General features: G+C 34.4%; 4 protein-coding genes and 2 long non-coding RNA genes across 9 annotated transcripts in view; 1 reads left to right on the forward strand and 5 right to left on the reverse strand.

The window, feature by feature from the left end:
• The window catches only part of prpsap2 (phosphoribosyl pyrophosphate synthetase-associated protein 2), a 10,010-nt gene extending 1,550 nt beyond the window's left edge, over nt 1-8,460 (reverse strand). The window contains exons 1-9 of one of the 3 annotated variants that reach the window (XM_056454003.1): nt 8,368-8,460; nt 7,684-7,844; nt 5,665-5,717; nt 5,242-5,308; nt 4,761-4,933; nt 4,546-4,661; nt 2,189-2,244; nt 153-301; nt 1-58 (exon numbers count right to left, since the gene is read on the reverse strand). The exon at nt 1-58 is cut by the window's left edge and continues 13 nt beyond it. In XM_056454003.1, the coding sequence (XP_056309978.1) occupies nt 1-58; nt 153-301; nt 2,189-2,244; nt 4,546-4,661; nt 4,761-4,933; nt 5,242-5,308; nt 5,665-5,717; nt 7,684-7,766 (755 nt within the window). In that variant the 5' untranslated portion in view covers nt 7,767-7,844; nt 8,368-8,460. The other 2 variants (XM_056454004.1, XM_056454005.1) reach the window with 2 other exon arrangements.
• A 1,983-nt stretch (nt 8,461-10,443) lies between these two features.
• Nucleotides 10,444-29,256, reverse strand: cln3 (CLN3 lysosomal/endosomal transmembrane protein, battenin). The gene is made up of 15 exons (XM_056454006.1): nt 28,936-29,256; nt 28,818-28,854; nt 28,643-28,739; nt 26,874-26,957; nt 26,660-26,739; nt 24,415-24,500; nt 24,261-24,333; nt 22,127-22,270; nt 21,887-22,047; nt 21,738-21,790; nt 19,369-19,437; nt 19,214-19,269; nt 14,673-14,766; nt 14,426-14,566; nt 10,444-10,896 (listed from the first exon to the last, which is right to left on the reverse strand). The coding sequence occupies exons 1-15, from the start codon at nt 28,982-28,984 to the stop codon at nt 10,780-10,782; spliced, it is 1,341 nt and encodes a 446-aa protein (XP_056309981.1). The 5' UTR covers nt 28,985-29,256; the 3' UTR covers nt 10,444-10,779.
• Nucleotides 29,257-32,112: 2,856 nt separating this feature from the next.
• aldoaa (aldolase a, fructose-bisphosphate, a) lies at nt 32,113-42,998 on the reverse strand. Of its 2 annotated transcripts, none has more exons than XM_056454007.1 (7): nt 42,890-42,998; nt 41,047-41,165; nt 38,729-38,995; nt 38,014-38,174; nt 35,928-36,186; nt 34,931-35,130; nt 32,113-32,601 (listed from the first exon to the last, which is right to left on the reverse strand). In XM_056454007.1, the coding sequence occupies exons 2-7, from the start codon at nt 41,156-41,158 to the stop codon at nt 32,506-32,508; spliced, it is 1,095 nt and encodes a 364-aa protein (XP_056309982.1). In that variant the 5' UTR covers nt 41,159-41,165; nt 42,890-42,998; the 3' UTR covers nt 32,113-32,505. The 2 variants fall into 2 exon arrangements, with proteins under 2 accessions (XP_056309982.1, XP_056309983.1); XM_056454008.1 differs by lacking the exon at nt 42,890-42,998 and adding an exon at nt 41,547-41,648.
• A 2,577-nt stretch (nt 42,999-45,575) lies between these two features.
• Nucleotides 45,576-52,856, reverse strand: si:ch211-198p11.6 (uncharacterized). Its single transcript, XM_056451859.1, has 4 exons — nt 52,712-52,856; nt 50,661-50,771; nt 48,788-48,925; nt 45,576-47,012 (listed from the first exon to the last, which is right to left on the reverse strand). The coding sequence occupies exons 1-4, from the start codon at nt 52,712-52,714 to the stop codon at nt 46,926-46,928; spliced, it is 339 nt and encodes a 112-aa protein (XP_056307834.1). The 5' UTR covers nt 52,715-52,856; the 3' UTR covers nt 45,576-46,925.
• A 7,100-nt stretch (nt 52,857-59,956) lies between these two features.
• On the forward strand, nt 59,957-69,830 carry LOC130219457 (uncharacterized). The gene is made up of 10 exons (XR_008836062.1): nt 59,957-60,282; nt 63,458-63,578; nt 63,931-63,999; nt 64,793-64,861; nt 65,186-65,236; nt 65,976-66,008; nt 67,810-67,863; nt 68,048-68,098; nt 68,208-68,240; nt 69,688-69,830. It is a non-coding gene; the product is annotated as an uncharacterized LOC130219457 (long non-coding RNA).
• Nucleotides 69,831-70,636: 806 nt separating this feature from the next.
• LOC130219464 (uncharacterized) overlaps nt 70,637-72,089 on the reverse strand; it is a 1,702-nt gene continuing 249 nt past the window's right edge. The window contains exons 1-3 of the long non-coding RNA XR_008836063.1: nt 71,668-72,089; nt 71,480-71,574; nt 70,637-71,114 (exon numbers count right to left, since the gene is read on the reverse strand). The exon at nt 71,668-72,089 is cut by the window's right edge and continues 249 nt beyond it. This is a non-coding gene — a long non-coding RNA (uncharacterized LOC130219464). The remainder of the gene's footprint in view (nt 71,115-71,479; nt 71,575-71,667) is intronic.

Here is a 72,089-nt window from a genome sequence, read left to right on the forward strand (position 1 = left end):
ATTCGTCCTCCTACATCTCCAACTACAGTTATCGGTGGTTTTTCTTTGGGAATCAGCACTACGCAAGAGAAAAAGGCAATAGAAAAATGGAGATTAGGAACTCAAATGACTCAAATGAAAATGAGTGTGTTTGTACGAGGTGAGATTCTCACATGGTATTTCTAGGCTTGGATGGATGGCGCCGATGTTTTTGACAGTGGGTGGTGAATGACGTCCATCAACCAGGTCTGATTCTGCGTCCTGCGCTTCACCGTGGATCACAGCGATGCCCAGACGCAATCTTTCAGCAAATGACTGGGCCCTGTGAACACACAGACAATTGTATAGGGTATATGCCGAAGTATGCTAAAGGACTTTTAATTTGTCAGTAACCTGGGTTAAACGTTTCCGGTGAACTGTATGCCAAGGTCTGTTTTCTTTCAAAATCAGCAATCTCCACTGGCTGAGTGATATCCCATATAAAGTGGGTCTCAGATTGTACAAGAAGCACTGCATTAAATAACATTTTCCCCTGCCATGTCTTTATAATATGAGCATTTATTTTACCCCAGTATATTCAACGGAGCTACTGTGCTAGCTTGCTGATTCTGACGGGCGCGTGCGAGCAAACAGCTTTGTCTCATTTTACGCTTTAGCAACTAAATGAACGCCAATATCTATTTAACTGATTTTACTGTAATTACATTACAACATCGATGCTGTAAAAGGAGCCATATAAAATGAAAAAAAGTTATATTAACCGTTTACTGGAAGTTTATCAGTATGGGAAAAATACTAGCTCCACATATACCCTTTTGCCCCATGAGCTCCTGTCCCCTGGTTAACAACCACTGTTTTACATTAACAATTTTGATATTAACAGCTGGCATTTCTGTGTGGAGTTTTCATGTTCTCCCCGTGTTCGTGTGGGTTTCCTCCGGGTGCTCCCCACAAGCCCAAAAACATGCGCTATAGGTGAACTGGGTAAGCTAAATTGTTCATTGTGTATGTGTGTGAATGGAAGTGTATGGATATTTCCCAGTGACTGGTAGCAGCTGGAATGTCATCGGCTGCGTAAAACATATGCTGAATAATAAGATTAATAAAGGGACTAAGCCGAAAAGAAAATGAATAATTAAATGTTACAAGCACAGCTATTAACTGATGTGAAAAATTTTTTGAAGGTACTTTCTGTAAAGATCACAGTCACACAGACCTATTAAAACAAAAACCACTATCTGAAGGGCCTAAGCAGCTGTATAATGTTAGTGATCATACAGATGGCGCCTACACAGCTGAGAAAATAAGATGAATATATAAAAATATACAGAGTGGTTTCCTCTTAGTAACAACAACAACAACAAAAAACGCACACAAAAACAGACACGGGTGACAAAATCTACAGGTAAATTAAGCTCTGCAATTAGGCACTAAAGTCCACTCCACTTTATTTATTCAGCGCTATAGATAATATGACTTTAATTAAAGCAGCTTTAAAGTATTAAACGTGAAAAACAGTGTCAGTTTTGTTTTCAACTAAAATTACACATCAGCTTTCATATAAAAGCAGTTCTTGACTCTAAGCTTTTACTAATGGATGTCTGATTTAAACTGACTACACATAAGAAATGAGCTAAAGAAACATTTTAATGTCAAAACATCCAGTCAAACCAACTTTTTCAGCATGTTTACTTTGGCTAGCTCTTTCAACCGTTAAAAAACCCTAAACGTTTTTGATCACTTTTTTCCTCTCAAAATGATCACACTAGTTCATTCATTGATTTAATTTGAAATAAATCAGGGCCTTAAAAGTCGACAACCTAAAGATGTACAATCTCAGTGTTTACAGACAAAACAGCGTTTGCAGTTTTATAGTGTCACATGTTCCTATAAAACAGGCTCTAATAGTCTGCTGTGCTGAAAACATATTCTACAACCACATGGAACCAATAATATTCGGATCAGCACAATTGATTTAAAGCATTTCTGATTTACTTTCAAATTTAGATGGAGTTTTGTACATTTGGATGTATGAATCTTAAAAAGAATTGAATACATCAATACAAAATTGACACTGGATGCATCTGAAAGCCCAGACCATTATCTCTCCATTTGTCAACCTCATGTTTGAACAACTTTTATGACTTTTGTTTTAGCCATCATGGCTGAACTACTCACATGACATTACAGAAGAAAGACAGGCCTTTACCTTTTGGCTGATGCTGGAGATTTGGCCACAATTACAGCATTTCTGTAATCAGGAATCTGAAAGCAGAAGAAAAGCAACAATAATCATACAATGGTCATAATTTTAAAATATTAAAGTAGAGTTATAAAAGTATACATATACAGCTATGGTAAAAATACTAGTTTCTACTGGATTGACTGGATTTATTAAGTATGAACTTTCTATTCTATAAACGTCAGGTATGTCTACCAAACTACATATAAAATATTTCAAGCATTTTTGTTACTTTTCTTTTGGGTTGGGCTGAATAACCAATGTTTTCATTAGTTGTGATTGAAAAATTGAAGGTTATTCCACCAAATATGAATTTTTTTAAGTTCTGAAGTTAAAGCACTGGTATAGTGTTGTCTAAAAATCTTTATAAACATGTCTGAAAACATCTTTATTATTTATTTAGATGTTTTTTTTATTTGTAGTTACAGTTTTATTTAGACTTGCAAATCCAGAAAAAGAAAAACTACATGGTCAAGTGGTCTCTTAATTTCTTTAATAGTTGTACACACACTTCTATTCAATTCTAGCTGAAGATATGACCTTCCATCTGACTTAAGGCTGGTTTATACTTCTGTGACCCACGGCGCATGCCTTGCTTGTAACTGTGCATTTATATTTCTGCGCATTGTTTTTGTAAAAGCAAGTCTCTCATATAATATAACTACGAAAAGACAGAAAATATTAGTTTACAAATTATGTTGTAAATAAATCATATGAACATTTTCATAATGGTCAAAAATATTCCTGAAATGTATTTAAAACCTAAATAAATTTAAATTTACAAACATTTATAGAAGTAAATACACAGACTCAATGATGGGCTAAAAATCTGTGGAAATTGCAGATTCCTGTGTGGGCCTAATCAACCACAAAACATCTGGAGCTCTTTTACGGGACTTGACACTTGTAAACACTTGCTTCATCGGGCTCGCGGCCCTCAGCACCACCCACACTCGGCACAACTACCCAGCCAACCAATCACAGAGCTTGCGCTATGTATGGTTGCGGAGTGTAGTTACATTTTTGAGAGGTACACGCCAGCGTCAGCATCAGCCACGACGGAGCATACGCATGCGCTTGACGCAGAAGTCTAAATAAACCTTTAGCAATAAAAGAAATTTTCACGGAAAAAAAAACAGAATGCATAATCTTGAGTGGAGTAATTTATTGTGAGAATGTTAAAGGGTTAGTTTACCCCATAAATCTTGTAGATAACTACTTACCCTAAAATCATGACAACCCCCTGAGACTTTTTAGGTTAAATCTGAGAGCTCCCTCATCCTCCATACACTCCAAAAAAAAAAATAAAAGATTTTTGCTGCTTGTTCAAACTGCTTATCAAAAATGAGCTGAAACACAACTCTTAACACAAATCATTAACTTAACTGATTTGCATTGGGACGACATAAAGGCATTGCGTGGAACCTATCATTTTTTACAGTGTAGAAAGCAAGGGTGCCGGCTTTTTCAAAAAAGCCCAGAAAATGATCAATACAGGGTTCAGACACATTTTACTACTAAAATTCCATGACTTTTTCAGGACTTTCAAGTAAACTTTCATGACCTGATGTTTCATGTAATGTCTATGTATACATGGTAAACAATAAGACAAACAATGCACGTTCAAATTGATTACATCATATCATAAAACATCCATTTAGTTTAATTCTCTTTTTATATCTATGTAAAATATTTTAAGATAATGTTCACACAGCACTAAAAATGTGACAGCATGTTTTTGGCCAAGGGCAGAATCGAAGTAAAGACAAGTAACCTATATTGAAGTAAACAGATATTTGTTCAACTCATTTCCATGACTTTTACAAAAAAGATTTTCAGATTTTCCAGAACTTTTCCAGGCCTGGAAATGCCATGTCAAAATTCCCCGACTTCTCCAGGTTTTCCATGACTGTACCATAACAGATCATAAGCCTTCAGTGGTTCAATCGGAAGATTATCAACCTACGAGAACACTTGTGTGCACATAAAACAAAAATAATTATTTTATTCAACATTTTTTTTCTCCTCTTTGTCAGTATTGGCCACAGGTTTATTTTGCTATTTTCTAGACTTTAAACGTCTAAGAACTCATCAATAATATCTTAATATGTGTTCTGAAAAAGTATGGAACGACATGAGGGTATCTAAAAGCATCATTTTCGTAGCGTCAGACGAATCTAGTTTCTATTCTGAATTTTATTTTTGAGCAGTGTAGGTGACATATTGCTAAAGTGAAACATGGACTGACCTATCAACAAACCTGAAGAGGAAGAGCAACTACAGAATCAACAAGAATTGCAAATAAGCTCCACACAAGAACCTACTTCTTCCTGGATGTACTGCAACAGGAACGGAGAGGCCCGGAGATTATCCACTGGAATGTTGAAGAAACCCTGGATTTCCTTTTGATGCAAATCCATAGTAATGAGATGAGTCAGACCTGATCGATGGCACAATGGACACAGCAAATGAGTTGGAGGACTGGATTTGCACAAACCACAAATGAGAGGACGATTTAGTGATGGACGGACTCATTTACCAGCTTTACACATCATTGAGGCCAGCAGTTTGGAGACGATGGAGCCTCTCTTCCTCATTTTGCACTGTTTGCTGTAGGGAAAATAGGGAATGACGCCGATGATGTTTCGAGCACAGGACGTCCTGCAGGCGTAAACCATAATGAGCAGCTCCATGATGGTGGTGTTAACATCCCTGCAGATGGGGAAAAAGAAAGATTTTAAGAACTGGGGTTTGGGAAACATAATTTGCATTCATTCACAGACATTTGAGTATTTCAGATTTTTTTGTATTTTAATTTATGTCAAACTGTAGGCTAATTTGCGTGATTTAGCTTAGCTAGCACACTAGCTTAAGGGGCTGCCATGAGTGGTCATGTAAACCAGGGTTTTAGTTGAGGAAAATAAACAGTAAATCATATGCATCAGAGGCGAGGAATGAGGGTGTGTAAATGATGAAATACTTCTCATATTTTTGTGAAATATCCCTTTAAGGCTTCTTACTTTGACACGGTCTGGATGATGAAAACATCTTTGCCCCGCACAGACTCTTCAATCTGAACCCGTGTTTCTGTGGGAAAAGAAATGTTACTTTCTTTTTTTTTTGTGCTTGGTCCATGGTAAATATTTAACTCCACACAAACAGACTGCCTATTTAAGTTTCCATAGGGATTTGACTGTACAGGCAAAGTTTCATCAGCATGTGCATGTGGGAGTACAAGCATCTCTCTCTTTTTTTTCCCACAACACGCAAGCATGACCCAAAACAAAGACTGTCAGTTTAATTGGGCAAGAGTAGCTCATGGCCCAGCTCTGTTTTGTCTGCTGTCTCCACAATGGCATGCAAAGAATGAACAGCCACTACAGCAGCAAACATGAGAGATATTTGATAGAAAGTTGAGGTGAAAAAAAAAAAAAGACCATCACCTCTGTTAGCCTCCTGATAGACCTGCACCTTCCCAAGCTCCACCCCCAATCGCCTGTGCAAGAACAAATGTTCAGGAAAATCATGATGAAATATAACAGCTTAAACATTAAACATAAAACTTTCACAGAAATCATTAGTATTTTGACATTATGGTTGTTCAGGTTAGCAAATCTAGATAGATAGGTCTATTGCAAAAATGCCAATTCTATATGTACACTACCGGTCAAAAGTTTGGGGTCAGTAGGCCTTTTTAAATGTTTTAAAATACACTTATCCTGCTCACCAAATGGTAAAATTGTGAAATGTTATAGCACTATAAAAAATTGTGAATTTTCATCTTCATTACTCAAGTCTTCAGTCACATGATTCTTCAGAAATCACTCTAATAATAAATATTATTATTATTGCTGTTGTTGTTGTTAATAGTAATTGTAATAAAAACAAGAATGACTGAAGAAATACTTTCGTTTGAAACTACATAGAAAATGTTATTTAAATACTACATTGGAAGCAGTCATTTAAAATTTTAATATTTAACAATTTAACATTTTTTTTTAATATTTATTAAAATAAACAGAATCATTTTATTTAAAAGAAAAAAAGAAAAGAAAAAAAAAAACTGCCCCCAAACTTTTGACCTGAAGTGTATATATATTTTGTGCCAGTTAAAAGAATTTAACAGCATTGTGTTGGTTTAAGGGATTACAAAAACTATAGCAATTTCATGACAATGCAGCAAAATAAAAGTTTGGTCTAACTTGAAGACATTGTGACAGAAATATGTTGTAGTTTTATATTAAAATATAAGACAAAAAGGAAAAATAATATAAAAATAATAATGAAAACTAAATAGCTGTTTAAAGTAGAAGAGCAACCACTTTTATTCTACTCATTTAAATAGAACTAAAATGAAATTTGAGGAACAAAAAAAAAAAATAAATACACTATCGGTCAAAAGTTAGGGGTCTTTTTTTTCTTCATGTATTTTTCAAAGAAAATTATTCTGTTCATCAAGACGGCATTTATTAAATGTGAAAAAATTGTAAAATTCTCATTATTAATTATGTATTTATCACTTATTGTACGTATTTTTAAATGAAATTATTAGCCCTGTCATTATTGCTTTTATTACTATTACCATTAAAATTAATAATAATAATATTAATAATAATATTTAATATTAGAGTGATTTATGAAGGATAATGTGACTTTGAAAACTGTAATAATGAAGCTGAAAATTCATCTTTAAAATCACTGGAATAAATTATTAAATTAAATGACAAACTACTTTTGAACAGTTGTTTTATAATAAAATAACATTTCACAATGTTTACTGTATTTTTGATTAAATAAATGCAGCCTTGGTGAACAGGAGAAGCTTTAATTTTAAAGAAATCAGATCTTAAACTCTGCGATTTTGTATGGGATACCAATTAACTGGAGGCCATGGGGCTGGCTGACTGAATTTAAAAGTCCATGTGCATATACCTCATTGGTATTTTTAGTGCAGGGTTTTTTATATATACATACAAAATATTAAACAGCTTATTTTTTTTTATGTAACGCTGAAAATGATTGTTCTTATCCTACAAATCCCATTTCATGGTAATATTTATTTTATTTACTAGTCTGTTTGTTCTACTTATGAATTTACAAATTGTCAACAATTTTTATTTAGATATTAACTTAATATTAATCACTGTTATCATTAATTGACCATTTCTCTCAATAGTTTCCTACCCCTTACCGAAATTTACCATGGTTTCATTACAAACATTAATAATAAAAACATTTGATCAAAAGCATAATAACCATGAATTTAACAGCATACTGTTTACTACAACTTGTATAACCAGTCAAATACCATGGTTACCCTGTGTTTGAAGTAGCAAAACGTGAAAGATGAATTTGTGGTTACCATGGTCTTTTGGTTTCAATTGTAGTAAAACCATGGTTAACTTTCTTAAGGGCTGGACCCCGGAGCCCAGTGTGAAGAGCCCTGCTGTTGGTGGACTCACTCTGCGATCCTCCGGGCCAGTTCTCGGCTGGAGGGGTTGGAGTTGGCCGTGAAGATGACCAGGCCTCCTTTAGGAGCACTCATGTCCAGTGTTTGATTTAGGTCGACCTCTTGGGACTCAGGCAGTGGCTCCCTGGGCACCCAGGCACTGCTGAGCCCTTCCTAACAACAGGACCACAGGCACACTGTTAGTATAACAGCAGACTTTCCTGCAAGACATTGGGAAGACGACATGTTTACAAACACACACACACACACACACACACACACACACACACACACACACATATATATATGTATTTGAGGAGAAATGTGAAAAGACTAGTTAACTACAAACACATAATATCTAATGTTACACCATTACAGACTCTTCTGCGACTGCGCGACAGTGAATCACGATTCGTGACTAACGTCAACCAGCCTGGCGTGTGTGATGATGACAATACATGACTGAAAATTCGACATCCACAACACAACGAGCATTCAGAGAATACATAACGGAGTCATAATAATGACACGAACTTAATAAAAATTAAGTGATCACGCTAAATAGTTTACACATTATATTAGCAATGCTGCTAAGATATGAGATGTTGCTAATGGTTGATAGAGATATACAGATCTATACACAGAGCGTAATACAGTAGGGTTGATTTAATGAAATAGAAATATAGCCAAATCTCACCAGTTTTGAAATTTTAATCGATCCCTTCGCTTGGTTACTGTATCACATGCAACAATGTGAACTTTGCTACCCACGAGAAACACACAAGATGGCTGCTCGACGCACGGGCTTTCAAAATAAAAGACCTTACAAAAACATTGCAAAGGTAGTTGATAGACAAACAAAAACAAAACAAAAATGTTGACAGATAAAATAGACATAAAACGTTTTGTTTTATCCTATATTTGTTTGTACGCGTATTACTTTGATTATTAATTTAAGTTTATATGAATGTTCTAGTATTTTTATAGTGAGAGGTATTTTTTTGTATTTTAAACTCACTAAAAATACTGTAACTATAAACTCAATATCAGAATCAGAATCAGAAAGAGCTTTATTGCCAGGTATGTTCACACATACGAGGAATTTGTTTTCGTGACAGAGCTTCTACAGTGCAACAGGATAACAGAGACAGGACAAAAAACAGATAATAAATATATATATATATATATATATATATATATATATATATATATATATATATATATATATATATATATATATATATATATATATATATATATATATATATATATAAAAAATAGAAGTAAGTAGTGAGTGCAAATATACAGATTGACAAGTGTATGTACGTGTTTATTACTATATACAACGTTATATGTGCAGCTGTTATGTGCAAATTGGCATGTAAGTGTGTTGTTAAATAAGTGTATATATGTATAATGTGTATGGCAAGTAGTGATGTTGGTTCCACAATAATTGTCATCAAGTGTTCATGAGATGGATTGCCTGAGGGAAGAAACTGTTTCTGTGTCGGGCTGTTCTGGTGCGCAGTGCTCTGTAGTGTCGACCAGAAGGTAAAAGTTCAAAGAGGCAGTGTGCTGGGTGTGAGGGGTCCAGAGTGATTTTGGCAGCTCTTCTGCTCGCTCTGGATAAGTGCAGTTCTTGGGGAGTAGGAAGGGTTGTATAAAATTGATTTATAAATTGAATTGAATTTATAAATATAAATTGATTTAGCTTGACATGACAAATTGCATTGTCATAAAATATAGACAGACAGACAGACAGATAAGAATTATATTAATGTGGGGTTATAAAACTGTTTAACTAATTAGTTTTTAAAAAATATTTCTTGAGAGTTTCCTGCGTGTGCTTAATGTAGATTTTTTATTTAATTTTATTTTTTAAATGTGAAAAATATTCTAATCAAAGGCAATGCTTTTGGGGACTTGACTGCAAGTTAATGGATATTAATTTAAAATTTATAAAAAAATCCAATGTAAGACCAAAGTCTTTTTAAAAGATATTTTATTTTATAATAACATTTACTCACCCCTCACTCACACTTAAGTGGTTCCAAACCAGTAAGATTATCTTTTTTCTGTTGAACGCTAAATAAGATATTTTGAAGAATGCTAGAAACCGGTGCCCAATTTGACACCCATAGTAGGATAAATAAAGACCATGAATGTCAATGGTTACCGGTCTCCACGATTTTTCAAAACAATATATTCTGTCAGACAGAAGAAACAGACTTCAGGAGGTTTGTGATGAATGGATAATGATTAAATGAAGACTCATTTTGGGGGGTGAACTAACCCCATCTACATCTCTACGTCTACATCTAACCTACAACTACATCTCTCTGTATGCTTTTTAAAATGTCTTAAAAACTTGTGAAATCCGTCAGCTCAAAGTGGACAAGAGGATCTGCCACATGATTAGTTGGCTTTTCTTCATGGCACATGACGAAAGCCAGACATCCCTTGATGCTTTTAACACAGAAGTTCATCTCTGTACCTCCATCTAGTGGTTAATAAAACATTTCCATTTTTCACTTAGTTCCTGAAGTTGAACTGACACATCATATAAAAAGAAAAATGGGAAGTGAAATTAACATCCTGAAAAAGCAACACAGTCAGCAGACATTTACCAAAAAAAAAAATAGCAAAACAAAGGGCGACATATGAACGTCATCGTTAGCCGCAAAAAGAGAAATGAAACTTCTTTAGAAATAGAAGCACCAGATAATATTTCAACAGGTCTCACACACACACACACACACTCGAACACAAAATATTTTAACTTTATATTTTAATATTTTAATTTTAAAAGAATGTCGGGAAAATAAACATTTTATTCCCTGATTAGGATTTACAAAGAAGACAATAAATTAAAGCATACATTATAAAAATTCCCCCGCCCTTTGCTTCAGTCTTTGATACGATGCAACTTTAGTAAGTCAGAATGTTTTTTAAAAAATGTTAGAACAACAATCAACAGAAATAATAATTAGTTAAATCAACACAAACCACTTTAAAGCACAAAAGGGAATGTAGTTATTGGATATTTCACAATTTCAGGTGTGTGAAATCAACACATGATTACCAAATGTAAACTTTTTTTCAGATTCACTCATAAAGAGCAGAAATAATGGTGAACGGGGAAGGCTACAGCTGCAGATAAAGCAATTCCCAGACTGTCCCCTACGGTGGCTGTGGCCATCACAAACTCCCTCTCCCGCTCAACACTCTGTCAAGAAACAAAATATAAGACATAATACATATGAAAACATCCACTTGTTGAGTCTAACATCAAGCCGTCTCAGTTACTGGGTCTAAACATTCTATCACACAGATGTCAAACTCAGTTCCTGGAGGGCCGCAGCTCTGCACAGTTTAGTTCCAACCCTAATTAAACACACCTGATTAAACACAAACTAATTGAGTCCTTCAGGCTTGTTTGAAACCAACAGGAAATGGTGTGGTCACACTAGAGTTTGAGCTTGTGAAACTCTGTAGTACTGCGCTGCAAAAAAGGGGCAGGATTAAACAAGATGTTTAGACATTAAAAAAAGCAAGCAATTGGTCCATGTTTTACATTTCTGTCCAGAGAGGTCATGTTTTGAATTTCGATTGGTCTCACGCAGTCAAGTGATGTGATTTCGCAGGTCAGAGTTCACCAAGCTTGAACTTTGCAACTCAGCGAACTGCAAAATTTGTTGCACGAGCTTGTGTTTCTGGTCTGACACATTTGCGTGCGTATGAATGGAAGTCTATGGGGAGAAAAGTCCAGTGTGACCGCAGCTTAAGTGTGTTGAAGCAAAGTTGGAACTAAACTGTGCAGGGATTTGGCCCTCCAGGAACCGAGTTTGACACCCCTGTTCTATCAGATGCCAAAAGCAAACAAATGGCACTAATACCAGGGTTCATATACATATTTACTATTAAAATTCCATGACTTTTCCATGACTTTCAAGTAAATTTTCATTACCTAATGTTTCATGCAATGTCTACATATGTGCGGTAAATGGAAAAACAATGCATGTTCAAATTTATTACAGCATATCGTAAAACACACAGCAATCTATTTAGTTTCAATTTATATTCATATCGATGTAAAATTGATTTATATAATGCTTACACAGCACTAATAATGTGAGAGTATGTGATTGGCCAAGGACAGAATAGAAGTCAAGACAACGAACCTATATTCAAGAATACAGATATTTGTTTTCCATGACTTTTTCAAAACTTTGTGGGTTTTTCTGTTTTTCTAAAACTTTTCCAGGCCTGGAAAATGCCATGTCAAAATTCCATGACTTTTCCAGGTTTTTCATGACTGTATGAACCCTGTAATACACACTCTCATTGTGCTTTAATACTCCAAAAGTCATGATCATAAAGCTTAAACCAATACCTAATCTCAGATGGTCAGGTAGAGATTCATATTTCATTAATCATAAAAATATTGATGACTGGGATGCAGCAGATACAGACACAGTAGTAAACACCACGATTTTGTAAAAAAAAAATAATAATAAATTAATAAAAAAGTGGGGTCAAATCTCAAAGTCCATTCCAAAGTTTTAATAATTTAGTTTTAATAATCACTTCTCAAGAACTACAAAAATGGCTCATTTGAACTACAAGTGTTGGTTCCCAGGGTTTATGACCTCAAATAGGCCCAAATCCAGCCTAATGGAATTTGAATGGTTGTGGGGTGGGTGGGGAGGGAAGGGGCAAAACAATAATAACATTACCACTCTAAGTCTTACTACATGCATGCATGGAAGTTCTGCATGATCCTCTTGACCAATATCATCGATTTAATTTGATTATATTGTAAATTATTTGATATTCCAATTCTCAAAAATGTTAAGAAAATGTATTTCATTGTCTAAGCATCTTAATAATGATCTTTAAGCATCTTAATAATGATCATATTAGTTGATCTATGACACCACGTTAGTCCACACTGCAGAGGAGAGATTAGTGCTGCTGGATTTACAACACATAAACTCATCAACTCTACAAAAATACATGAAATTGTATCTGTTGTGAATAACAAACATGGTCAGACTGTGTAAAATGATCATCACTGTTGTGTTTATAAACATCATCGTGTATGTTACAAAACACTAATGTTTTGTTTTGCTATTATATTGTAGGAATGAAAATTATCATATGCATTTGTTTATATGACAAAACATGTCTTTTTGACTCAAGAAGGTCCATACTGACTCCAAAGGCAGATACTGATAAGATCAGGGCCTGGTGTGTGGACTTTGGGGCTTTTACGATGTGGGTCAGTTTGAATGTCTCTGCATTTGGGCTTTAGTCACATAGTCAAGAAAAATATAAAATAGGTGGTAAAACGCTGCTCTGGCTCTTTTCTTTTCCTGGCCTGTCTTTTCCTGGTCTGCTTTCCTCCTCTGGAGTCTATCTTCTCTGACTCTACTGCAATCAGGCTAACTTCTGGGCCTGCTCTCTTTGTCTCTCTCTCCCTCCCCCTGTGTCTCTCCTTCTCCCTCTGGTAACTTTAATTTTACATTTAAGCTGGCTACAATTTATATCATATGCTTTATCATTCCATATCTCATCATTTTATACAGTTATTTTGTAATTAATTCAATTGTAACCATAGAAAGTTATTGTCATTAAATCATCTCATTATCAAGTATTTGTGAATTACTTTTGATTTAACATTAACACTTAACTGTTCCATATTGCAATACAATACAATCACATAATATCAACAATCTCCCACATTTATAGCTATTAATACTGCTCTTATTTCCGTTTTTTGTATAAGATTGCAGAAGAATGGTTTGACTAGAATGTACAGTTTTTTACCATCAATACTGATAACTTTTTAGTCATTCGGCAGAACTACAGTTCGAACCGCTGTGGTTTAAAACCCTTTCCTACAATATACAGTTGAAGTGAAAATTATTAACCATCCTGTGAATTATTATTTTTTTTTATATTTCCAAAATTATGTTTCTTAGATTAAGGAATTTGACAGTATTTCCTATAATGTTTTAATATTATTAATTTTTCTTCTGAAAAAAAGTATTATTTGTGTTATTTCGACTAGAATTCAAGTTTTACATTTTTTAAAACCATTTTAAGATCAATGTTATTAGCCTTATACTAGTGTCTTAGTAAAATATCTAGTAAAATATTATTTACTGTCATCATGGCAAAGATAAAATAAATCAGTGATTAGAAATCAGTTATTAAAACTATTAAGTTTAGAAAAGTGTTGAAAAAAATCTCTCGGTTAAACAGAAATTGAGGAAAAAAATATACAGGGGGCTAATAATTCAGGGGGGTTAATGATTCTGACTTCAACTGTATAAATATTCAAATGTCTCATTCAACATATTCAAAACAAAAACTATTAAATTTGAAAACACTGGTAAATTTTGATCCTTGACAAGTAATACTCTCTTCTTTCTCTGACTCTGAGCCAGCCTCCACATAGACAGAACTGCTGACCAAACACAACACATTTCATTTTTTTAGAAGGCAGGCCTTTGCCAATCCTTGAACTAAAAGAACCCTTTGACAGTTATATGAAAAATGTGTTTAGTACAACCCCAAACTGATTCAAGATTTTGTAAAAGAGCATAATAGGACCCCTTCAATACATGACAAGACTAAATAACAATTCAAAAAGTTTTCTCAGTTCAGACAAGTAGATGCTTGAACCCAGACACAGTAAGAAGCGAATTTACTGATATAAAAGTTAAAAGGTTTAAATGATGTTCACCTACCTCCTCCCTGATGAAAAAGAAGGTATTTACATATGCTGCTCCTCCCAAGAGACCCTCAAAGGCGATAATAACAAACACCACAGATATGTTTGGCAAGAACTGGTAATATACAGCGAATACCAACAGAACAGCATTGGCACACTGAGAGAGAAAGAGTAACATGTCATGAAAAGGTTTACAAATATGTTTACTACTGTGTTGTATATGTATGTGTTAGCTCATGCTTGTGTTTTACGTCATGATTCACCTGGAAGAGGGACATAAGAAAAATCTTCCTGATCTTAAAACAGAAGAGAGATGTGCGTGACAGAAACACTCCAATCTGATAAACTGTCTGATACCTGCAGAGGAGAACATGACAACATTTAGATTGAATTAAACTCCATCATAATTTAAGCAAACTGGTCTAGAACTGGGGTTCCCAATCTTTTCCAACACATCCCCCCCTGCCCCCTGCCCCCACCCCCAAGTTTATCCAATTTCACTGTAGTTAAAGTCGAAAAATAAAGATGAAACACCCGAAATTACATGAAACTCTGCAGGAAACGTGGATAGCTCAGTGACGCAATATTCAAAAAGCACTTCATGTAAACACCTTAATTATTGTCTTATTCAGATTAAGGCAAATAACTAGATTACTGATGTCCATGTAAACGTAGTCAGTAGTGTCTTCGAAGTAAGTGAAAGATCCAGAAGAGCATTCTGCTGATTTGATTCAGAAGTGCACCTTTTGTCAAACGACTCACCAGTTTTTCTTTCATTCACAGTTATTAATTATAAAAAGCACCCCCTCCATTTTATTTGTATATATTTTACTGGAACACATTAACTCTACAAGTGCCAGATATTTAGCTGTGGAACTAACATTAATCAGATTCACTCTATTTAGCATAAAAATCGTCATCATAATTTACATTATATCTTCTGTGGAACCCAAAAGAAGATATTTTGAGAAATGTCTTGCGTGGCTTTTTTTCTTTTGTCAATATAACAGAAGTCAAAGAGTACCAAGACTGTTCGTTCATCAACATTCTTCAAAATATCGTCCTTTGAGTTGCGCTGAAGAAAGTCAGTCATACAGTTCTGAAGCTGCATGAGGATACATTAAATGATAAAAAAAAGAAATATTACCAGGCTAAAAATGTGTTTTATGACCGAGACTGAATCACTTTTTCAGCATTACAGCACAAAGAATTTTTCTCATGAACATGACATCATGACATTGCTATAGTGCATTATTTATACAGCTATTATACATTTTAATAATTCTTTTTTATAATCATTACTTGACACATTTTTATTCACAATATCACCATCCATATTTATTGGATAATGATAAAAAAAAACACAGAAACATGTTACATGGCCCCACAAATGTCCAACTTATATTTAAAGAGCCCATATTATACATGAAATAGGGTCATATTTAGGTTGTAAGGGTCTCCAACAACAGTCTAATATGCATGCAAGGTCAAAAAACACTTTGATGGTCTTATAATCTGCATTTATTTTTACCTAATTATCCCAGCGACTCCCATATGATTCGTTCAGCGATTCATTTGTTCCCAAACCCCTCCTTAGCGCGAAGCTAATCAGCGCTGATTGGACCGATGACAGCCTGCTGCGATTGGTCGACGACACTGACAGGCTTCAGCACGAGACAGAGTGAAATGCCCAGCAGATTATCAACAATATAAAAGTAGTCACAGTGCACACACGCTTCATAGTGTATTTTGGCTGCCAGTGGATGAATGTAAACACAGACGATGGACTAGAAAATACTGACTATTTTATTGAGCAAAAAGTCCAAGAACTGGCGAGGAGATCTAGCCTGTCACAGTCTCCAAGCTCTTTTCACACACACACACACGCACGCACGCACGCACGCACGCACGCACGCACGCACGCACACACACACACACACGCACACACGCACACACGCACACACGCACGCACGCACGCACGCACGCACGCACGCACGCGCACGCACGCACGCACACACACACACACACACACAGGGCCTGCGCGTCCATAGAGGAGCGGCTGAATAGAGAGGGCGCGGGGCTCAGTTATATCCGCGAATACCCGTGCGTTACACACACGAGGAGACACACACACACACACCATACACACACAGGGCCGGCGCGTCCATAGAGGAGCGGCTGAATTGAGAGGGCGCTGCGCGGCGCTCAGTTATATCCGCGAATACCCGTGCGTTACACACACGAGGAGACACACACACACACACACACACACACACACACAGGGCCGGCACGTCCATAGAGGAGCGGCTGAATTGAAGAGCGCTGCGCGGCGCTCAGTTATATCCGCGAATACCCGTGCGTTACACACACGAGGAGACACACACACACATTACTCCTACCCGAGGACAGACACACACGCCTAGAGCACCAGTTCAGCTTGCTGGGTGCAATTTAGACACCTCACCTCGAACCTGAGCTGAAATATTTTGAAACTTGACCGTTGCATGTGTGTAAACAGCTGACGATCCGTAATCAAAGCGGCACGCGTCGCGTTTTTAACGTGGCTTTACACGCGATATGAGAATATAAAGAGTTAACCTGATACAGCACACTCAGTTACAAGTAACAAACACAACTAAATACATCATTTGCAAGCTAGAGTAAACGAGGCAATAATTTTAATCACACGTACTTACACTTGTGAAATGGGGGTAGAAACTGATTCATGATGCAATGATCCATGTTATGACAGTCTTTACTGATCCTTCCTTTAACAAACTGAAGAAGTCTTCTTTGAAAGCATATAGTTTTCAGAAACACTCAGAACTGCTCAAGGCTGGGCTATATTGCTGATGTTTCATCTTTAATTAGACTCAATAATATCCATCTGCACAGCGTGACTTCATTCGACCGGTGTCTGTGTGTGTCTCTGTGTGTGTGTGTGTGTGTGTGTGTGTGTGTGTGTGTGTGTGTGTGTGTGACTTTTTTTCTGTTAGTGGGCGGGGCCGCAGGTTTCAAATCTCCCGGGTTTGCGCGTCCAACTACTTGTGTTTCGTAGCTGCGTCATCACGAAACACCTAATGACTCGTTATCAAGACGACTCGCTTGAAGCACTATGAGTCGACTCTTTTATAGATGAATCAATAGTTTTAAACACTGTACACTTACAGATTTAAGCCTTAGCTGGATATTTCACTTCAATTAGAGCTGTGTTACACACTACATGGAAGGGCATTTTCAAAAACCCATAATATGGGCTCTTTAACTGAATTGAATTAAAAATGTTGAAAATTGCTCATTTTATTTTTATAAAACATTCGGTTTTTTGTAAAAACAATACAGACATTTAAGAATCCATATTTATTTTATTTATTCATTCGACTTGCTTATTGGTGCATATATAGGCTATAATTAAAATCATACAACAGTTCTTGGACAGCTACAATGCCACTAAAGCTTTCAAACAAAAGTACAAAAAATTAAAGAAAGGTTAGACTTTCTATGGTGACAGCCAACATCACAACACACCGTAACCGTCCTTCAGGTGGTTTAGCCAGAATTAAATTACAAAACATTGAATTAAAAAGTGCAGTTACTTCCTCATTGTTCAAAGAGTCTGCAAGTTCGTGCTCCATGAATATAGGATGTTGTGGATTATGGACATTAAACGTGTCTCTATTAGATGTGCAGCAGAAAAAAAGTCTTTCATCAGTGCATGCAGTCGTTGGTAAATTTCTCACACGGATCAGAGCGAGTTTTTGCGCAACCAAAATACAGCGCCGTATGCAATAAACTCACGCTCAGTCAGGCGAAATAAAGGTCTCATTGCCTAGGATGTCAATCAAATTAATCAAGCTCTAGCCACGAATAAAACAATAGGGTATTTTATTATTTTAAGATGACGGATTAGTAATTATATTATACATGGCTAATTATACTCAAGTCAATGAAATAATAACTTTAATAAATAAAATATGTTGGTAAGAATGTGGTGGGGCAGTGATTCCTTTCTCTGCCAGAGACTGCTCTATGGTTTAAAAACCCTTTTCAAACTGTATAGTTTAGACCTGTATCTTTTTTTATATTAAATATAGTGTAGTTTACTTGTGGATGTCTGATAACTAGTGCGCTTCCTGCTGAGCCAGCTGTGGTAGCTTGGCAACAGAGCCGCTACGTCAACACACAGAATCTGTCGGCACAGTTCAGCAGAGTTCTCTAAGCGTGCTGAGAATTCCGAGCCGAGAACGATTTGTAATCGTGCCGCGCCATTCCAGACTCAGTGGAGAAACAACCGTAATGCTTTTGCAAAAGTTATTTTACAATAAAAGGTCTTTTTTGGATAAATAAATACTTTTTGTTTATCAAGGACACATTAAATGAATAAAAAGTTACAGTTATGACATTTACAATGTTACAAAATATCTCTATTTCAATAAATGCTGTTCGGCTGAACGTTCTCTTCATCAAGAATCACAAACATTTTACACTGCCCACAAAAATATTAATCAGGACAATGCTTTTTTTACATTAATAATCATAATAATAAATTATTCTTAAGCAGCAAACTACATCAATTTCGAAAAAATATGAGATTCTGAAAATGTAAAATGCTGAAAATTGAGTTTAATTAAAAAAAAGAAAGAAAAAAAAGAATTTAATTGTTATATTACACAACATTGCTGTATTATTACTCAAATTAATCTAGTACAGACCTAAAAGGTTCATTAGGAGTGTAAAGATTCTAGTTACTATTGTAGTGCTGATCTTGAAATAACTATACTTATGTGATGGTGCGATGTCTTACCAGCGATATTGTTCAGCATGTGAAAGTCTGGAGTCAGGAAAGTAGAGCAGCTCCATCTAATGAGAGATGAATGAATATATATAGTGAGTATCACTGCTGTATTACTGTTAATTACTGCTGTATTACTGTAAATTACTGTTAGAGAAAAGACTCACCAGTCCTTGGTTAATGAAATATTCTGCAAAGTAAACCAAAGCAAGCGGAAAAATAAACTTCGACAGACCCTGAAAAAAAAAACACACACGCGTAAGAGCACCAACAAAAAAAGAACTAGACTATAAAGTATTTAGCTTTGTTTCCAATCAAAAGCTGCGTAAATTCTGTATTGTATTGAGTAAAATATTTGCAGATAAATCACTCTTTCGATCCCATGTTCAAGAGATTAAAATTGTAATTTCCTAGAAAACTATAGCGTGATTTATGATTTCTGAATAATAAAAATGAATGTTTATGCAAGCTAAGAAGCTGCTTTAGATTTTGTTTGTAGAGCGTAAACAAAAGTTGCACCTTAGAGTGGTAGACAACACAAATCATCACACACAGTAACACACTCACTCATTTCTTCATTCATTTGCATTGAGTAACAGTTTCATACATTATAAATCAACATTTAATGAACTAAATACAAGCAAATAACCACTTAGTCGCTCAAACATTTGTGCAAATTAAAAATCACATCTTGGTGTTTCCAATGTTTATGTGATATAAAAAGGACAAAATGAGATGTGGACAGAAACGCGGCTAATAAAGAACATTTCAATCGTGAGGGCACATTAAAGGTGTTGAATTGAAAATAAGGAGACTAACTATATTAAGATCTTTAAATAGCAGCCCTAAAGCAGGTCAGTGTGCGATCTGAATTCAACGCTTAAAGATGTTATACTGCTTTAAATAGTAAACGGAAACATCTGTATAAAGATAAAGAGGTTTTATATTTGGTTTCTGTGGCGCCTTTGCTGTGTAAACAAGGATCACATGTTTCATGGCAAATAAGCATCATATGACTAACTGAATATGACTCATGTTACCTCAGTAATTGTATAATCACTTAATATAACAATATTACAGAGACATAGTTCTTGGAACATGTTAAGCATAAGCCTGTGAGATATACAGTTGAGGTTTAGAATTACAGTATTAGCCCTGCTGTTAAATTTTAATTATTTAATACGTTTCCCCAATTTCTGCTTAACATAGAGAAGATAATAGTTTTAATAACAAATTTCTAATAACTGATTTCTTTTATCTTTGCTATGTTGACTTTAAATAATATTTTAGTAGACAGCTTTCAACACTAGTATTCAACTTAAAGTGCAATTTAAATAGGTTTACTAGCCAAGTTAGGTTAATTAGGCAAATCGTTGTATAATGATGGTTTGTTCTGGAACCAATGGTAAAATATTGCTTAGGGGGGCTAATAATATTGACCTTTAAATGGTTTAAATGGCTTTTATTCAAGCCAAATAAAACAAATTAGAATTTTTTCAGAAGAATGAAATATTATTGGAAATACTGTGAAAAATACCTTGCTCTGTTAAACATCATTTGGAAAATATTTGAATATTTGTATATTTATATAGAAAGGAACACTTTTTCAACAGCTCATTAATGCAAATATCTCGTCAGCTGATAACATGCATTCAGGCATGGTGTAGTAAATGACCTAATGAAGTTAATACCAAGTATCGGAATGAAGAAAGTTTTGATTTAAAAGGTTTTGTTCACCCCCCAAAAATAATTTTTTTTTTTTTTTTATTTATTTCTCATAACTTAATTAACCATGTGACTTCGGTGGTTCAACTGTAATTATATGAAGCTACAAGAACACTTTTGTACTGAAATTACTTTGTTAGCCAATGTCTTTCATGTCAGAAAAGGAAGCCTGACTGAATTCAATGCTTGTGTGTTGCGCTTCTTGCTCTTACATACTGTCTGTATTAAATGAATACCCTGATAACTTGACGCGGGAGAGATATAGGCAAACAAATTAGTTTTAAGGTTTTTTGAAAAAAAGAAAAGTATTCTTGAAACTTTTTCATTTCTAAACATAATAGTTAATAGTTACTCATTTCTAATAACTGATTTATTTAATCTTTGTCATGATGACAGTAAATAATATTTGACTAGATATTTTTCAAGACACTTCTATACAGCTTAAAGTGATATTTAAAAGCTTAAATAAGGTTAGGGTAATTAGGCAAGTTATTGTATAACGATGGTTTGTTCTGTAGACTATGGAAAAATTTATAGCTTAAAGGGGCTAATAATTTAGACCTTAAAATGGTGTTTAAAAAATTTAAAACAGCTTTTATTCTAGTCAAAATAAAACAAATAAGATTTTTTCTAGAAGAAAAAACATTATCAGACATACTGTGAAAATTTCCTTGCTCTGTTAAACATAATTTGGGAAATATTTAAAAAAGAACTTCAACTGTATATATAACAATTAATCCAAAATGACATACTGCAGATATAAGTTCATTTAAGCAGAGAAAATAAACTTAATTCACGAAGCAGGTCTAACCATAATGATGTATTTTTTCTCAGTCAAGGTCAGTGGTCCGATGTGTTTGTCATCTATCAGAAACAAGAGTACACGGCTAGTACAGTCATTTGATAAGACACCATACACATTATACTGAAAATAAGATACAAGCAACAAGTTCCACATACCTTGATCTTCCAGAGCTGGCTCAGAATCCTCATCTGTATCCGTGTCCTCCTCAATTAAAGCTCGTCTCTCTTCAGAGTTCAGCCCTCTGGAAAGGCTCTGACTAACCTCAGGGCATCTCCACTGTGGAAATGAGTGCGGAAACACCAGGAGGACAAAATAGCTGAAAGGAAAAGATGCAGTTTATGTGTGTGTGTTAAAATATGACATACAATCTAGTAGGTTGAGAAACTTCTGCTGACCTAACAGCCAAAATAACAGGGACCACCAGCATGATCCATAGAGTAACTTGTGGAGTCAAGCCAGCCTGTGTTAATGCAGAGTAGAGTAAAGCTCCAGCGACTCCTGCTGCCCCTGTGCCAGACCCCCAGCCACTTAACACATCACTAGAGATATGGAAACAGATGGAAAACATTGAGAAGCAGAGAGTTTATAAATGAGCTAAACTCTTAAAGGTCTGAAACCACTTGACATGAGTACATTTATATTTTTGGGTGAACAATTCCTTAAACTGTGTTTGTAAAATGGAATATGTTTGCTAAGAGAGTGTTTTTGTGCTTATCAAGTATATTAATTGACCAAACATACACAATTTATGATGGAATTTTACTTAAAATAACTTTTCTATCTGCATATACAGTCTTATGCAAAAGTTTAGCTATCCCTTAATACAGTGATTCTCAACCACGTACCTGGAGGACCACCAACACTGCATGTTTGGATGTCTCCTTTATCTGTCACACCCATTACAGGTCTTTCAGTCTGTGCTAATGAGATTATGATCTGAATCAGGTGTGTTTGGTTAAGGAGACAAGTAAAATGTGCAGAGCTGGTGGTCCTCCAAGAACATGGTTGAGAAACACTGACTTAACAAATAACAGATTTAAGTGATTTTTGAAATTGTAAATTAAACAAATGCACAACATTTTCACCAAACACTGATGCATAGTTACTTCTGTTATTTATTCATAGTTAAATCTGTTATTCATCAAGGGGTGGCTAAACGTTTGCATGTTTTTTTTTTAAATACAACATATTACTGGGATTGAAAGCTGAATTTTCAGCAACGATACTGCAGTCTTCTGTGTCAGAAACCATTCTAATATGATGATTTGGCACTATAAAATACATTTATTACTCTTATCAATGTTGAAAACTAGAGGTTAATTACGTACACCACTTCATTTGCAAATCAAATTTATTACATGCACAGAATATCCACACAGCCTACTAAATTTGATTAACTAAATACATAAATATCACTATCAATACACTCAACTAAATCCTACATTTCTCAGTCATAATCCATTTTGATTCAAGCTTATTCTGCTTTCCATTTCAATCAAAATTACACAATAATAAGAACAACTGAGTCGCTTTCAGCTTATTCCCTGCTTTATCAGGGGTTGCCATAGCAGAATGAACTGTTATATCAACTAATTCATTTATAGATAATAAAAAATAAACACAAATAAATAACAATAATAATTATGTATTTTTTCTTATTTATTAAAATAATAATACAAAAATTATTTTATTTGAAGTAGTGAGTTTTGAAGTAGTTGTGTTGTTGTGTATATGCCTCTGTTTGTTGTGGTTCCCTTATCTCCGTCTCTATCCGCTGTCTTTCTGACAGGTTTCATTATGAATGCACAGGTGCGGTAAATCAGGTGTCGACTAGCTTGCCAGCAAGTAGGTGAAGTCCAATTTAAACCGGGCTGGAACATTTATTTGTAATAAAAAATCTTGTGTTGTATTTGCTCTGTGATACTGTGATACTGATACACTGAGTGTTGACTTATTGAGTCTTATGTGTATATACAGAGACACATGTGATGAGGAGAGTGCCTTTTTGTTTGATTAAGTTCTCATGTTTTGTGGTTAGTAGGGAGGTAAGTGAGTGTTATTTAATTTGCAGGTAAGAGGGTTTAAAAATGAGTTAGCCGTTGAGTTTTTTGTTTGTTATTTTGGATTTACCTCCGCAAGAATTTTATGTCTCCTTTAAAGTTAAATGTCAAATAAATTTGGCTTTACGTCATTTCTTTGGTCAGTCGTCTTTGTTGTTGTTTGACTCCAGGCTCCTCATTAATTTTAGAGGTGTCCTATTTATTTTAATTTAATATTATTTATTGTTACGGGGCTAGCTTGCTTTGTGGAGCCGTGCAAAGTTAGATAACTTAACAGCTTATTCCCTGCTTTATCAGGGGTCACCATAGCAGAACGAACTGTTATAATAACTAATTCATTTATAGATAATAAAAAAGTAATAATAAACAAAAATAAATAAATAATAATAATAATAATGAATAATTAGTGCATACTTTGCTAAAACAACAATGTCCCCACGTGAATAAATGAATGGGTTGGAGGCTCTACCTGCTGAAAAACACTGAGAGCGAGAGGAAGGAAAGTTCTCCCAATCCTGAACTAACACTGGCAAAGATGACACCTGAGAAAAGATCCATCACAACATTCATCAGTTATCATTTACTAATTTTAAATGAAAAACACAAACACACATGCTTATTACCAATTATGCTCATCGATATGGTTGAAGAAAACGACACCATCAGGAAGCTGACTACTGCCGTAAAGAAACACACCAAAACACGGAATCTGTTCACAGTGAAGGAGAAAAGACAACATCATTATTATCAATCAAAAACCAATGGAATATATTTTTCCTCTTGAATTCAACAGAACTGCACTGCAAAAAATGCTTTTTTTATACTTGCATTTTGTCTTGTTTCTAGTTCAAATATCTAAAAAATCTTAAATCAAGAAGTATTTTCTAAACGAGCAAAACATAATGTCTTACTTTAAGAAATAATATCTAGGCCTGTCACAATAATCAATATATATTCTTATCGCACAACTCATGGACATGACCTCCAAAATAATTTTTGGTGATGCAATCTACACTCTTCGGCCACTTTATTAGGTACACCTTACTAGTACTGGGCTGGACTCCCTTTTGTCTTTAGAACTGCTTTAATCCTTCGTGGCATAGATTCAACAAGGTACTGGAAATATTCCTCAGAGAATTTGGTCCATATTGACATGATAGCATCACGCAGTTGCTGCAGATTTGTTGGCTGCACATCCATAATGCGAATCCACCACATCCCAAAGATGCTCTATTGGATTGAGATCTGGTGACTGTGGAGGCCATTTGAGTACAGTGAACTCATTGTCATTGTCTGAGATGATTTGCGCTTTATGACATGGCATGTTATCTAGCTGGAAGTAGCCATCAGAAGATGGGTACACTGTGGTCATAAACCCTAGAGATGGTTGTGCGTGAAAATCCCAGTAGATCAGCAGTTTCTGAAATACTCAGACCAGTCTGTCTTGCACCAACAACCACGCCACATTCAATGTCACTTAAATCACCTTTCTTCACCATTCTGATGCTCGGTTTCAACTGCAGAAAATCATCTTGACCATGTCTACATGCCTAAATGCATTGAGTTGCTGCCATTTGATTGGCTGATTAGAAATTTAAACCAAAAAAATTAATAAAAATAGAATTAAAGAAATAGTAATGTTTATTGTTGTGTTTTATAAAACTGTTATTTTCCTTCAATGGAAAAAAATGATAACATACAGCAATAATTATAAAACAATACCAATAATCAACTCGCATCATTATAAAAACATTTTATAAGAATTAAAGAGTTCAGATGCAGGGAGTGCCATCTGAAATTTTCTTCTAGAATGAGCATTTTTCACAAGCTCCTGTGTGTATGTTCAGTAAATCCATTTTTACGGCAAAAAATATGCTCTTTGCATTGCTTAACATGAAATAACCAAACAAAAATATTGGAGGCTGAGAAACATGCTAATTCTGATGGAAGTTTTCAGGCGGCACTTGGAGGATTTTGCATCTGAACTCTTCATTTTCAGTATTTAAAAAAAACTGAAAGATTGGGAAACAATTTTAAAAAGATCCCTCAGAACTTTGAGTAAAATTGTATCCTTGGGGTATTTAAAACATTACATTCCAACACAATTTACTTCATGTTAAACGGTCTTAAAATATTTAGTAAAACAGAAGTTGTCAACACTTTTATTTCCCCAAGTCCCTTTGACTTTTTCCAGTTGTTGTGATTTACTTGATAATACCAAAAACATTAAATTCACAATTCCTACCCAATAAAATATTAAAACACTGAAAAAATGTTTTTTAAGGACAATAATTAATCGAATAATCTTAAAAAAAAAAATGGATTAATTGATGTGTTCTTTGAAAGAGTGTGCTTGTATTATGATATTTTATTGTCATTCTGGCATTATATAATGAGTGGCATAAAATGCAAAATGACAATAATATTGTTTAGTGCAATATATTTTAGTGCAATATATCGTTCAACAAAAACAGATATTGTGACAGGTCTATATATATATATGTCCAAATTAAATGAGTTTTTCCTTAAAACAATCTAAATAATCTGTCTAAGAGGTAAGCAAAATAATCTTAAGTCAAAAGAAAAAACAAGATTATTTTTAAAATGCTTCTTGATTTAATAATTATTTGATATTTGGACTAGAAACTAATCTAAGTAAGAAAATCATTGTTTTGCAGTGTGTTCATTTAACTGAAAAACATTATCAGACTTTGTCCCTTTAAGTTTGTGAACAGGTTTGCCATTGATTTCACTGTCAATCCATCTCTTATCACAACATTACATTATTTGCATTTAAAGCAACATTGCTAAACCTGTTTGTATGTTTAGCTGTTAGACCTCAAATAAAGAAGTGCTCGTCAACCTTACCCATAAGGCACTTTGTGTATGTAGAAAGGTGCTGTAAGTTTGATTAATAGGGTGGGTAGGATATCAGCCAACAGCACAGCCTAGAAAGAGAAACGAAACAAAAGTCTCATTATTCTCTAATCAAATATTTGCCCTCATATGACAAGGCAAGCTTATACAGGTTAAACGAAAAATGAAAGAGAAATATAAAGGCACTAAGGGAAGACAGACTTACAGCAGTGGACACAGGATTGCAGTCATAGCGGCTTCTGTTGCTACTGTTCCTGATTTCTATGCTAGTCCCATTTGGAGCTGGAGTCTAGCGGGTGAACCAAACAAAAACATCAATAGTCACGCAAATCAAAAACAAGTACAGTTTAACATACTTCAGTCTAAAGTGCATATAATTTAATACGTCATTATTACGTTTTTCACATTTTATTACACCACTGTCTGGAATGGATTACTCAATTGTGATTGGTCAGTTGTGGCATTCCAAGGTATGTTATCCAGAGATAACAACCGCTAAAGAATACAGGCTCATCTGGGAACTTCGAATGACCTTGACCTTCAGTGAACACATTCAAATTCATATACTTATTTTCACATTCATATGTGTCTGCTTGTCTGTCATGCTGCATTTTTTTTGACTGTTTGGCGCCATTTTGTGAATGAATAATAGGTAGAAGGTCAGTGTTTTTATTCAGCTAGTTTCGTTTCTGTCAGCTTTGTGTTTTTTAATGTTTGGTGCCATCTTGTGACCGAATAAAGCGCAGGTTAGTGTATCCTCCATCAGATGTTTTTGTTTCTGGCAGCTTTGTGTTTAATTAAAGATTCAATAAACCATTATGGCTCAGAACAATGTTTTATGTCTAATTTTTATGTTATGTAGCAATTAGCCATGTAATAAGCGCGATAAAGTGCATAAAGGGTAATTGTTTTCGCAGAATAAAGCCCTTTAGTATTATACAACCGGCCTCAACTTCACGTTAGGCTGCCGATAAACCTGTCAGGCTTTATTCTCCAATAACAACATCCTGGATGTACTTTACCTCAAACATAATATAATTAAATGTGAACTAAATGTAATGCTTTATTCAACTGATCGCATTCAAATAAATGTATTAGAGAATAAATTTATATTAAAGGAAGTATTAATATAATTAAAATTCAGTTTCATAAGTATACTGCTTCGAGATGTAATCAAAATGCAGATGATGTGATGTATTTTCTAAAAGGTTTTATTTCAGTAATAAAAGTAAATCTTGCATTATTAGATTATTATTAGATTGTATTATTAGTAACTAATCCCAAACCTTACCAGCTCTATTTTGAGTAATTAGCACTAAAAAGTATAAGCATTGTGAAACAGGAACAACTTAAACAAAAGGGAATCCTTATTTCAAATGAAACTGTATCAAATTTGATTTGAAACTGCTTTTTTGTGTTTAAAATAATGTTATAAATGAAGTGAATAATATATTTACTTCAAATGTAACTTTAAATACTTCACTGAAGTAAATTACCGTTTAGAATCCAATTAATAGTCTAATCAATATCTAAGTTACAAACATTGGAACACTATTATTAGACACTACAAAGTGCACTTTTAAACACTCATGAATTTGTTCCCTCTTTAAGTACACTTAATTTATGTTCTTATTATCCATAAATACAGTTAAAAAAATAGTATACTTACATTTTACAATGTCTTTGTTAAAATATACCAGTACATTTACGTACTAATATTAATTAACGAAGTATATTATATTTGGATTGGGGTTAGCATGACAGTTAGGTTAAGTTCCATGTAATTATCCAAAATGTATTTTTATTACTATAGTTATATAAATTAGTGTTACCATCTACTTTAATGATTGGAGTTTACTACTGTGTGGAATTAATACATTTTTATTATTGTAAAGGTAAATGAAGACGTTGTGAAACCTTGTAATAGAAATGAAATCATGAGCAATAAAAACATAATGTTCAGAGGTTTCTTACAGGTGTTGTTGTGTTTTGAGACTCTTGTTTCTGTAAGATGTCATGTGCTGCACTCAGCATCACCACATATGCAAAGTTATTGCAAAGCCCCAGCAACCTAAACAGAGATAATACAGATTAGTTTACATATCATATCACTTCATGTGATGTTGACAGAAGATTGACTTAACGTTACCAAAACGCAACACAATTCCTCCAGCGTTGACAACGACCTGAAGACACACAAATAAACACATTTTCAGCTTAAATTATGAATAATAAAATACTGTTAAATTGTCGATAAAGCATTTTACCTTCGGTGTCAGCTGTACTGACAGTGTCAGAATTGACCGCCCGATCCATTGCGACTTTCACAGGAGAGATTTGTCACATTCAGAAAACTTTAAGCCTCTCGCTGTGGTAAGTTACATGCGGACAGTCAAAAACATTGTAGATCCATAATAGCGGTCATCTTGTATGATCATAGCGCATCAGCGGTGGTTTTATGTCAGATCATCAGAAGGGTTTTGCTCTCTTCTACTTTCATTCCCTCAAATTTTGACAGTCGACAGCAGTAATCACAGCAGCAGAAAGTGCGGCACAGAAATACATCCGACCGAGCGCACTGGCGAGAAAGGTAAATAGTTCCCAGCAACACTACATTACAGCGACTCTCTTCGGTGACGAATAAATACAGATGTGATCTGATTGTTTTCGTGTTGTTTGATATTATATTGTGTAATGTAAATCTATTAGTTGTTACGGTTATAAGAAAAAGAGTTACTAGGCCAAAGACATTTAAAAAATCACGGATTTTTGTAATAAATATACAGCAAAGCATTTTTTTTACAGTGACCTTTCAGTTGAATTCTTTTTAATAATTAAAGTAAACTGAATGTGATAGAATTATATTGTGTGCTATAAAATGGTGTATATATTTAATACACTTATTTTAACAACAACCTAAACCTTGTTGATAACATTGATTGTGCCTAGCTTTTTAGTGCCTTTGAACGTTAAATGACCAACCAGTGGTGAAAAGAGTACTGAAAAAATAACAGTCAAATAAAAGTACCATTGCTTTACATTAGTAAAAGTATCTGTTGTGAATATTACTCAAAAAGTAGCCGTTTTAAAAGTACTCAAGAGTAGTGAGTATAACACAGTGAAAAGTTGATGCGTTTGCATGCAGTTTGTGCAGGGATGTGTAAACGTAGCATTCTTTAGTGCATTCAGTTATCTTCCTATATTCGTTCCTTCCTGTCTTCCTTCATTTGTTCATTCTGTCCCTCGTTTATTCATTCATTTGTTTTTTCCTTCATTCATGTGTTCCTTCTTTTGTACCTCCCTTCTTTCGTTCACTCATTCATTCATTCTTTTGTTTCTTAGGTCCTTTGTTCCTTCCTTCCTTCAGTCCTTCCTTGAATCCTTCCTTCATTCATTTGGTCCTTCCTTCATTCGGCCTTCTTTCCATTCTTCTTTTGTTCCATTTAGTGATTGTTTAAGGCTGTTTGGTGATTTCAGTCATTACAATCGACATCCTCCATTTTCTCATCAGTGACATGCAGTCTTTGAACAGTCTCTGGGTCATTGTGTGTCATTTTTTTATTGCTTTCAAAAGATTTGGTGCATTTATAAAGCGCCCATGTCTTGAGATTGTTCAGTATGATGCCATTTACTTTCTATGTGCGATTTGGTTGGACGGGAATCTCAGGACTGAATTTTTCTACTTTATCCAATCCCCATAGACAAGAAAGAAAGTAGTGACTGCAGGTAGAAGGAAGTAGTGGAGTAAAAGTACCGATACAGCACTAAAAATGTACTCAAGGTAAAGTAAAAGTACACATTTTTAAAACTACTCAGTAAATTATAATTCCTGAGAAAAACTACTCAATTAGTCAATTGAGTATTTGTAATTTGTTACTTTACACCACTGTGACCAACATACAATAAAAAAGCTGAAAGAGTGACACTAAAATCTTCTTCTGACTCCTATAATCAGGATTAGTTTTATACTGTAACAAATGCAAAAATCCTATCTGCATTACATTGCCATTCACCACTAGAGATGTTTGCCTAATTCACACACAGAACAGTAAGAATAACTGTACCATTCGAATGTTTGTATTGCTGTTGTCACTGTCTCCATCTGCTGGTCAATCTTCATAAACGCATCAAAATAAACCTACAGGACAATGACCTAAGGAGATTAGAAATCATGCTTTTAGTGCTGCTTTAGTGTAGTTTTGAGGAAGACACCTCAACCCTACACTTCAAACATTTTATGTCATTTAAACAAATGTCAGAAAACAATGATTTATTGTATTATGTTTAGAATTGTATCCATTCTATCTGCATGATATTAGAAAAATTGAACGTTGCGATATTTTATTTTGCTTTGATGTGAATACTATTTCACCAGATAGCTTGAATAGCTCTCTTTGGAAAGAATTAATTAACTTATTAGGATTATTCTGTAAGATTATGGGATTGTTCTGAAATATTATTGGGAAGATAGAAGTGAAATATTTCAGAGAAGTGATATAATATATCATATTATTCAGGTACAGAATAATCAAATGTACAAACACTGTAACAACACTGACTGTACAACAAGATGTAGTTATTTATACAGTCAAACACTGTATAGTCTTCATTGTATAAATAAGTCAATAATTTGATCTTTATTAGTTACAAACATTACAATTTCATGTGCCTGAATGCATTAAAGTCTCTGCATACAGTCGGAGGCTTTAAAAACATGCAAATAATAAGCTCACTCCATTATGGGTAAACTCTTCCGTAACTCAAAAAATTGTGTGTGTTCTGATCTGTGGCTCCTGCTAAACTATAGTTCCAACATATAAACTCAGCATTGCACTTCCTGCGATGTGACTATTGCGGATGTGCACATTGCGATATCGATGCTGAAATGAGATAATGGGCAGTCCTAATTCAGATTAATGACAGTTTAAAGCAATGTGTTTGCTTCTTTTGTACTTTTTGTCTTATTAAAAAGTAAAATCACTGTCCATAGAGATGATCCTATTTTCTCTTTCTTCCATGTGTTCAAATAATGAGAACATTTCTATTGCAGAAATGTAAGGCTGTCATCTTTATTTGTCTATTCTCTCATTGCATGCAGGATTCAACATGACTACGTTTGTTTTAATTCAGCAATTTATTTTTAAAAGCTTATTAACTAAATTATAAAGTAACTTGCACTACATTTTTTTAAAGTAACTCAAATTTTATTATTTAATTATGAACAGTATTGCGTTACTTTACTCGGTACTACAAGTAATATTACGTAACTCGTGTTACTTGTACTGCGCCACCCTCAACACTGTCGATAACCATACATAATTATGTTCTTGATTTACAATGTTCATACAAATCACCAGATAAGTGTTCAAAGGGAAATTCTGCATCAATGCTGACTCAAAACCTCACAAATATGTCATCTGAATAACCACACAGAGAAACAAACATTAGGTTAGAATAAAGATACTTTACTGTTCTTTTTCCAGTGTCTGTAATATTAAACATTTACGATAATAATACACCCTTGAAAGGTGTATGTGTTTTGTGCAAGTCAAATACAGTTAATAGAAGTACTACAAGTACAACAGCAACATTTCTCTACATCAGAACACATAGGACCGTCATTAAAATGGGAAGGGGGAATCTATATAATCGAGGTTATTAAATCATCATTATTACTCTTTAAGGTTCTATCTCTTAGTTTCATAATCTTGTTTTACACATGGAAGTAACAAACACTAGAAAGAAACAGGGAATGGGTCAAATGATGGAGTCAAGAGCAGGTTGAGTGATTCTTCAGGAATAAGATGAGGAGTGAAATGTGAAAGGCATCTTGGTGATTAGTAGGCATGATTGGCCACAAAGAGAGACTCTCCAGCAGCAGCACCCTTATCTCCTGAGGACACATACTTTCCAACACAGGCCTGGCTGTTGTTCTGCAGATATGGGAAACACAATAAAAAAAAATATTTAAAACATCAACATGAGAAATTCTCAGCATCCTTTTGAATTTATACTTTCAAGTCTTCATTTCCAATGCTGAAAATAAACATTGGTCTTTTAAAGTCTGTGTGAATTCAAAACGTAGTGTTTATTTTGCTAGCGCACATTGTTGTTCTTTAAGAGAACAATTAATCCGTGCAAGTTAATCTATTGAAAATAAATGCATGTCTTTGTAATCTTCAAAGTCTGACCTTGCTTCTGCGTTCGGAGTGACGGTCTTTAGGTTGACATCAGTTTGCCACAATATTCTTAACCACGCCCTCCTCTTAACAGTTAATTTGCTGAGTGAATGACGCGCAAAAAGAAAGCCCTGCCTTCTACTCAATATTTCATTACTGTTAGAAGTTCATCAACATAATTAAATTAAATATCAACTTCCAATTCACACAAACTTTAAAAACCTAAAGATACAACAACCACCCCACCCACCTTTTTTTTTTATCTGCGCAACAGGCAGACTTGGGAACTTAAGGAGAGTTTATCAATCAAGTTGGAAAAAAAGTCCATATTGCAACAATAATAAATATATTCTGCAGATCTGGCGCAAAGAGACAGCATTTTGAATGCGTGTATAGAACTATAACATGACTATAAAAAAATTAAATAAAAAAAAAGTTGGACACTATAGCAATAAATGTGTTCCTTGTGTAAATCAATCATATCTTTTCTGAAGACTTGGATTAAAATTCATATGGATTTCACATTTTACGAGATCTCTGTATGAATGTTTTGAAATTAAAGCAGGTTGAACAGAATTTCCACATATAGGCAGAAATCTCTCAAAAGGAGTTAAACTAAACTTGTGTATTTCACAAATGAACAAATTCGTCTTAAACGTTTACAGTAACATAAGGAAGGATGAATTCCAACTGGCTATAATATCATTCATCAGCTAGATAAAATGTTAAATGTTTTGGAAGTGATTCTCAGTAGGGCTGTGCGATTAATAGAAATTGTATCGAAATCGCTAGTTGGACATGCGCAATTTCTAAATCGTCTTACAGCACAATTTTCCCGCAGTATGGTATTTGAACCAATCATAACGCAGCACACCTAAACAGTGTGCGAGAGCAGGAGACTGAATAGCCTGCGTATAGAGGGATGATGACTTCAGCACAGTGCTTGGTGCCAAAAAAGACAACATCTGTGGTATGGGATCAAGTTACTTTGGATACAGCAAGGCTGAGGTATGGCAAAACCAGGTAATCTGTAAGGCAGTCATATATTGCGTCTAAAAGCGCATGGAAAGCGCGAGCGTGTCACTTAAGCATTTTCAACGTGCTTTGCAGTCGCTCCTTTGTCATTGCCAAGTGACCATCAACCGTTTTCTCAGAGGATGACAACCTAACAAAACATTATTGCGGTTCCGATACAAGTATGTATGGAGAGAAGGATAAGCACTTCTGGTGTCTTGTGTTTGTTTGAGGTAAATGAAATGTGTATATTTCATACAAAGTATGGAGCTGGTCGCTCAGTTCTTGTTACGTTGCTCGCGGTGTAGCATTCTGAAAAGTTATATTTACAGTTTGTTTGAAAAGAGATGTTTTTCATCTGTGTGTACCTGGCATACACGCGCGTGCGCCACTCTCAATATGTGCACGCAATCCACGCACCTCCATTGGAAATAATGGACTTGTGCGCGCAAAAGATGCAATATGTGAAAGACCCATTTCAGGGCAGCATCACAAAGAGGTTTATGATTCATGCATGGGAAAAAACTAGTCTGTAGACACGCACGCAACAACTACTGATATTTGGACAAGCAGAACATTGGAGCCTTACTTGAGTTTGACGGCACGTGCAGGCTTACACACACACACGTTTTGCCTTAGGTCTGTTCTAGAGACAATTTGTTACAGCTTTACTAGGTGATTTTGATTTTACTTTATGTCTGTTTTAGAGACATGTTACAGGTCTTTAATGAAGATCTAACGGTCTTCCTTTTGAAATATGTTTCAGATTCACACTGTAAACACAGATTCAGTCTGTCTGTGACAAAATTGTGCTCAAAATCAAAATACTGTTCAAGAAAACCGTGACAGGGTTCTTTTGCCCATATCGTCGTAATTCCCAGACTATCTTATTCTATATGCCATTATCCTTATAGTCATAGTGTTGATTTTTACACTCTTATTAAACTAGTTATTAGAATGTCACATTTATTGATATGACGGATGGTTTACAGACAGGAGCGGTTGCTGAAATAGGTTTTTGAATTCACAGATCAGTAACCTCAGATGATCTTAAGTTTTGCAAACTCACAAGAGCTCTCTTTATGAACTCCTCCTGGCAGGCCTTGCCGTTTTCCTTCTTGCCACCCCAGGCTTTGAGGGCAGATGCCTGCAGGGCACGACCGTAGGAGAAGGTCAGAGCCCAGGGCCTGTGAAGAGGACACTGGTTCATGGCATTGAGGTTGAGCGTGGCCTCCTCCTCACTCTGGCCTCCAGACAGGAAGGTGACGCCTGTATCAATAAAAGGTGTGGCGAAAGGAGTCAGGAATGTGGAAACGATAATGCATGATAATATAAATGACATGCTCTAGAAGTTATCTGTGATCAGATAAAGCCTGTGTCGTCAAGAGCTGAGTGAGCAAAGGCCTGATCACACCAAACGCCAGCTAACTATAAATATATTTGTGTCAACACTGATGAACGATATAAATCGGTTTATTTTGATTTGATACTTTGTAACACCCCTTGTAAGCAGCAGATGAGCTCAGTGAGCTTCTAGAGCATCTGACCAGTGAATCCTTTGACCAAAATAATTTAGCCATTATAATCAGTGCAGTGGAATAAAAACAACACTATTTCCCCCCCCAGCATTTTTAAATGAGGCAACACAAAAATGCTAAAATAAGCACTGAATACCTGAAGTATGTTTATTATTATACATCAATTTGCTAGCCTGGCTTGCATAACTTCTATGTATTTTTTTGTTACTTCCATAATATTATAACCATCATAATATTTTGTATATGGTCATTATTTTTAAAAAGATGGCTCAACTTCAAGTAGAGCTTCTCCACAATGTCATCTGTAGCTTCAAATTGGCCGAGCCCCTTTTATATTTGAGTCGATGTTTTAATGTTTATTAGCTGAGAAAAAAGTCTGAAAGTGCTCCCAACAATATGGTTTCTCTACATCTACGTTGTTTATTCTCTGCTGTTTTACATTCAGAACAATTATTAGAACTCAATCATTATCTTAATAGTTATCGTACTTTGGTTGTGAACAGCCCTTAATCATGGTTGAGTACTGACCGGGCACAGCAGGAGGAACGGTACGCCTCAGAGCTGTGACGGTGGCCATTGCAATCTCCTGAGGGGTGTTTTTCTGGGAACACGCGTGTCCTGCAGTCACCATGTTGGGTTTGAGCAGAGTGCCCTCCAAGTAGACGTGGTGGTCAGACAGGGCCTTGTACACAGCAGCCAGGACCTTCTCAGTCACATACTGGCACCTCTTCAGGTCGTGGTCACCATCGGGCAGAATCTCAGGCTCCACGATTGGAACGATGCCATGCTGAGGAGAAATGTGGGATAACGTCAGAGTTCAAAGCATACAGTAGTGTTTCTCAACCACATTCCTGAAGGACCACCAGCTCTGCGCATTTCCCATGTCTCAAACACACCTGATTCAGATCATCAGCTCATTAACACAAACTGAAAGACATGTAATGGGAGTGACTGACAAAAAAGACATCCAAAACATGCAGTGTTGGTGGTCCTCCAGGAATGTGGTTGAGTAACACTGCATTAGAGTAGGGCTAAGCAAAAAGTTTATTCATCATTTTAAATGCAATCAATTAAATTAAACAGTGGTTGATTTGATGTTGATTCTCAAAAGCTGTTAAGCAAGTTTTCTTTTTCAATATTCTACATTTCATATTCTGAATGCTAAAATCAAATGTATGTATTAGCAATAGAAATATGGATTCTGTATTAATGTATTCAAGTGTACTGGACTTAATTTCTTTAACTTAATTCGCCAATCCATGACAAATTATGTTTTCTGTTCATTATAAAATGAAAAGTCGTTTGTATTAAATGGTGAAAGTAGAATCTCAAAGTCTAACTAAATCTATCTATCTATCTATCTATCTATCTATCTATCTATCAGCAAAAACACTTTGCTTTGCACCATTCACTGTCATTACTAAGATGGCTAAAGAAAGTATATTATTTTATATAACTCCAATTATATTACCAAAGAAAAACTACAGCTGGGATGGCTTGAAGGCAAGTGAATTATGGAATCATTTTTATTTTTAGCTGAATAATTCCTTTAATTTCTGATAAAATAGTAACATTTATTTCTTGATCATTAAGAAAGTTAATAAGATCAGTATTTATTAGAAATGGAAATAATTAGTAATGTTTTTAGCATCACTTTTGTTCATATTAAGTTATCCTTACTGAATACTAATAACCTAAATACAAATGTGTGTGAATATATTACAAATTTATTCCGTTGATCTTTATTTCTATAGTGCTTTTTACAATGTAGATTCAGACTATATCAAAGCAGCAATCTTATGTTTATGTGGAAAAAAGATAACTATATTTTAATCATTTTCAGATATCTGGGTTTTTTGTTGTGCCTTGACGAGTACAACTACAAAAGAACATGAAAATAAAATCATGTTTTTACATCAAGTATTGAAGAATACAGTATAGGGTTGTCACGATACTGGAATTCAATACCAATCGGTACTGAAATAAAAAAAAAACGTCCATTTCTCACGAACATTTAAGCGATGTGGAGCACATTCTTAAACAGCGCTGATTTGCCAATGTGTTCACGTGCTCAACAGAAAATACTGTGATTGGCTGTGAAGTCGGTTTACTGCATGTAACCACAGGTACAGGGACACCGGAGCATTTCAATGTCGCTCGTATGTCAGCTTTTACATGAGAAAAAAAAAACAGCTGATCGTCATGACTTTGATATGCACCAGTGTCCCTGTGTGTGCTTACACTCAGTAAACAGCGGTGAGAGCAGTGAACTGATGACCTTCACGGCCAATCACAGTCTTTTCTGTTGAGCACGCGAACACAATTGCAAATCAACGCCGTTTAAGAACTTGCTCCACATTGCTTAAATGTTCATGGAAAATGGACGTTTTTTTTTTGTTTTTTACAATTTCAGTACCGATTGGTAGCGAATTCCAGTATCACGACAACCCTAGTACAGTAAAAAAAAAAAAAAAAAAAAAAACTTCGATCTTCCGTTTTTGCAATTGAGCTCTTTATATATATATATATATATATATATATATATATATATATATATATATATATATATATATATATATATATATATATATATATATAGCAGTCTGTGTCTCACCATCTGGCAGATGCTGGCGTAGCGTGCGAGCACATTGGCGTTCTCGATAATGGCCAGTCTGGAAGGGGTTGTGGGAGTGATCTTCAGCACACACCTCCACTTAGCAAAGTCTGCCCCGTCCTTCTTATACTGAGCACAACGCTCGTACAGGCCATCCAAACCTGCAAACAGACACAAATGACTATTTAATGAGTCACAAGCACAAGTAAATGACTGCACCTATTCAATATCGGCCAAAGTCCACCGAGCATTACAGCTCATATCCAGCATTACAGTGGATATGAAAAGTTATAAATAACGATGTGTCATATTACTACCCAATAATTGATTTCACAAATACAGTTAAAATCAAAGTTATTAGCACTTCTGTAATTTTTTTTAAATATCCCCCAAATGAGTCCTATAATATTTTTATCTTCTGGAAAAGTCTTATTTGATTTTATTTTGGCTAGAATAAAAGCAGTTTTTAATTTTTAAAAAAACATTAAGGGTCAATATTATTAGCCCTCTTAAGTAATATTTCTTTTCGATTGTCTACAGAACAAGCCACTATTATACAATGATTGCCTAATTACCCTAACTTGCCTAGTTAACTTAATTATGACTTTAAATTGCGCTTTAAGCTGAATCCTAGTATACTGAAAAAATATCTAGTATTATATTATGCATTGTTACATGGCAAAGATGAATTCAACTGTATTTGTGAGAGTTTCACCTTGTGTGGTGGTCTCTCCATTGGTGCCAGCCAGGGGAACCACACCCTTGTCCACTTTGATGCCAACTACCATGCCCCTCTCCTTAAGGTAGTCAGAGAACACTTTGCCATCATCAGTCTTCTGGTAGAGGGTCTCGTGGAAGAGGATTACGCCACCGATGCAGGGCTTGACGCGGTCATCTGCCGTGAACAGAAGCTGGCGATACAACCTCCGGTTCTCCTCTGTGTTCTCGGCATTGATGCTCTGGAACCGCTTGGCCACGCTACCTGCACACGACCAGAGACACAAAGACCTTTATAACACAAGCTAATAAAATACCAATAAAGTTTTTTTCTTCATATATTTAAATCACTTTCCATAATCATTGGACTTCTATTATCGTATTAACTGATTGCACCATCCTGTACATATTTTGAGAATCATGCGCAAGATTACCACACTGTATCAGAGATGACTCAATGCTGCTCACTTAAGAAACTTCATCTTTTTAATTAATTAAACTTATTTAACGTTACAGCCATGAAATCACAAATGTTATGTATTACATAAGCTTGTCGCTTAGAAATGAAGTCAAACTCACAGTTGCATAACCAATCAAATCATGCCCCATGTAACTTCATGAAATGTCTTTATTGATGTGACCTAAAAATGGAACTTAACATGACGGGCTGCTCATGTTTCAACACTACTTTGTTTTTAAGATGACTTTAATTACAAATGTAAGTTCAGTTCAATTATGTGATTTTCACGGTGTCATTACCACTAGATGTAAAGATTTATCAGTTTTGCAAGTCAGTTATCAGACACAAAAACATGCTCTGTGTTGAGATATACATGTCTATAGACTACAAAATAAAGTCTCATGTTGCATGGGTATATTTCTAGCCAAAAATACATTGTATGGGTCAAAATTATAGATTTTTTTTTCTAATACGCCAAATTTCATTATAATATTAAGTAAATTTCATATTTAGGCCTGTCATGATATCTATTTTTGTGGTACGATTTATATTAACAAAATTTATTGTGATAAATGATATTATCGTCATTTTAAGACCATTTTGACACTATAATTGTATCATAATGCAAGTGCACTCTTCCAAAGAACACATTTTATTCTTAAGAACATTATTGTTAACAGATATATAATTAGTCATTTTCACAATTCAAATATTAGGTACTGGAATCAGAATGTGAAAACAGATATTCTAAACAAATAAATAATAATAATAATAATCATAATAATAATAATAAAATTAACAAAAATGTCAAAGGTAAAAAAAAAACTAGAAAAAAGCAACAGATCTATTTTCAGTCATCAGGCACCCACATGAAAATGTTGACCTTATTCTTCAATGAGGAAGTGCGCTGGTTTTTGTGTTTGTTTCAAAACTTCCCATTCAGCTGCCTATGGGAGAAATGACTAGGAATAATAAACCACTAAAAATGGTCAAACTATTTGCATGACTATACAAACAAAGCAGTATAATAAACATCAGCTTGCAACATCAAGCAGCAGAACGAGCTGTTTTTAATGTCTAAAAATTAATGGAAGTGAATGAGACCGGAAGTCCGGCCAAAATGATTCAAATGGCTGCGCCCACTCGTACACAGTGAATATGGTGACTACTATAATAATTTATAGTAAATACATGGCTATAGTGTTTTTCTAACCATACTGACACTCACACCTTCGATAGAGATTGAAATACACTGCAAATAGCTAAAATATGGTTAGAATTGTTTTTTATGTATTGGCAATAGCTACGTGTCGTGCGATAAGTCGATTTATTGATTATTGTGACATTTTGTATATTTTCCACAATAACTATAGCAAAGCTCACTTTTTGATTGATAATTTGCATTACTGAGAACTTAATTTGAATTTGTATAAATTGCACAACTTTAATGCAACAATCTGAGCATTAAGATTTTTCCATTAATTATTCAAATTTTAGATAATGCATAAATCTCGATTTCCAAAAATTGACTGGTTTTGCGGCCCAGGGAAACATACAAATACAGAAAAAGGACAATTCTCAATATCACTGAATTTACAATGTATAGTGATGTATTTGTTATAAAAAAAACATGGTTGCATAAAATAAAAACACCTAGTTTCACACATTTGTTATCCTTTTATTTGACAACACAATACTAATGTTTTAACTTTAGATGAGTTAACAAATGAAATCATTATTCAGACATTTTTTTTAGTTTTTATAATTTTTTAATAAAATCTAAATATTTTCTTTAGCAAATGGAAGAGACTTTATCTGTATTATGCAAATATATGTAGTGTTTTTGGCTAAAGTACCTGTAGACTCATCAGCAGCAAGGATGCCTTTGCCAGGGGCCACAATCCTCTGAGCAATGTCGCTCAGCTCCTTCTTCTGCTCTGTAGAGAGGAATGGGTAAGCGTGAGGCATCTTGACTCTAAATGGAGAAATGGGAGGAAAACATTACATAATCTCTCAGATTCATAATGTCGAACAACATTACACCACATACAAACACATAAAGCACAACAATATAAAATAAATAACCGTTAATCACGTGACTGGTTAAATAAACACCAAGGAGGCTTGGCAGGGATTCAGATAAGGGTGTGTACTCGAAAACTGAACTGAAAACTGTGATTTTTCTTTCGAATAACATCATCTGGTCATCGAGCTAGTGATGCAACGTGTCCTTGAAGCGCAAACGCGAATGACCTCTTTAGGCTCACCGACTGATAAATGGGAAAACGACGAGCAAACTACTTATACTTGATTTAGCTAATACGTCGGGGATTTTTTTCAGTAAAGAAACACTTACCAGTTAAAAATAAAATACGAGGAAGCGATAGATTCCGGACCACACTCACGGATCAGCCTCGACCACGTTAATAAGTTGCAATAAAGGAAGGAAATATCAAGCATTTTTTTACAAGAGAGCAGTTTGACCAATCAGAACGAGAGGCACGTTTTCCTGAACAGTGGGATTGGTTGTTGTGCTTAGGAAGGCGGGTATAAGGAGACGTAATAAAAAAAGGGAGTGGCTTGACTACAATGTGAGGCGGGGCGTGTGGTCTTGATACGTGACAGAGTTCACATGCTGGAAACTGAGGATGTTGCGTGGATGGAAATCAATTCGTTTGACCTTGGCTGGCATCATGAGTGTGCAGTTACTCAGTCTCGTGGCGTATTTTAGGAATGATGAAGGAATGAATGAAGAATGAATGAATGCTGATAACATTGTGTGTCAGTCTACTGGACATCAAAGAACAGCTCCACAAGAGGCCTCTTCACATTCCAGTAACAAACCTCTAACACCCCCCCTTCCCCCCAAAACACACACACACACACACACACACACACACACACACACACACACTCAAATTGCATTCAACCAAAGGCCAGATTAAATATAGACAATAATTTAATGGCTGAAAGCCACTGGTCCAGCTGGGAAGGTTTTATTTGGGAAAGAGGGTCTGAAAAGATGGTAAAATGTTCAATAAAGATGGTATACATTATTAAATCATGCTAAGATAACAGCTTGTTAGTGTTTTAGTTTACACTGTATCTAAACATGACAATTAATAATAATTATAATAATAAAAATTGAAAAACAAAAAGTTAAAACATGTAATAACAGCAAATATATTAATTTAATGCATTTAAATAATAAATATTTTTTATAAAAGCATAGAACAGAATGCTTTTATTAGTTTAAAGAGTACATTGGTATATTTTCATTTAAAATTTGATTAATATTTTAGTTTTCAACAACTACTATTATTTTTACTAATAAATATATATATATATATATATATATATATATATATATATATATATATATATATATATATATATATATATATATATATATATATATATATATATTGGTGTTAAATTATTATTATTACCATCACACATATTTTATAATTAAAATAACATTATCATACCCATTATTATTCTTACTTTTATTATTTTGAAATAAGTATTGTTTGTCAAAATCATGCAACAGGGAAGCAAATGCTTGAAAAATAAAAGCAAATGCAAAATAAAGACGACAGAACATAGTCAATATAGCAATAACAATACAGTACTCAAGATTTACACTTTATATACCCTCCAAAAATAACAGAAATCATGTTTTGTTTTTGTTTTTTTTACCTTGTAGCCGGATGAGTGAGTAAGAGATACTCCCCGAATGGAGGCAGAGGAGGTCTGGACCGTCTGTGACACCCGTTTTCTGCCAGGTGACCTGTATTTATTCGGCTGCTGTGACCTTTGACATTACGTGGGTTTGGCTAATCTTAGCAGCAGGCAAACCCACGATGCAATTGGAGAAGGGCGACGGGACATTCATGTACACTGGCATTCAGCAAAGAAAGGTTAAAGAGAAAGGCACTCAGCGGCATACACTAGGCACATGATTATTCATGCTGCTACATGCACAAACTGCAGCATGCATTCATCTTAATTCCAATGAAGCAATGATAATAATGGCCTTCAGGGGTCTAAAAATGAAGGCAATGTTCTGAATTTAATGCTTTTTGACTTTTTATCTTGTCATGCACTCTCTATACAAACATCCTCAGCCCATGAGATTACGGTCATCAGAAAAGAGATCAACTGTCATGAGATCTCTTGTCATGACCTTTCATCTCTCAAATGTCTGCTATACATAATCACTATAATCAGCAAGAGCTCATGAAGACACAGAGGACATAAAACAAGGTATATAAAGGAATGAGTGAAATTCAATACCTTTTATGACCTTTTTTTTAAGTCTCTTTCTATACATTTTAAGACCTCATCGACATTTTCGGTTTCAACCGGTACCACTGGCAACGTTTTTAACTTGTATTATATTTACTAAACAATGATTGTAAGAATTTCCCAGAGATGGGTTGTGGCTGGAAGGGCATCCGCTGTGTAAAACGTGCTGGATGGGTTGGCGGTTCATTCCGCTGTGGCGACCCCGGATTAATAAAGGGACTAAGCCGAAAAGAAAATGAATGAATGAAAATAAATGAATGATAGTAAGAAACTAATCCTCAACTTAATCATTATTCACATACTGAATACAAACGCTAATCCAGCAGGTGGCGCCAATAATAGTAGGAATAACAGTGTTGCCTTGGTTACTGCAGTAAACAAAGCAGCTTGATGTCAAATCAAGTAGGATTTTATTGTTTATTTCATAAACTACACTGCACCGCGATATCGCAGATTAAATTCAGGCTTTAACATACAGCTTTACATTGTACAATAAAATTATATGAAAATTAATAGCATGTAAAATAGCATTAAGGCCTTTTTAATACTTATTCAGACCTCGCGAACATCCCCCAGCAGGCATATAGGGAGTCCACATGACATCGGGTTGACATTGTATCCCAACGTTGTGGGGACGTTGCATTTTGTTTGTAAATGAAAATTGGGTTAACATTAGAACCCAACGTCAGGCCGACGACAATGTTCAATGTCCAACCTAAAATCAACCAAATATCAACGTCTAAGGATGTTACAGCTTGACGTTGTGTGGACGTTACCACTATGACGTCTATCAGATGTTAAATTCTGGTTGCCATACTTGACGGATAAATGTCAGTTTTGACGTCAGTATGACGATGGTTTAAGGTTTTGGCTCAACATTGGATTTTGGTCACTTTCCAACACAACCTGAATTCAGCCAAATATCAACATCTTTAGACGTCGTTATTGAACGTTGAAATAACGTTGTCCTTAGACACTGGCTAGACATTAAATTTTGGTCACCTGACATTCCGACCTAAATCTAATCTAATATTAACATCCTATGACATTGTGTGCCTGCTGGGCCTGTAGAAGGTCTTTCTTAAGTGTATGTTTGTAACCCTAGATTATAAAACCAATCATGTCTTTTTTTTAAAAGGAGATTTATAAAGCATCAGAAAGCTAAATAGGTAAGAATTAATATTTTATAAGATACAACTATTTAAAAATCCAAAATCAGAGGGTTAAAAAAATCTAAATATCAAGAATTTTACCCCAAAATATGTTTAAATGCAGTGCTTAGCAATGCATTTTACTAATCAAATTGTAATCATTGAGTTTTGATAAATTTACAGTAGAACATGTAGGATACTTACAAAAATATGACCTTTACTTAATAATCTAATGTTTTTGGCATAAAAGGAAACTTGATTATTTTGACCCTTACAGTGTAATTTGGTTATTGCCAAAAATAAACCTGGTTTTGTGCTCCAGGGTCACATATTGTCAAGTCATTCTGGTATAACTTGACACAGTCCTCAGGATACATGGAAAAGAAAGTCAGAGTTGTTTTATAAGTAAATCTTTCAACACTTCAAAATCAAACTGTTTAGAGAACGGGGCTGGAGTTTTACTGAAAGTACTTTTAGTAGTCCTTTTAAATTTAACTTCATTCTCTAAATAGTTTGAATTTCTCCTTCACAAGTGCTGGCTTTGCTAATAAAAGTGCATTTTTCATACAGTACACTGTAAAAAAAGAATGGTTCCACACAATTCATTCACATTGTCCCAATACAAATTGATTAAGATAACTTAACACTTTTAACAAATGTATGTGGATTGAACATAAATAATTTATTTGTCCCAATGAAATGTCAAGAAGTGTGTTGTTTCAACTCATTTTAAATGAGTAGTAGTTTAAATTAGTAGTAGTTAAATGAGTAAATATTTTTTGAGTGTAAAACGAAGGGAAATCAGGACTAAATTGTTTTATAAATGAATGAAAAGATAAATAAAGAAAATCCAAAAATAATACAAGAATGAATGCATCATACGCTCAGTAATCCATATATAATAATAGCACTACTTCAAGCAATCCTGTCTTTGCAGGAAATCTTTATTTTGAAATCTACACACTTACAAAAATAACATATTTCTATATATTTAAAAAAAATACATGCAAAAAAAGGACTATGCTGAGACACAGAACGATTATGTAAATCACAGTAAACTGGCTGTTGGCATTAAAATATGGCCTCATCCATAACAGTACATCACATAAAACATATTATTATTATTATAAACATATCGTTAGATCACATTTCATATGTAACAATCAAGATGATGGCCTGTAAATAATATACACTTAAATTATTACACTAAATACCACAAAAAAATGATACAAGAGTTATTTAGTGCATGAAAGTTAGTGTTTCATATTCAATCTAAAGTAAAATGTAGTCATTTAGAGCATTTTTTTGGCATAAAATCACAACAAAGGCACCAGACATGTTCAGATTCCATTTCAGACAAAACTATACTAAAGTTTTAGCTTCAGAAGAGTAAAAAATTAAATCTATATTTGGCTGAATAAAAAAAAAGTTTTAATATGATGAATGGAAAAAAAGTAACAAGATATAAAAGCTCTAAATGACAACTCTTTCATTTTAATTCTGATAAAATGCTAAAACAAATATTAGCATAACAATTTTCCAATGCTCAAATTTTCCATATATAACAAAAATAATTAATAATTGCTGACAAAGACTATATAAAGTACATTAATGAAAAACATTTGTAAACAGACCTTTGTGCTGAAATGTAAAAATCTATGTTTTAAAAGTTCATGGCACTGGAAGCCGCTGTAAAAGAGATTAGTTGACTACTTTAAATAAGGGAGTAAAAGATTCAGTATAATAGATGGCTGTGTTATTACATATGATGACATGAGACACCTATACCACTATTTTATCATTGTAAATCTTTAAATAAGTTAAGTGAACATAACAAAATAACTTGCATTTTTTAAGTAAAATCAACTTGGAACATTTAAGGCAATTGAATTTTTTCAAGTAATCACCATCCTAGTGCTACAACTATATAGAAAACCCCTTACCATAGCATTAGTGCTCTGGAATGCTTGTGTACTTACAGCACTTTTTATGACAAAAATATGTCCAATAACTCTCATATGACACTTTAGCAAGAGAAAAATAGTCATAAAAAGTCATGTTTGAAATTTTCATGTTAGATTTTTCATTTCATCAATTGCTTTGATTTGTTGGAGATGCTGTAATGTTTCCTAAATTATGCAAACGTTACAGAACGATGAAAGTTTTTGTGTAAAACATACTCAAGTATCACAAAGAGTTTGTAAGGCATCTGTTATAATGAGGTGGGTGGACATCTTCTTTCTTCCCTCCACTTTTCTATTTAAAAATTTAAACTTCTATTTGAACTTGATCTCGAAGCAGATGCAGTTGATGGAGTCGCACTCTGGCGGTTGACAAGTACAGGCACAATCCATCATGGTACACTGCAGTAAATAAACAGAGGTAAACACAAACATGCTGAGAGTTATTGTCATGTAGTGCTGCGTGTACTGTAGTATAATTAATAAAGACGCTGGTAAATGCTGTAGATCTACTTAGTTTTTAATGAACAGAAAAAAATGAATGCACAAACATGTTAACACTGATGAAACCAAACACAAGAACTAAAGTAAAAGTGTATGTAAACACAGAACCAAAAAAAACATGCCATGTAATCAACAGAACAAGAAAAAGGTATGTTTGTTTGTTTATTTATTGCCATAGCAAATGGCTAGTTCATAGAAAGATTATTATAGCCAAAAACATTTTACATAATAATAACAACTTCATAATTACATAAGACGTGATACAAGAAAATAAATAAATAAATACAAACAGGCATGTCATAACCTTGACAAGTTTACATTTGTTTGGTTCATATTTATAGGTATGTTAGAATTTGTGGACTGTTATTAGTCTTTTATTTAAAAAAATATTGAATTCTGATACATGTTGTCTTGTACATTTTTTGTCTACAACACAATATGTCTGTGTATGTATGTTTAGTAGTCAAAAAAGATCAGAGTGACTATCACATCAGATCAAATCCAAATATTTTGTAGTTTGAACCCAGCATGAAATTTAAGAAGGCGATTTTATAATAATGTGACAATAATAATTTGAATGGATAAATCGTTTATAATAAACATTTCAATATTAATCTAAGCTGTAATAATTTACATAAAGTTTGTAGAAAGAACACTAATCTACGTGTATTAATTTTCAGTCACAAGATGGCGCCAAACAGTCAAGATCAGTTGACTAGTTATATACAGATTAGTATATACAGCTGAAGTCAAAATTATTCTTTCTCCTGTGAAATTATTATTTTTAGGTTTCCCAAGTGCTGTTTATGTAGACAAATTTTTACAATACATTTTTAAACTGAATAATTTTAATAACTAATTTTAAATAACGTTTTTGTTTTTACCATAGTGTCAGTCCATATTTTTATAGTTATTTTGCAAGATACTAGTAGTATTCAGCTTAAAGTGCAAGTTAAGAGTTAAACTAGGTTAATTAGGCAATTTCTGATAATTAGGCAAGTTATTGGATAACAGTATTTTTTCTGTAGCCAATCGAAAAAAAAAAAAGATTTATAAAGGGGGCTAATAATATTGACCTTTATGATTATTTTAAAAGTGCTTATTTCATCCAAAGTAAAACAAATAAGACTTTCTCCAGACAAAAAAGGAAATACTGTGAAAAATTACTCAGTACATATCAGAAAAATAATAAAAATATCACCGGAGGGCTAATAATATTTGTATAAACTGTATATATGACTATATTAACAAGCGATCAAGATGATTTGAAGCCCCCGAACAAGCCTGATTGACCAATCAGAATCAAATGAACTACCATGAACTAACATGAGCAAACAATGAACAATTGAATGAGCTTCATTCCTCTGTTGAACACAAAAGAAGATACTTTGAAAAAGAAAACAAAACAAAACAATGGAAGTCAATGGCTAACACAATTCAATATAACTTCTTTTGTGTTCAACAAAAGACAGAAACTCAAATAGGATCAAAACAAATGGAGGAGTAAATGATGACAGAATTTACATTTCTGGTTGAATTATCCTTTTAAGCAATTCAGATCTTTCCTAGATTTAAAAAAAAAGATTTCTGAGAATTAGTGTCAAGTGGTAAATGTGTGGGAAAGAGTGATCTAGAAAACATAAGAATACAGAAATAGCTCATGTGTGACTTACATTAGGAGAAGGGCATGAGTTGTCCAGACAGGATCTCAGAGATGGAGGACGGCAGTCACATGACTGTGCACACACTAAACAGTACTCGCACGGAGAGAAACCCGCACAGCAGTCTGAACACTGAGGATCACACTTAGCCTGCAATTGGAGAGAGTCGTTACATAACAGCAAAATCTGTGTAAAAGTCAAACTGCCTTTCAGGATATGCAGCTGTGAAACTTGTACACTTGAATGGGCCTTAACCTTGGGCTGTACAATATATTGAACAACTATCGTTATCTTGATAATAGTACATGCAGCACCCATATTGCAGAAGAAAGTGTAATAAATAAACTTGATTTTATGTGCCAAGCATGTGTGTGATACATGCATAGGTTTATTCAAATCTGACACATCAGATGGGGCCTTTACTATCATTATCCTCACCTCATCAGTAGGAGCTTTTAGGTGAGCCTTAGAGCTAAAAATAAACACCAATGCTGGGAGACAAGCGAAGAAAAGGAACAGCCTATAAGATTCATAATTTTCAGTCATTTGTGATGTTTTAAAGTCTAAATATTTGAGTTTTGCTATATTTAATTAGCAGAGAAAAATATCTATTACCTATCTATTATTAAAATGCATATTATCTAATATCTATTTTATTTTAGTATGATCATTACACACATATATATTGCTGATGAAATAGTTAGTTTTAAAGTATCATAAGAAATATCATCACAACACTCAACAACAATATTGCATATTTTCCCAGTATTGTGCAGCCCTAGTATACGCTATACACACAACTCCAAATCTGAAAAAGTTGGGATGATTTTGTATCATGCCATAAAATATTAATTTTCTTTTACCTTTTTTAACTGAAAAAAAAAAAACAAATAAAAGAAAAAAATATTTCAATGGTTAAAACACACTCCGAAAATTTAGACAGAAGTTGATATTATCTGGATTGCCTGAATAATTTTAAATATTATATAGGGGTATTTGGACAATAACATAAATTCACATGTAAAACCAGGTGTTACCAGTTCATTTGCTCATTGTGGATTTCCCCCTCAAAATCGCATACAGATATATAATACACAGGGATTCCACATTAGATACCAAACATAAAAAAAGAAAATGTAGGTAAAAAAGCCATGAATAAATAAATACGAAAATTATATTAAGGATAAAATGAGAACATGGTAACAAACCTGTATTTCAAAAGACACTTTGTATACAATCACAACAAAATCTGATACATTGTAGACCTTACAATTCAGATTCATTTGGATATTCAATAACCTTTATTTTGCCTCTGCCCCAACTTTTGTGGAGTGTGTTGTAGCCATAACCATTTGTTCATATTTACTTGATGCATTTAAATTTCAATATCAGTATCAATTTCAGAAACTTTTCTTTGAATAAAAGAATATGAACAAATGACAGAATTCTTTGCATTTTACAAAGTCCCGATTTTATGGAGTTAACTTGTTAACAAAGCTTTGGCAGCTGGACCACGCCTCACTTTGCCTCTTTAATCAATCACCTACTCCCTAAAACTTATATAGGACCAGCCCTCTAGCACTGTTTTTCTTGTTCTCTCAAAGTCATCATCTGGGCATCATCATAGGACGCTGAATTAACCTTTCTACCTGTTCACGGTTTATCCTCTTACTTACGTTCCCCTTCATCCCACTGTATCCTTACCATACCTTTCATCCCTACAATAAAGTCTAGCACAAAGTGTGGCATGGTCCATGCTGGTGACCTTTTATTTTGGAAATTGGGCAGAATTCAGGATGTATTTGATTGGGTCTTTCTATACTGTATAACCAGAACAGGTTTTATATAGCTTCTTCAGAAAGAGGAAGTTGAAATGTTGAAATACCTTGAGACAGTGATGACACCACAGCATGACCGCAAGAAAAACCATATAGAGTCCAACTGAAATCATGACGATGGCAGGCAGCGGGATGGGGAGATCCCACACTGGAACAGCCTAACACACACACACACGCACACGCACACACACACAGGTGGAAAAAGTATAAAAAATGTGGACTTAAGTACAAGTATTGCTATACGAAATACTACTGCATTACAAGTAAAAGCACTGGTGTCAAACAGACTTTCAGACTTCGAAGGTGTTCTCAGTAAAAAAAAAAATTTTAATGTATTTTAACGCATTTAAAATTACAGACATAAAAAAATATTAGATAAAAAATACAGATAAAACTAATTGTTGGGTTAGAAATCATATTTTAAAATAACTTGGTAATGAATTTGATTGGGTTATGGGACATCTGCCTTTAATTGCAGGCCCGTCGATGAAAGGGTAATTCGCCTCATTTTCTATTTAATTATGAGATTTAAATACTGAATTAAGTGACATTTTAAGCACTATTTTTTAGCTGGATTAGCTTGTCGGATAGTCATCATAACCGCACTTTTTGATGTACCAAAAATATTTCCTAAATATTTAGAATAAAGCAATATGACAGATATTTTTTTTAAATACAAAATTTATTACATCATATATCATTAGAAAAAAAGTTTTAAAATAAAAGCTGTGGCCTATTGTCATTTATAAGGCAAATAACAAACCGGCCAGCACATTTGACAGTTCTTAGTCAGAATTTTGGCCATTCAAATAATAAAAAATAAAACAACAACAACAACAACAACAACAACAACAATCACAATCTTTCTAGCCTCTCTTGTAAAAGTGTTTCACACTTTTTTTTATTGGTCATGTTTTCTTTCAAGAAAAAGGTCCAAGATTTTAAATAAAATTTACTTGTCAAATGTTTTCTCTATTAAAAAACAATACAGTAGTAAAAGAAGACTTCACTTATGTTAGGTGTTTTTTTTTGCACAGCTGGATGTTGGACTCATGAAAAATAATTGTTTGCATTGGCCAAAACGGATTAACTGAAGTCACACCAGGAATCTGCTTGGTGCTGAAGCTATTTTCAATGGGTAATTTTTACTATTTACGATGACATAGAAGTCAATATAGGACAAATGAGCTCATGTATGAGACAACTCTGGACCTTTGTCAGTGAGGAGTGGGTCTTCTGAACCACCCTGGCTACAGGTCTGAATTATACAGTGAGTACAGCCTGCACACGTTTACTGAATTGGCTAACAAAATTAGAAATGTAAGTTCCTAATGCATATGGAACCGTTCCTCACTGAACTCGAACCCTGTCGACTCGAAACTCCTCTCTGCGTCTCAAGTCCACCAACATACATGGTGAGTTAACTGGACAAACTAGTCAAAGCGGGAAAGCTGTCCACATGGAGGTAAGCGGTCAGCTGGTAAGTGTGAAAAGGAACAGTGTCATACCGCCCCATATCGTTAGTTTTAAAGATAAAATGCAGCCATATGCACTTCTGGCTACACAATTCGCGATCTCCAGAAACGTATATAGGGTTACATTTTCAGAATGAGCCTATGTTGCAAAACTACGTCATAAAATCTGCTAAATGTCTAAATCTAAATATAAAATATTATAGATATAATAGATATAAAGTGATTGCTAAGTATACAAATAGAAAAGCATTTCCGCTGCCCATTACATTACAAACCACTGTTTTAACTTAAGTGAAGTAAGTTTCATGTCTGAGGCCATACTTCTTTACTTGTGCTTGAGTTAAAAAATATAGTCAGTGACGTTATTTTAACTTTTACCAGTCATTTTAAACAGGAGTATCGGCAATTCTAGTTGAGCACAGGACCTCTGATGCCTAAATAAAAAAATATTGTGTGTATGGCCAACAGCGCAGATGTTGCAGAGAATTGTTATACGCAGAATAACGTTAATTTACACACATGTTGATGTTCAAAATGCTGCAGTTCAGACGTGTAACAAACCAAAGAGCTAAGAATGACGTGACTCTATGCTCTTTGAACAAACACAAAGGAGTCGTACATACCATTATGACGTCGCTGCATGCCCCGTGCAGATGACCCGGTTTTCAATGATCAGATTTCTTTACTTTGATTAACGCTGATATTTACTCTGGCGAGCACATTATTTTTGGTGAGGCTGGCGGCCAAACGTTGTCCTAGCAACAAAGAATTGACTTCCTGTGTTTGTACGGCGCCTGGGAAGGAACAAACTCGTAGTGGAAAAGTAAGTATTCGTAAAGGATGAACATGGAAGCATTGAAATGCATTTTATGCGATTCTTTATTATAAATATTTTAGATTTGTACACAAAGCCATTGAGTCATGTAATTTTAATTGAATTCAATTAATTAAATGAATTGAAAAAAGCTAGGGCGTCATGGTGGAGCACAATCGCGTTACAGCAGGTCGCTGGTTCGAGCCCTGGCAGGGTCAGTTGGCACTTCTGTGTGAAGTTTGCATGTTGTCCATGTGTTCACGTGGGTTTCCTCAGGGTGCTCCGGTTTCCCCCACAAGTCCAAAGACATGTGCTATAGAGGTGAATTGGGTAAGCTAAATTGTTTGTTGTGACTGTATGTGAATGCAATAGTGAATGGGTGTTTCCCAGAGTTGGGTTGTAGCTGGTATAGCATCCGCTGCGTAAAACATATGCTGGATAAGTTGGTGTTTCATTCTGCTGTGGCGACCCCGGATTAACAAAGGGACTAAGATAAAAACGGAAAAGACTGAATGAATGAATGACTGAAAAAAGCTAGAATCAATGAAGTTTTTAATGTTATAAAGAATAGACTTTTTTTTTACTCATTGTGTAATTTACATGTGCATATATTCATACTACCCATACTATTATAAATATATAGACGAATTAACCTACATCACACATGATGTCACGGGTTCCTGGTAGCAAACAAGACCGGTTGCAATAGCAAACATGTGTTCAGAGGTATGATGCTAAAGTCCAAAAATACAAAACTTTTACCGTACACCACACTGCTTTTAATGCCAACCGCAGACATCTTTGGCTAAAAGAAAGCTGAATGAAGTGACGACCTAAAAAAAATGCTCGACTCACGCTATGCTGAATCATACACATTACTCGTTTTTGACTATAGCAATGATTTCAGCAAAAACTGTTAAATGTGGTGAATTAAACTGCGGACACTGAATGCTAAGAATGAAACTTGAAAGTTCACATACCCTGCCGTACAGTTTGAAGTTCACTGTCAGAATGCAGTTGTTTTGCTTGTTGATGATTAATTACCCGGGCTGTATTGTCCTGTCTTCTTTTCCTGTCTTTGGCTAGGCAGAACCTCGGTTTTTAGCACTACAAAGTTTTGAATTTGGTGATCACGAAACATTATTTCTTGCACATGACCACACAGAACAAAATTGTTGGCATCCAAAGACTCGTAGGCCTTTAACTTCTTGTAAAATCACTCAGAGTTTCATGAAAGATGTATATTTTAGGCTGGATGCTTGGTCTTATCCAATATCCATTGGGAGGGTGCTATCGCAAATGGACCTATCAGACGGACGCTGTTCACTTTGACGTTAAAGCAAGGCAAGCTCTCGATTTACTGGTCAATCTATGTTCCTACTCTTACCTATGGTCATGAGCTTTGGGTCATGACAAAAAGGATAAGATCTCAGATACAAGCAGCCGAAATGAGTTTCCTTTGCAGGGTGGCATGGCGCACCATTATGGAAAGGGTAAGGAGCTCTGTCACCCCGGGAGGAGCTCGGAGTAGATGGTGGCTCGGGCATCTTTTTAGCATACTTCCTGGATGCCTACCTGTTTAATGGATGGTCTGTTTAACTGTTTTCTGCTAGTGAAGTGTTCAGTTTTTATAATTACAAAGTCTGCCATGTAAATAGCAAATGTGCCATGAAGCAACGCAACTGACTGGTAAAGGGAATGGGAGACTAGACTCTCATTGGTTTATTCTCAAAACACACATATAACTCATTAAGAGAATAAGCTCAGCCCTGTTAGACCATGCACCGCGGCACAGAGCGTATTTTTCCATTCTAAAAATATCAAAAGTTGATTCGGACACATCCTTAATGCTTTTTCACCATGCATGTTTATTGGTTGGGCTGGTAGCCTATGGTTGAGGAAAAAGACATAAAATAAACAGATCAGATGAAACAATGCAAATCACTTCAGTCATTAAGGAAATGTAAAGAAAAAATGTTGAAAAGTCACTAACACACCCAAAACTAAATTGATGGCTAGGAATGCGGTAAACATAGCAGTGACTTAATTAACTAAATAAATGTTTTTCCTGTCAGAGCGGACAATGGGATTCAATGGCATATAGAATTCATGTTAAACAAGCTTAACTTGTTTAATGTCAACTTAATGTGCTGGTAAAAGTGTGCTGGTAGACAGTGTGATTGAAAAGCAACTCAAGATCACTGCCATGTTGTCCATGCATAACCAAGGATGTTTATAATACACTCAAGATTAAAAGGGCACATATTATGCTCCTTTATAGAGGATACAAAGTAAGTCTAAGTGTCCCCAGAATGTGTATGAAGTTTCAGCTCAAAATAACCATCAAATTATACCCCGCTAAGAATGTAAATTTTTGGGGTCAGTGTTGTTTTGCAACTGTGGCTTTAAATGCAAATGAGCTGGTTTGATTCTTAGTATGTCTGATGCCAGGAGACCCAGCCTCAGATGTCAGGATTAGCATAGCACAATGACGGTCACATACTGATGAAGCAGATATCCAGTCACAAATATCAACATTAACACTGAATCAGGACGTTTCTGAAAGGTTATTTTCTGAAATGATGAATGAATCACACAAAGCGGTGTTACAACGTTCACTGTGCACTAAAAATAAACAACACGCACACATATACATTCATTTAACATGACTGTTTTTGTACATCTTCTCATGGAAAATGTGAAAGGATGCGCACCAAACAAGTAAACATGCTGTGTGTAGATTAGCTACAATTAGCTTAGCAATCCACAACAGGATGAAGCTATGAAGCTCGATCTTGTACCAATAGTTGTGTTCTGATTTGAGCATCTTGTCCACATGATTTTCCTTTATTAAAAACATTTTATTTCTCATTTCCTACAATATTTGGGAATTGTGAAATTGGGAAAGGCAATTACAGTATACAGTACATGACAACACATTTTTGATCTGTAAGACAATGCTAGCTTTAACCACCAGATTCATATAGCGACTAGTTCAAAATCGTATATATATTAAAAAAAATGGAAAAGTGTACCACTTCTTCTTGAGGTGAACTGGATCAGATAGTTGAAAGTGAACATATACAGATCCATATTTTTTGAGTACTCACTCAGAAATAAAGGTACAAAATATGTCACTGGGGTGGTACCTTTTCAAAACGTTCATTTTTGTACCATACAGGTGGACATTAGTACTTTTAGGGTACACATTTGTACCTTTAAGGTTCCCTTTTGTACCTATGAGGTCCACATTTGTACTTTTTGGTATCAATATGTACCTTTAAAGACTTGTTAGGAACAAAAATGTACTTTTTGAAAAGTAACAAAACTTGTCTTTATTTCTGAGAGTGTATTACCACAACTTATATAACTTCATAAAACACTTATTTTCTTTATACGGCTAAACAAAAATCTAATAAGTATACTTTTAGCATAAAATACTTTTTTAAACGTGAAAAAGTGCTACTTGTGTCATACTAAAAGATTCAAATTAATTATTTAGTTATTAAAACATATGTGGGCAAAATTATGAATACATTTTTCTATATTTATTATATATTATTCTTATATTTCAAATTCAGAAGTGTAGAGGGACCATACTGAACTCAATGCATTTGTCAACATCATGTTCATTCATTTTCTTTTCGGCTTAGTCCCTTTATTAATCTGGGGTCACCACAGCGGAATGAACTGCCAACTTATCCAGCATATGTTTTTCGTAGCAGATGCCCCTCCAGCAGCAACCCAGTTTTAAGAAACACCTATACACTCTTATTCACACACATACACTACGGACAATTGAGCTTACCCAAATCACCTAAACCGCATGTCTTTGGACTTTTGGGGGAAACTGGAGCACCTGGAGGAAACCCACGCGAACACGGAGCGAACATGCAACTGACTCACTCAAGCCTTGAACCAGTGACCTTCTTGCTGTGAGGCAAATGTGCTACCCACTGCGCCACTGCGTCACCTGGCATTGGAACTTTCCCTAGCAATAAATATGTTTATGGCATAAAAAAATTAATTTTCAGTAGAAATACATACAAACATACATACATACATACATACATGCATACATACATACATACATACATACATACATACATACATGCATACATACATACATACATGCATACATACATACACTAGGCATGGGTCGGTATGAGATTTTAATGGTATTATAACCTTGGATAAAAATATCAGTTTCACAGTTTCATGGTACTGTGCTGCCCAAATATAATTTTACTTCTTATTTTTAAGAGTATACATCTTTGTCGCATAGGTTTTGCCTGATTTATATCAAATCAATATGCATTTTCACACAGTGTTGTTTATGGTGTTAATGTGCCTTGACACTTTCTGTTTTCCCAGCCACATGTTGTTCCTTGCAAATATGTAAAAAAATGAATTGTTTTATTTTTAGCAAGACAAAGCAGAAATATTTTACTCATGAAATAACATGATTGGTTTGAAGCCTTCAGTTTTCATCACCTTTAAGTCTGAATGTAATCATCCTTAACATTGTGTCATGGCTGTTTGTGTTTTTCGCAGACGAACCGGTTTGATGAACACAGTGTAGTTTTCCACTGAAAAGTGATGCACTGTTCATTTATTTTGTCATTTAATTTGTTCTATTCTATTCACATTATGCTCTTAGGGGTAAAGACTAGTTTAATGTTGAAAACATGAGCATGAACAGATGAACACAAAGTCAAAACAAATGTTCATTTTTCTGGATTTTTGTCTACAGCCAGACACACAAATCTCCGACCTGCCATTGGTATGCTTAAACTCAGTGAAGAAATTTAAAACATTCAGATAAACAGTCATATTAAATCTTTTTTGTTGTTGTTTTTATCTCACCAGTCATTAAATTATGTTTGTTCACTATTAAAATGTTCTTATTGAACTAATACATCAGTGCTTTAATTTATTGGTAGTAGGGTTTTAAAAAATTCACTGCGTAATTCACGTGGTTCTTGTTCTATTACACTGTAAATCTCTTTTTGGCTTCAACCAATTCTATTCATTCAAGTGTATTTTGAATATTGTAATATATTATCCTGTGTCTTTAAGTAACATGGAATAAACCTGCTCAATGGCAGACATATTTGTTGATCTTATTGGGACTGTTGTCCCTCTCATGGGGGTCAAAAATGACAGATTTTTATTTTAATTAAATGTGTGTACTATATTTTAGATCAATATATTTTTATTTCAAGGGTTCACACATGGCTGATGATTGATTATAAAGCTTGTTTGGCAAGCTGTCCCAGGAGAGAGCTCTGAGTTCAAAAGAACCTCGAGCCCGGGGCTTCCTCATCTTTGACAGGCGAGAGGGGAGCTTGAGCTCAGGTAGATCTCGAGAACTCCCCTGCTGTAGAAGCTAATGAACAGATAGTGATTGCTCTTAAGAGATAATTTCTTACTAAGTGCATGTCTATGGTGCTGATTTGGATTAGTCAATTAATTTAATTTGCATGTTTTTGGATGGTGGGAGGAAACCGGGGGGCCCGGGGGAAACCCACACGAGCACAGGGAGAACGTGCAAACTCCGCACAGAACCGTCGGCTGGTTTGGTAACGACCTGAACCAAAGACGTTCTTGCTGTGAGGCAACAGTGCTAACCACTGGGCCACCATGCTACCCATCTAGAGGAGGAGTAGGGGTGGAAGGGGGGGATTCTTCAAAACGATGATGACTGTAGTATAAAACCTAGGGCATTTATAGTAGCGTAGGAGTCATCTGATTGGTGAATGATAAATTGGATAATACGGAGCCAGCTGCAAGCAATCATAAGCATGTGATCCTCAAGAAATTAGTTTATAAATAAACTTCACTTAATATGTCATCATTATTTTGGGGTATATTGTGAAACTTAATTATTTTTATACTGTAGTTATAATCCATTTATGACTTGTTTATTATTTTATAATACATATACAATGGAAACGGCATCAGATTTTTTGGGAGAACAACAAACTTGGCTGCTTATTGCTTACTGCTTATTGTAAGACAAAGTAAAGTCAATCAATAAATAAAGGTACAGAAAACGTTTTACATGGAAAGTTTTTTCTAAATTGGTTTTATGCTAAAATCAAAGCCCGTATAAACAAAAATAACGTTTACAACTTAAAGTTGTATATTATTTGAGCCCATTTAAATATCCAGTTGTTCACATACAGTCACACATGTCAAAACGTTTTCCACGTTTCAATGGAGTAAATTAACCCTATTATTTGGTCAGAAAATGCCAGAAAATTTTACATATTTATTAAAATATTACAAGTCACAAGCTCTGTTATCTGAAAACATTCCAAACAGTACATTTTATGAGAGAATGACTTATAATATTGTGAAAGATAGTGAAAGAGCGGGTTTTAAAACATATTTCATGATTTTCCTGTATTCTAGTAGAAAACAGATATTTGGAAAGAGAACACTGATCAAAGTGAAAAACCTGTCCGATTCTATCAAGTTATTTAGGCTCTGTTCATCTGCATCAATATTATGAATTATCTGACCAGCCAGTAGCCAAACCTTCTAGTTTTCAGCTGATTCTAAAGTTGAAACCCTCTGGCAACAGGACCCTATAAGTCATAACAATCTTGAGATTTAGGAGAACTGGAAAATTTTACAATAATTGCTGTTCTCAAAACGTTTAATCACTGTATTATTCACAGAACAAAGGGTTTTGTTGAAGTGCCACAGAAGATGACCTATTTCTGGAATTAAAATGTGTTTTCCAAGTTTAATCTTCACTGTATGTGTGTGGATCTGCGTGTGTTTGTGTGTGTGTGTGTGTGTGTGTGGGGGGGGGGGGGGGGGGGGGGGTTTGTGATTTGAGAGGACATTTCATATGAATACACGCCACACTACGAGGACATTTTTTATTATGAGGACAGTGCCGGTGTCCTCATAATTCAAGCAATGTAGAAGTGCTTCTACATGTGTAAGGAGCTCAAATTCAAATTTTCTCCAAAAGTCCATATAGTTCTCAATCATCAGACTTTGTGTTAACAGTGTGTATCGGAACTGCGCCCCTGTAGGTGGGTCTTGGTACTGGACCTCCTTATGAATATTCACATGTGTGTATGGAATCGCGGGTTTTGATTGGCTGACGGGTGAGAAGTCCTCATAAATTCGGGTTTTGTCTAAGCGCTGTGTTTTACGCTATTCACACAAAGGACGATAACGATAAAGATATGTTTGTAAAATCGTTCTAAATATAAAGGAATAACAAAGTCCACACCACAACAATAAAAATTAAAACACAGAGAAGCAATATCATTGGAATCATTTTCTTCCACCTCCTCCACCTCCGACCGAGTCACTTCCGGCTGAGATAATGAGCGCGCCACTCTGAAGACACTTAAGGTAAGATTGATGATAAAACTCAACTAGATATTAAAGTTTGAGGACAAACTTTATGGTGGCTTGAAAAGCCGAGTCTGAATTAGCATGTTACTAGCATGAATTAGCAAGTAACTAGCATGATTCTAACATAAATTAGCATGTAACTAGCATGATTCTAGCATGAATTAGCATGTTACTAGCATGTTTCTAGCATGAATTAGCATGATTCTAGCATGAATTAGCATGTTACTAGCATGTTTCTAGCATGAGTTAGCATGTTACTAGCATGTTTCTAGCATGAATTAGCATGTTACTAGCATGATTCTAGCATGAATTAGCATGTTACTAGCATGTTTCTAGCATGAATTAGCATGTTACTAGCATGTTTCTAGCATGAATTAGCATGTTACTAGCATGATTCTAGCATGAATTAGCATGTTACTAGCATGATTCTAGCATGAATTAGCATGTTACTAGCATAAATTAGCATGTTATTAGCATGATTCTAGCATTAATTAGCATGTTACTAGCATGATTCTAGCATGGATAAGCATGTAACTAGCATGATTCTACCATGAATTAGCATGTTACTAGCATGTTTCTAGCATGAATTAGCATGTTATTAGCATGATTCTAGCATGAATTAGCATGTTACTAGCATGTTTCTAGCATGAATTAGCATGTTATTAGCATGATTCTAGCATGAATTAGCATGTTTCTAGCATGAATTAGCATGTTATTAGCATGATTCTAGCATGAATTAGCATGTTACTAGCATGATTCTAGCATGAATTAGCATGTTACTAGCATGTTTCTAGCATGAATAAGCATGTTACTACCATGACTCTAGCATGAATTAGCATGTTACTAGCATGATTCTAGCATGAATTAGCATGTTATTAGCATGATTCTAGCATGAATTAGCGTGTTACTAGCATGATTCTAGCATGAATTAGCATGTTATTAGCATGATTCTAGCATGAATTAGCATGTTACTAGCATGATTCTAGCATGAATTAGCATGTTACTAGCATGATTCTAGCATGAATTAGCACGTTACTAGCATGATTCTAGCATGAATTAGCATGTTATTAGCATGATTCTAGCATGAATTAGCGTGTTACTAGCATGATTCTAGCATGAATTAGCATGTTACTAGCATGAATTAGCATGTTACTAGCATGATTCTAGCATGGATTAGCATGTTACTAGCATGATTCTAGCATGAATTAGCATGTTACTAGCATGATTCTAGCATGAATTAGCATGTTACTAGCATGTTTCTAGCATGAATTAGCATGTTACTAGCATGATTCTAGCATGTTACTAGCATGTTTCTATCATGAATTAGCATGTTACTAGCATGTTTCTAGCATGAATTAGCATGTTGTTAGCATGATTCTAGCATGAATTAGTATGTTTCTAGCATGAATTAGCATGTAACTAGCATGATTCTACCATTAACTAGCATGTAACTAGCATGTTACTAGCATGATTCTAGCATTAATTAGCATGTAACTAGCATGTTACTAGCATGATTCTAGCATGAGTCAGCTTGTTTCTAGCATGAATTAGCATGTTGTTAGCATGATTCTAGCATGAATTAACATGTTACTAGCATGACTAGCATGTCACTATCGTGTTGCTAGCACCTTTCTAGCAAGATTAGCATGTGAGTAGGATGTTAAAACTGTTAGCGTGTGTTAGAATAGCTAGTCACAGTCTCTGGGACAGTTGCTAGGGTGCTGAAATTGGTTGCTAGGGAGTGGCTAGTAAGTTTAAAGGTAATCAGTGATTGGCTGCTGGCTAGACTGAGTTGAATGAGGCCAGACTCTAGTCTGTAGGACAGTCTGATGCAGAGTTATGAGCTCACAAAGTTTGACCCAATGTTAAGTCAATGGGACTTTTGGGATTTTTCTGGGTCGTTTTTCGGAAAACCCAAGGTCGGATCAGTTAGAAAAGATATAGCAACCCGAGTCAGACCAGTTTGAAGGTTTGACGAAAGTTTGAAGTATGTAGCTTGAAAGGCCTAGGAGGAGATACACTTAGAAATTAGTCTCAGAAGAAGAAGAAGAAGAATAATAATAAGTTTAAGATAGATAACAGTATGCTGGCTTTTCAAGCCACCATAATAAACAATAAAACCTTATATTATATTAGTTAACGTTATAAAGCAGTTAAACAGGCTAGTTTTGGTCACGTTTGTAAGCTTTTATCTAGCGTTTTATCACGACCTATAAGGAATATAAGGATGTATAAGTAATTAACAATTAACTTACTAGTCTGACAAATACATATAATCAATAACTAAATCGCTTGTATTATGTATATTTTGGGTTTAAAAGTTAATGGCTAATGGCTAAATAACTCGTGATGCCAGATTGAGGTCAAATTTATTTTGCTATCTGGGCAGTTCAGTGATAATTGGGTTAATGTACGAAAGGCCACATGGAAAAATATTGTAGTATTTGACGTAGTAAATTAAAGTTTACTGCAGTATGTTATAGTGATTACTACACTTTGTTAATGCACTTCAGTATCCTGTAATATTTGTGAGTTGATAAACCATAGTATTCTTTAATTTTTACTATGGTAAGTTTAAAAAACATTATTGTATCTAGGATTATTACTCTAGTTTACTATAGTACAGTAGTCCATTACAGTAGTTTTCATATGGGAATGGTGAACTTGATGTTTTTTAGGGCACACAGCTGTTTAATTGTGAACTATGTTGTGTGTCAGATCCCAAATCAGGTCCTTTTTAATTGCTTACAGTTCTTTGTGAAGGTTATTCCTGTAATTGTGCATTAATATTAATCAGTGTTGTCAGACCGGCTGTTAGTTTTAGCCTTACTGTAGGTCTCTGTAGAGGTTTTATAAACTGTATATAAAAGTCTGATAGCTATTATCATAATGTTTGCCTTTAGTGACAGTCACAGTGTAGTTGAGAAGTAGAAAAGCAGCATGTTTCAGATTGTTAAAAATACTAAACACATTTGTAAGGTCTAAGATGTTTTTCCTGTTTCACTGGTGCTATTTACTGACCTGCAAGTAGTACAGAATTATCCCTGTTGATTATATTTAAGCCCTCTACAGCAAATAAAAGTATAAACTCATAATTGATTAGGTCAGTGATAAAAAAACAGAATTATTATAATTACATAAAGTGACAAAATACATCATCTGGCTTTTGCAGGAAATGGCAGCAACATGGTCCTGGAGGGCTAAACTAAAACCAAAAGATGAAGCTGCATATTTTTCATCCATGCTCAAAGATAAGGATGGATTTGAAATAAAATATATAAATTCATTTAAAGGTGAGTAACACAATTGTCTATGTTTTAAGTATTGTTTTAACTTTTACCCTGACTGGGGTAAGTCCTGGGGAAGAGATATTGTATAATTATTGAGATTCTGACTGGCCTTGGAGAAGAAAGGTATTAACAGATTGAAATAATCCTTTTACTTTCATTTAAAGACATTTACAGAGTTTACAGTAAAAACAGTTTTTCAACCATGTGGAGAAGTGTTAGTACTTGATTTAGAATCCACACAGGTTTGTTCTGAGGTCGAACTAATTGATTTCTTTAAAATTTCCTTAAATGTTTTATAACATTGTATAGTTGACCTTTTGTTAATCTGATTACACAAATCTTTCATATTTTACAGGTTTGTTCTGAGACTGAACAACAGGAGCATGCTTTGGTCAGCTGTGCAGCAGGAGATGGGTCAAAGGAGGTAAGTGTGTGTTTCTAATGCTCAACAGGTACACTGTAAAATTTACGGTAAAAAAAAACGCAGCTGTGGTTGCCAGTACTTTACCGTTAAAAATACGGTACACACCGTAAAAGTAATTCCTCATTTTTATGGTAAACTACCATATTTCATTAATTTATAGAGGTAATATGTCTGTATTTTGAATTACCAACATCTACACATATTTTGTTACACAGTTAGACATGTTAACACAGCCACATGCAGGTGGTGATGAGTAAGTTACTTAATGAACCAAAGCTCATCACTAACAACTTTTCCCACAAGCAGAAAAGTGTCCGTATATAGAAGGTGCTCAGTGTCATTCAAACAGCTACTAAACACCAGTATGGTAACACAAATAAAATTTAAGTCATGAAAAAAACATTGTTTATCAGTATTAGATGTAACATAAATCTCTAATGTACATAACTGATGGAGAAACAACTGCAAAGATCCATAATAATGTCAACAAAAAGCATAAAAAGTGATGTGCCATACAGGGAACTGGGAAAGTCAATTTTCGGTTATTCGCCGTATATATTAAGGAAACATACCGTTAACCAGGTTACGGATTTTTACTGTAGTATATTTACAGTTTTTTACCGTTGAAAACACTGCCATTTTTTTACAGTGTAGTTAAACCTCCATTAACTTTGGTAAGATGATGCAAAATCCTTTAACTGTATGATTTCTTTAAAATTTCCATAAATGTTTTATAACATTGTATAGTTGACCTTTTGTTAACCTGATTACACAAATCTTTCATATTTTACAGGTTTGTTCTGAGACTGAACAACAGGAGCATGCTTTGTTCAGCTGTGCAGCAGGAGATGGGTCAAAGGAGGTAAGTGTGTGTTTCTAATGCTCAACAGGTAGTAAAATCTCCATTAACTTTGGTAAGATGATGTAGAATCATTACCTTAACATTACAGATGATTAGGACTGTGTGCTGCAATGAATTCTCACATCAGGATATGTGAGAATTCATTGCAGCACACAGTCCTAATCATCTGTAATGTTTGATAGCTATTATTTGATCTAACAATTGTTTGATCTAAGAATTCACTTGTATTATGTAATTTTCACATTAGTTGTTTTGGATACTCAAAGCATCACCATGTGTTGCCGTGTTATCCAAAATTAATGTTCAGTACTCAAACCTTTTCAGATCTCAACAACGTCTGATTCTCAGCTGACATGTCATGACAACACTCAACAGGTAAATGAGCATTTAATAAGTATTTATTTATTAAATGTTCTTTAGTTGGCAACAACAGTGATTTTTAATTACAATCAAACTTAAAGAATTGAAAGACAGCGATAGGCTGATGATACACAGGACAACATTTTGAGCAATTTTGCCAGGCAACTTTTTTTAAGCAGTGTTGATTGGGCACTTTCCCCACTGAGAATGGGTAACAATTTTTTTATCTGCATACTTTAAATCAGTCATGGGCCCTGTGTCTCATCTGGTTGCCCTCTGATGCCAACAATAATCTAAGTTGCCCCATGTATCATCAGTCATAGGAATTGTTTAATTTACAATAGTATGGAGGATGGTTCATTCTGAGCTAGCATGTGTATCATATGTCGTATGTCCCCATACTTACTACTTTAGTCATGTAGTGGGGGATGGGTAGAAGTTCAGTGTGTGTTTTGTCCAACGGCACCATGGTTTGTGTGTCGTATGTCCCCATACTTACTGCTTTTGTCATATGTCCCCATACTTACTGCTTTTGTCATGTTGTGGGGGATGGGTAGAAGTTCAGTGTGTGTTGTCCGACTGCACCATGGTTTGTGTGTCATATGTCCCCATACTTACTGCTTTTGTCATGTTGTGGGGGATGGGTAGAAGTTCGGTGTAAGTTTTGTCCAACTGCACCAAGGTTTGTGTGCATAATTCATATAGACTAAACACTGCTGCTGTTTGTTATAGTATTTTATTTTTCTATTCACAGATACAGACCCTGCCTTAGGAGGCCCATCTAAAGGTATGACAATACTAAAACTTTTTTAACTTCAAACCGCATCGTTGGATTTGCCCTTCAATATTTGGACTCTCAGTAGTGATTATTAAACCACACTGAACTGAGCTCAACTGAACTGAACTTAAACACTACAAACTGAACTACACTGTTCCTATTTACTATGACCTTTTATGTGAAGCTGCTTGGACACAATCTACATTGTATAAGCGCTATACAAATAAAGGGGAATTGAATTGAATTGAATTGAAAACCCACATATATCAAAAGTATATATACTTTTGAAACCAAAATGAGTGTTATAAATGTTTAAGATTCAGTTTCGATTGCTTTTGATTGCTTAAATTATAATATTGTGTAAATGACATTGAAATTTACAGGTACATGAATTACCATGAATTAATGCATAAATTAATAGAGAATGTTGAATTGCTTCATTCATTAAAATCTCAATTATCAGGAACTAGCATGAGTTCACAATCTTATTCATGACGTCATAGATGAAAACACCTTAAGACATTCACTAAGATGAGTACATCATCATGATTAATAGGTTATTATGCATGATCATGATGTTTTCTTTTTCACAGATAACAAGATTTTTAATATCCATTATAGGTAAAGCTATGCTTATGGTACATGTACTGAATTATTATTTTTTCAATCTAGTAAGACTAAATGTGAGAACTAATGTTTTTTATTAATTATGATGAGTTATGATGATAAATGATGAGCACGTATATATGTCTTCTTTATAGCAGCCTGCATGTAAAAGGACAGACCCCCAACACCGAATTCTGTTGACATCCAAATACAGTAGTCATCATTAACTAAGCATTAATTTCTCATGACCTCATTGTGTATGACCCCTCAAGTGGTAACTTGGTCCACTGGAATACTTATAAACAGTGTGTTATTAAAGCGATAGTTCACCCAGACATAAAAATGTGATGTTTAACTGCTTACCCCCAGGAGTCAGTGATGTAGATGACTTTGTTTCTTGAGTAGAACACAAACAAAGATTTTTAACTCAAACCGCTGCAGTCTTTCAGTCATATATGGCAGTCAATGGGTCTCATGGCTTTTAGAGTCAAAAAACATGTGCAGACTAAACCAAATACATGCTCTAGCATAGTAGTATTATGTCACTTATTTGTTTACACAGTGCAGAGAGATTTTGGTTGGGACAGCTTATCAGAATGGTAATTACCTGTGCTTAAACTGTTTGTTGCAAACAATTTTTGTTTAGCCGTTGTATTCACAATCTCTGCACTGTGTAAAGAATGAGTGACATATACAGTCTGTATTTGGATGTAAGACTGCTGTATTTGGATGTCAACAAATTTCGCATACTCTGTGCTGTGATTGGCCAGTGTTGTGCTCTGTCCATATATAGCACATATTCATAGGCTACTATGAAGAAGACATGAACATACTTAATATCTCATATTCAGTTCTCACATTAATTGATATACTGTTCTAGCCTGTATGCATGCATGAGGTAATATTGATTATTTTTCTATATTTCTATATTTAATAATTTAAAATTAATTGAATTGAAACGTACCATGAGCATAGGTTTATCTACAATGTATAGTAAAGACCTTGTTTTTTGTGAACAATGAAAATCATGATTGTGCATAATAAACATAAATCATGATGATGTACTCGTCTTAATGTCTTAAGGTGTTTTTCATCCATGAAGTCATGAATGAAAGACTTTGAGCTTGTGTTAGTTCCTGATAATTCATGAGATTCACACTTGCCATGAAGTGTTTCCATGTTTTGAATGTGTATTTTTTTTAAGATCATTGCAAGAAGGACAAATATCACAGCAGGAGGGAAGAGCACGAACAACCTGGTAAAAGCACACAATCATAAAAAGAAAGAACACTGTACTAGGGAATTCTTTAGATCAATCATTTTAGCTGGTTTTATAATAAAGGAGGATTTTTTTGCTTTACAGATTTACAGTTTCCACTTGTAGAATAATTTATGAAATGTTTGAGTAACCTATATTCTGATCCATACTATTCATACTGCAGGAATGAAGAAAGCTAGGCAGCCTGTTGTGAACCCACCAGGCACCTCAGATGGTATGATCATCTACCTCACTCAGCCAGCATATCCATTAAGATTTAATTTAATTCATGCAGACCAAGCAATACTACTGTTTGTTATAGGGTTTTATTTGTCTATTCACAGATATCGAGACTTCCTTTAGAGGCTCATCTCAAGGTATGATGAAAATAAAATGTTTTTAACTACTAATCTCTATAGGCCTGTCATGATAACATTTTGTTGGTCGATATATTGCCCCATAAAATAATCGCAATAAGTGATATTATTGACATTTTAAGACCGTTTTATGCCAATGAATGTAAAATCATAATATAACAGCATAATAATGCAAGAAGGCCACACACTTTCAATTGATGAACAAAGATTTCATTCATAAATTATTTAGATCATGAAAATTAAGTGTCCAAATATTAGATGCCTTAAAAAACTTGAATAAACAAGAAATTCACATTTTCTTACAAATAGAACCGTTATGGAGATTTTTCCATCTACAGATTTTTTCTTTTTTTTTCCTCTGAAAAATAAGATAACATAAACACTATTGCTGAGAAACACAATCCCTATTTAACATTTATGTTATTGTGTTTTTTATGTAAATATAAATGGTGATGTATTGCATTACCAAAAATTGAGGTCATGTATATTTATTGTGCGATAGGTCGATATATATTGATTATTGTGACAGGTAGGGATACAACGATTATAGATTTGGTTGTACGATTATAGTCTGAGGAATAATCACTTTTCACGGTTATCACAGTGATTATTATTTATTAATTCATTTCAAAACACTATTAGTTAAGAAAATCAGGTGTAAACTCCTTATTTTTTAAAGTGTTATTTATTGCTGCTCAGTAACCAAATAATACAGCACAAAATAATGATAAACAACTAATAGTCCATTTCCAGTCCAGTAATAATTTTACACTGAAAATAAATAACAGAATAATAAATAAATACATAAATAAAAAATAAGAATAAAAAAAAAATTGCTAAGTATTTACCTATTAAAGAGAACAACTGTAGTTAAAGGCACTTGTGATCAACTACATTACAAAATTGTTTGGTATTTTCATTGAGTGTTTTTTTTTTCTTTTTGGACCAGAGTAGAGACATTGAAAATGTCTATTATAAGCTCTGAACTTTAAGCTAGCACACAGTTTGCAAAACTTTGTTTAGTTGCAGCAGTTTTGTTCCGTGCAGCAGAAACGCTGTGTTGAGAAGACTTTATGATTAATTAAACATGACAAATTAAACGAATTAAATAGTGACAGGCCAAGTCAGGTCTTTAATTTCATTCTTTTATTTACAATTTGATATGTGATATATGAGGAATGTAACATTGGGCCAACAGTTAAAACCAATTTTACAAGGATGTAACAAAAAAACTTAATAAATAAATTGCTCCTTTTACTAAAACAAACATGATTAATAAAAAAAGCAGCCCATAATTTTTTACTCTTATGGATTAGTGATCTATACAATAAGACTTGACTAAAGCAAGGGTTGGTAAGAGTGTGGCTGGTTGGGAAAAGAGGGAGAGGAGCTCTGGTCGTCATAGTGTTCACCCCAGGGTTCAGGAACCTGTTTTTCTCTTTTGTAGGGAATCACGAAAATTCTGCTGAAAAAAATCTGGACGATGCTAAAAGGAAGCAGAAACGAACCTGGTCTTCAACTGAAATTGCAGCAGTACAGAGGCACTTCCGCGACCACATAGCAGGGGGTAAACTCACCACTAAAATTGAATGCCAGCAATGCAAGAATGCTGAGTATCCAGTTTTGGCTACTCACACACTCCAAAACATTAGGGATTTTGTTAGGAATCGCGGCTTAACCCTAAAAAAGAAACCATCTCATTAGGTGTTTTTGTTTTTTCTTTTTGTTAATAAGTGGAATATTCTTCTGCTGTTGAAGTTTGTTGATGGATTCAATATGCTTTCAGCAATGTTTAGTTTAACTGTTATGTTTAGGAACAGTTAAAATATTTAAGATCCCCTCTTTACACTTAGAGTGAGAGCGTTTGTTTTTTTCTTTACACTACACAGAATGTTTCTTGATACACAAAATGGTCTTGTGATGGAAAATATTAAGGCCAACTACTGTAATGTTGTTAAAATTAAACTTTGCTCCTTGTTCACAGACTGTGCATACTGTTATACACTGTAAAAAATCTTATGTGCTATTTACTAAAAAAAATAGTGGTAACACAATTGCACATATTAGTTTTAAGTAAATTTCAAGACTTTATTTTTTTTAGCAAAAACCACTTGAATGAATCATGTGAAAATTACAATTTTTTTTTGAGTGATAGATGAAGATTTTAAAATTATAAGCAGAATGTGCTTTTATAATTTAAGCAAATCCACCACCATTTACTCATATATTTTTTTTTTACAAAAACCACTTGAATGAAGCATGTGAAATGTGCTTTTATAATATATGCAAATAAATCACCATTTACTCAGATTTATTAATGAAAATTGCTCATTCATAAAGTGTAAAATATATAATGTATAATGAAATACATACACAATACATTTTGGCCAAATATCATTTTATTACATGTTACACTGATAACAAAATGGTGCAATATGTTAAACAAATCTATATAAAATTTACAGCAATGTTAATCTCTGATAAAAATTCCTTTATCCATGTCATGGAAAATAAAATGTTCTGTCAAATGTTTCTTTTATAGGAACAGTCACATTTTAGACAAAATTTGACAGAATTAGTGTATTGCATAACATCTAAAACCAGTATAAAAGCCATATCTCAAAATATTAGGAACACAATCAATCAGTCAATGCACTGAAATTTTCCCCAAAAGGTTTTAGCAGTGAATTTGTGTCAAATTTAATATTCGTTTCTTTGTAAGTGATTTTTATTTGGAGAATATTTGTATAAATCTAGTTCAGCAATTCTAGATTTTCCAAGCTAGCCATGACTCGCTTATCCTCCAAGACAATGCAGAAGTCCTCATGGTTGGTCATCCCTCTGACAGACAACAATTCTCTGTGCATTCCCACACTGTAAAATAAACATTACGTTTATCATTATTAAATTATGCAGTTGTACATTTCAAATGTTTACTAAAACACATTAAGGAAATCTATTAAGGAAATAAACCATTTCTTTGTATCTCAGTGAACAGTAATTCTTCATAATGTTTGAGTAGATGTTGCTGACTGACACAAGTACACAAGTATTTTGACTTATAATGGACAGGGTGTTTAAATGTATACTAGTGTACAGAAATGTATAAAAACAAACCATGTTTATACAAGGAATAGTGCATTCAACAATGTAGCTATGTATTTTTTTGTAAGCATGCAAAAATATAAAGTGCAGTTTTCTGAAGATCGTAAATATCTGAAACGGTTTGAGACACTTACATTGCACTCCTGGATGAGCTCTTCATCTTATTTATACAGATAGACCAGCAACAGAGGACGACATCTCTCGATTCATCCCTGATTTAATGTGAGGTCTGATGCAAAAAAAAGTGTAGAAATTAGTAATAATAATAATAATAATAATAATAATAATAATAATAATACACAAATAACATTATTAAAAATACCTGATGTATGGCACCCATTCTCTTTATCAAAATCTGCCTCAATAAACTGCTCCTCTTTAGTGGGAAAATACTGCAAACGTTTTCTTTGATCTGAAAAATGAAGCAAACAAATATTAGTATTTATGTACAGTATTATATATAAACACAGTTCATTACATTACATCATCAATGCTGTAAAAGGAACCTTATGAAATGGAAAAGCACTAGCTGTGCATAAACCCCATTGAATAGCTAGCTAACTTAGCTTAGCTTAGACTTACCACTTAACAAGCTCACTGTTGTTCGTCCACCCTGCTTAACTGTTGCCTGATCATTGCTGTTAAATATTACGATGCAAATAATTTGTTCAATTTCATTATATAATTCAGAATGAATATTGAAGCAAATCAATTTTAAATAGGAATGGGTTAAAAATACCCGTG

Source organism: Danio aesculapii, chromosome 3, assembly GCF_903798145.1.
Source record: "Danio aesculapii chromosome 3, fDanAes4.1, whole genome shotgun sequence".
NCBI lineage: Eukaryota > Metazoa > Chordata > Actinopteri > Cypriniformes > Danionidae > Danio > Danio aesculapii.

Excerpts from the sequence above, each read along its gene's own strand:
- aldoaa (XM_056454007.1), bottom strand. The coding sequence starts at position 41,158 with ATGCCTCACGCTTACCCATTCCTCTCTACAGAGCAGAAGAAGGAGCTG. Across the intron at positions 36,187-38,013 it reads ACGCCAGCATCTGCCAGATG|CATGGCATCGTTCCAATCGT; the intron begins GTGAGACACAGA and ends ATTTCTCCTCAG. Across the intron at positions 35,131-35,927 it reads CGTTCCTCCTGCTGTGCCCG|GCGTCACCTTCCTGTCTGGA; the intron begins GTCAGTACTCAA and ends TTATTGATACAG.
- cln3 (XM_056454006.1), bottom strand. The coding sequence starts at position 28,984 with ATGGATCGGGCGGTCAATTCTGACACTGTCAGTACAGCTGACACCGAA. Across the intron at positions 19,270-19,368 it reads ATTTCATTAACCAAGGACTG|ATGGAGCTGCTCTACTTTCC; the intron begins GTGAGTCTTTTC and ends ATCTCTCATTAG. Across the intron at positions 10,897-14,425 it reads TCTTTTTCATCAGGGAGGAG|AGTGTTGAGCGGGAGAGGGA; the intron begins GTAGGTGAACAT and ends GTTTCTTGACAG.
- si:ch211-198p11.6 (XM_056451859.1), bottom strand. Across the intron at positions 48,926-50,660 it reads GGTGTCATCACTGTCTCAAG|GCTAAGTGTGATCCTCAGTG; the intron begins GTATTTCAACAT and ends CTCCAATTGCAG. Across the intron at positions 47,013-48,787 it reads ACTCATGCCCTTCTCCTAAT|TGTACCATGATGGATTGTGC; the intron begins GTAAGTCACACA and ends TATTTACTGCAG.